Below are 70,328 nucleotides of genomic sequence, written 5' to 3'. Positions count from 1 at the left end.
TACTAAAACTCTGTTTATTAAAGTTTCTGTCCTCACTATGTGAGCCATTATTTCCTGTGCTTACATTCAACTGACATCTTAAAGCATTGGAGCAAGAATTATCACTGTTGTTCGCTTTTCTTAGTTCTGCCCCCTGAGGTAAATCATCCAAGTTAACAGGAGAATTTTCAGAAGAAGTACCAAACACCACATCTATGCCCGTTTGAGAAGCATTGTTAACCAAGACAGGGTTACATATTATTGCATCATTTGTTGGATGGACATCAGAGCCTGTCCATCCATAATCGTCATGTGATAATGTATGATTCTTATCATAGCCAATAGATGATGTTTTCTCCACATCATTCTGCAACTGGCAATCCACTTGCATAACAGGAGGATCCATCAGCATTTCTTTGGCAACTTCTGTTCCACCAATGCAATACGAAGTAAAGCAGGACTTTCAAAAGCAATGCAGGAAATAACCTCTACTAGTGTGAAGTCCATAAACACCGGTGCCTTAATTCTGCACATAAAAACAAAAGGCTGCTGTTTAGAGCATATGCAACACTTCAGAAGGAAATACATGTATAGCAGGAAAAATAAAAAAATAAAGACCTTAAAATATTTGGCAGAGCTATAGTTTAAAAAGAAAATGAGGTTATTAGATCATACATAACGATAACATTTTGTTTAATGAATGTGTAAAACGATCACTGCACTAACTATGCATAAGTATGTGTAATATTTTGTTTCCCCATGCCTAGTTGGTGATTAGGTGCCTAGTAGGCGTGATAGGTGGTCACCTAAGTGGGTTAGGCGAACATTAGGGGCTAGCAGGGAGCATGGTGCCTAATGCCAGAGCGGGCTAGGCAGCCGACTTTTGACACGGTGATATAAAGTTAAGGGTTTGAATCAAGCTAAAAATAACACATAGAGAAAGGAGCTGCGCTCAACAGTTGGCAACACATGATAATTAACTGGTCATCTATGACAGCATTGTGACGCAAATACTTGGACTGACAGCGAACTCACAGCTCGCGTCCAAGGTACAACGGGTGCCTTTGAATCTGGCACAAGTAAACCAACATGTCACATTCCGATCTCAGCCGAACAATAAAGTTAACATGAATTATACACATGAAATCTCACTATCACAGTGCGACAATTTTTGTGGAACAGCTACAGAAAAATCGCATGGGGAATGTATGATATCGGAACGTGCAAAACTGGCACAAAAGTACTGGCATTTTCGTACGTAAATCGGCGCATAAAATGTCTACCTCATCAAAGCCCTAACGGCGTGTTTCAATGTGTTGGGAAACTCCCCTAGTGTAAAGGAATCCTCATATGGGTTCGATGTGCCCATAGATTAGGATCATTGAGTTGTTCGCGGTTATGGGCTAAGACCCTAGATTTGCTTGAATGCTCAACGGTCCAAATAAAAAACAAGCAGGGAAGAACCGATCCTTGGGGAGAGCGGAGATGAAAGGAAAGTACCCTCCTTGACGACGCACCGCGTCGGCGGCTGCGGCGAGGGAAGCCGGCGTCGACGTCCGTGGCCGCGAGGGGAGCCGGGGGCGGCGCCAGCGACGGCAGGAGGATGCGGCGGAGGCGAGTGGAGGACCACGAGGATTCGACGCCGGGAGGATGAGGCCAGACGGCGGTTACCGGAGAAGGGAGGGAGGGGACGGAGTGAGGCGGTGGTGGCGACGGAGGGTTTGCGACTTGGCGACGTGCGGGGGAAGGAGATGGGGGAGGTGGGCGGCGTGCGCGATTCGCCCCCGGTGAAAGAAAGGGGAAGGGGTAAAAAACGAAAATCCCACCTCTGGATTTACCGTTAAGGCCGGTTTTGGGCTTAATTAGGTGGTCCAAATGAGTATCCTGAATTGGGCCGCGGAGATCCTACTAAAAATAGGCCGAACCCATTCAAATAAGCTGCAAGTTGCGTCAACGGGATGGCCCAGATTTTAGTCGGCCCGCCTGCCACCGCCGACGCAAGCGGCGAAGCTCCCTGCTTGCCTTCGCGAGCTTTTTATTTTTATTTTCTATCATTAATATTTAAATAAATAGACCTGATAACAATATTAGTATAAATATGTGTCTACCGCTATTTAAAAGGGTTGTAACCTTTTAAGGTGGATAGGGTCTATCCTTGCGTCCGCCGGTAGTACCACCCATTGATAGGATAGATAGCCCTCATTGTCGTCCTTTCAGGGGCGGTTAGCCTCCGCTCCCACCCCTCCACTGCCCTAACAGTATAAAAGCCTGAAAATCAGTTAAAATAGCCATTTAAATCTAAAAAAGAGAGAGGGGAGAGGAGAGAAAGGCAGTGCAGCGAAACACTACTGTTTTTTATCTGTGGATTTTGGATCTCAGTTTTCGGTAATTTTTCTAGACTTATATTTTTATTAGTAATTAAAGTATCGCTAGATCTAAGGTTTAACGACATAATAGTAGTTATATTATATAAGGCCTAGGGTTTAGAAATGTATGATATGTTGTCTTTTGCAGTATATTGTAAAGATCAATTTCAATATGGTAAGGTAGCCATCAGATGTATAGTAGTATTTAGAATACGATAGTTTCGATTATCTAGATTTTATAGAATAATGATGTAAGTAATAATTATAAATAATGAACAACTTTATTAAATAGATGGATGTTTAATTACTTTAAATTGGTTAGTTTACTTATGAGTAATATTGATTGTAGTGAACTAAACGTATTGTTAGGTGATCATCAGTGTCGGTAATTTTATTAGAGTTTTGATAATTAGAAGTATAGTTTTCTGTATTAACAATGGACATATTTTCGGATGTTTCCAGGTACGTTCGATAAATTATATTTTCAGATATATTATGGTGAAGGTTAAATTGGTTATAGTCCTAGCGGTATAGATCTCTTTGGATTTCAGTATGTCGTCAAGGAACTTAGTAGAGCCAATGAGAGGATCATAATAGGCGTGTGAAAGTGGCTGATGCACCATTTTTAACTGGATCCCCAACAATATGAGCTTAAGCTGAGAGCTGTGTTAAGCCATGCTACTCAGGGTTACTTTGTGGAGCTCGTCCCGATTAATGTGACATCTACTTGGAGGTAATACGTAGATATATCGTGTGAACATGGTCTCCCTCCTGTACTGCTAGATGAGGTGTACCAGAAGAATACAACAGAGATAAATGTTACGGAAGCAGTAGCATGAACAAGTCAAGCAGTAGTGGATGAAGCAGACCCGATAACTATAGGAGACGAGTAAGACGTTGGGGATGTACCGGAGATGCAACCGAGAGGTGTAGCTGATGTAGGATAGCACATCACTAGCATAATTGAAGAAATGGAGAGGGAGAATAAAGAGCTGGAGGAAGCTATTGCCGATGAGGATTCATCCGACAAGAAGTGAAATGCTCTTGTTCCTGCAGAGCGAAGGAATCGTGAATTTTCAAATCTAGTGATAAGTGAGAGTCATCATACACCTTATAAATATCATGAGAACGAGGTATCCTAGGGTGCTATGTATCCTAGTAAGGAGCATGTTATCGATGCAGTGAAATTCTGGTCGATGTCTCTTTGGAGGCGGTTCAAGGTTGTCAAGTCAAGCAAAAGTGAGTACGACGTCAAGTGTTTGGTTCTTGATTATTCGTGGTGGGTGCACGTATTCAGGGAAGTCGGTTAACTAATGGGAGTGCTCAATAGTTATGGAGCATAATTGTCATATCGAGGAAATAGAGTTCTCATAACAGAACTTATCATCTGTTTTTGTTGCTAATGTTATGTCGAAGAGATTATAGACAACCTAAAATATGAGTCACGATCAATAATCCGTGATATTGAGAAATGTTCTAGTACACAATAAACTACACTAAGTCATAGAGGGCGAAACAGAAGGCTATTGAGATGAGGTTTAGGACATACGAAGATTCATACGATAATTTACCACATCAACTAGTCACAATATGTGCGAGAAACTCTCGAAATTACTTTGACATCAAGCATTACTCCTCGACTAATGTGAAGTATAGAGAGAAACAAGTATTTCAGTGTACTTTTTTTTGCTTTTGTGGCAACCTTCAAGGCATTTAGGCATTGTCGACATATCATTTACTTGAACAGAACGTTCCTTCTGGGAAGTATAAATGATAGATATTGTCTGTAATTGAGGTGGACGGGAACAACTAAGTCATGCCACTGGGGTTTGCCTTCGTGTAGAGTGAGAACGAGGAGAGTTGGTATTGGTTCCTTGAGCGGATCAAGCATGATATTGTTCTGGACCGGCCTGATGTATGTTTGATTCATGATAGACATGCAGGGCTGTTGCAGACTTTGATGGATATGCAATACGATGGTGTGTAAGAACAAAGTGGCCTGACTTGAAGAGCAGGTGGTGCATTAGGCATATGAGTGAAAACTTTTATAGACAATTCAAAAACAAGGAATTGATGAATCTTTTCAAGAATTTGTGCAGCCAAACCAGTAGAGAAAGTTTAACGCGGCATGGGCAAGACTAGATGAACTAACCACGAAGCAAAGTGCTGAGCTAGCAGACACAGGAGATGACCCGTTTGCTCTTGAACCTATTCTAATAGATACTCTCCAGATAGTAAGGTGGTCAGAGTCAGTTATTAGGAACTTTTTATATTAGATACAAAATGAGCCAAGAAAGAAATGGGCATTGATGTACGACACTGGAGGGATAAGGTCTGGGATAATGAAAACTAATCTTGTTGAGATTAACAACTGGGTTATGCAGGGTATGAGGTCTCTCCTACTTGTTGGAATTGCAGAAGGTGTTGTGCATGTGACTTGTAGATATTTCATTGACTGCTATGCAACTACTTCAAAGGCAATGGCAAATAACTGTATACTGTATGGATCGATGCAATATGAGTACATGAAGAAGGCCACAAACAAGGCATATCTGCACCGCGCAAATCAGGAGGGAACTGCGGAGCACGGATTTAGTGTCTTGTGCCGTGATAAGGGTCGTAGGGGTGGTGGACATGAGCACCAAGTGCAAGAGTGTGTGCTTAGGATTGGAACATGCATCTCTACGTGTCAGAAGCCACGATTACTACATAGACCGTGTACAAACGTCATAGCTGTATGTGGGGAGCACAATATGCTACCCAAACAATATGTTTCCCACTACTTTATGAAGGATCAGATACTGAACATATGAAACCATAGGCTTTATAGCTACAACATTGTTGATATGTTTATAAGTAATCCAGGTCTCTCACGAATATATGTGCCAGACTTTGAGAGGATGAAGTACACACCGAGACATCAACAAACTCGACGGATTCAAAACAATATGGATGAATCCGAAACGGGTCCAAGGGTGAAGCGATGCAGCAAGTGCGATGAAACAAGTCACACACACAAATACTATTCGAAAAATGCACCTATTATGTAGATGGGGTCATGACATCAGTCAAGTGTGAATGTATTTAGCGCATCTCAATATTATATTTGTAAGGTTTTCGTCTTACATAAGTACGTTGTATTTGGACATTATATTTTTTATTTCATTGTGTATATATATGTTGTAATATGTTTATGTAACTTTATGTACCTATATATTATATGTTGTTCATGTAACTGTGTGTATATTCAAACTATTTATATTTGGTTTCAATGCAGATATGACACACCCACCGACCCTCGAGCTTCTTGACCTTGTAGTGGACAAGAAGCACAACAGCTTCTTATCTGCCGTTCACCAGACGGAATTAGGAGTTTTCCGACCACGTGGCCCCAGGGAGCTACTTACGATCAACGATCGTTGGAAGCACCAGTATATCGTGAATTAGCTACGTATGTGTCTGATTATTTATTTATTGCATGCTCTACATTCACTTAATATTTCAAATGGTTCAGATTGGCAGCATCTGGACTCCTACCGCTATGTCATTTGGTGGAGGCTCGAGCGATAGAGAATCCTGAGGTAACGGCGAGGCGATTATATTTTGACTACTCGCTGATCGCTACATTGGTCGACCGATGGAGGCGTGAGACCCACACTTTTCACCTCCCATGCGGCGAGATGGCTCCGACGTTGCAGGACGTAGCCTACTTGTTAAGATCAAAGGGATAGATGTTACTTCTACACCCATGCAAAGTCTATTCTCCAAGCAAAGGGGCATCCAAAATCATGCAGTCATAGCCAATTACAATAAATTTTGAACCTTCAGGGATGAACTATTTTTAATTTATTTGTTAGTTATTTATTAAGCTTTATTAAATATTAATTATGATATTTAATATATTTTTAATATTTCTTAAATAATTAGGAACTCGCGCTTTGGTGCAGATCCATAATGTTGTAGTGAAGGATCAATAAATCTATGATGGGATCTTTGAGTACATGCTTTCTATAGACACCTACAACGATCCATATAACACTAAATGTCTCTTGATGATTGTGCGTAAAAAGAAGGATGATCCCTTCAAGTAGAACAACTTAATCTAAGTTGTGACTAAATTGTTTGCAAGACCCTTCTGTTTTGTGTTAACCGCTCCGCTCCAATATTTAACCACCAAGGACCGTAGGGCCCTCTTGCACGAGCAGCGTCAAACGTATCTAAGGGTGTGTGAACTGGTTGACCATCCTTCTATGCTAGGTTTCTCTAGGAGGCAAATAACAATAATGATGTTGCCTGACCAGTATTGTCGGTGGATAAACACCGCAAGCGGGGATCCTGAGGGACCCCCTTTGAGATTGGGAGGTTAATTCTGGATCTACCTTGTATGTGGATTTAATGCGAATGTATGGGACCTAGGCGGGACGGATAATCGTCGGTTAGTAGAAGTAAATGTACAAGGGATTTTAGACGGGTTCGGGCCGTACGGAGGCGTAATACCCTACTCCTGTGTGTCTGATGTGCTATTAATGCTCTTGGAATGCCTTTCTCTGGATCTCTATGTTACAAGGTTTTTTGTCTATCTATCAAGTCTTGAGCTTCGGTCTTCAAGTGCTGGTCTCTCTGGACTTGTTTGAAGGTGAGCTCCGATTAGCCATGCCATACATGTCATCATCCAGAATACATATCACCCTAGGAATACCTGTTGTTACATATATTAACAATAGACGATACCTTGATATCTAGCATGCTTAGGATTGAATACATCTCCTCGGAGATGTCGCTTTTAAAATACGTCTCCTCGGAGATATTGCTTTTAAAACACTTCTCTTCGGAGACAAGATTTACTATTATCAACAATAACTCATATACCATGATTCCTTGATGGTTGTGAATTCCGTGATTGTGGTGAAATCCTTGATGTCGTGTGGGACATGAAAGTGATGTGTAAAAATGGGTGAAAACTGTTTTGGCGATGGCATGTAGAGTAGTCCTCCGGGGAGGATGCTCTTGGGGGCTTGAGTTACATGATGGTATTCATTGCCCATGAAGATGCCTAGCCCGGCCGCTTAAGGACCGAGTCTTGCGCCGTCATGCTTAGCCACCCCGTGCAACCATGCGTCCTGTATGGGCATGACTTGATTTTCCTTCATTGGACTGAGTTGGGCATCATACCAGGAGGCTGAGAGCAACGAGCAGCCAGGGGTTTATCTGTCCCGCTGTTTGGAGGTTCAGGGACCGGCTTAGGCTTAAAAATGGAGGCTGGCCTTCGGAACATGCAGCTCTGGAACTTGGCGTGTCTCGTGGAAAAGCCCGGCAGGAAAAGTGTTTGGAGAGTCTCGGTATGATTCGCTCCTCCACTTGCAACGGTTGGAGGCTGAGCATATCGTATGGGTAAAGCTGTACAACCTCTGCAGAGTGTAAACCTATTCGAATAGCTGTGTCCACGGTCATGGACATGCAAAGCATTGACCTCACTTGAATAGACTCCGGGTGCGTGTGTCTTGATGAGTGAGTGTGTGGACTAGATGTCCGTGTGATGTGTTTCCTGGCTCGATCCGCCAGAAGCTGTGTGGTACTAGAGGTACACCAGATGTGATAAAAGGGACTGCGGAGTGAGGTATAGCCCCTCCCAGGACTGAAACCCCCAGATACAACTTGTTACCCTAGTTTTGGTTTTAAAACTATTTCGACAGCTTTGCTATCAGGTCACCTTCTAATACGTTGGGGACTTGAGGTGATACTCAGTACCAACAGAAGATGCCTGAACTGTTTTACTTCTAAACTGCTTTGAAAGCTTTGTTATCAGGCCACCTTCTAATACATTGGGGACTTGAGGTGATACTCAGTACCAACAGAAGATGCCTGAACGGTTTTACTTCTAAACCGTTTTGAAAGCTTTGTTATCATGTTACCTTCTAATGCGTTGGGGACTTGAGGTGATACTCAGACCAACAGAAGATGCCTGCCCTTGTTTTCAAAAGCTTTGTTACATTTATTTCAAAAAGGTTAACGGTGGAGAATATAACTGGATATCTGCATAAAACCTGCTTTACGCTTAAAACTATACCGTAAAACCTTATCATTGAAATATTCATTATGCATCTATCAACCCCTTTGAAGTAGTATAGGACTTGTTAAGTACCTTCCGTACTCAGTCTTGTTGCTTTCAAATTGTTGAGTTGGAGATCAACCTCAACTCAGATGAATTCGAAGAGAAGAAGTCTAAGGTCGCGTCCGCACCCAAGTTGCCTGTGGCATTGGGTTGCATCGTCGTTTCGCTCCGCTGCGCTGTAGGCTCTTCTGCCTGGCTGGTCTGCTGTGGATTCTTGTCCACCAGACCATCTTTTCTCTTTTCAGGTATTTATTTTACTTAATTGTATTCGAAGTATGTATTTGATATCATTCTGTTGAATTCTGTGCGTATCAGCTACTTGATCCAGGGACTGATACAGGAGACACAGGGGAACCCGGGATCGGGGTCCTGACACAGAATCTCTACCAGCCTCTCTTTCTACGAAGTGCCCCCCCCTTTTATCCTAATAGGGGAGGCTCGGCGTGCCCAGAATGGGGGCACGAGTTCCCGTAAATTATAAATGGAAAATAACCATCATGGGTTTACAGTTTGATGTTACAAGGGTTGAAAATACGCCATTCGGTCGGTCCCGTCGGTCATTACACCCCAACTTTAACAGGCGCAAGGGGGGGAGGGGGCCACCGGCCAGCCGCTGAATATCCCCGCATGCCCGTCCGGTCAGAGTAGATCTGACACGGTCTGACGTGGCAGGGCGACAGGCGATATGCCTCAAGCCCATCGACGATATCTTCAAGCCGTTTTCCTTTATGGGCCCCGCAGAGTGACGTGCGATGGGACTCGTCATATTAAATGTCCCCACGCCTTCCTGCTAGGCGGTGGCAAGGACTTATGTACTCAGTACGACAGGCGTGATGGGGAGTGGTTGGATGTGACAGGCCATGCTCCCTCTTAAATGCAGCATAGGGCTTCCCATCGATTGACACCTCACCGTGGAGCCCTTACAGGGTCCACCGGCAAGGGGCTTCTTAGGTCCTCAGGGAACTCTGGGTACTCAGGGACCAACTGTTCTTGGCCCCGAGCACCCCCTTTCGGGCACGGTTCTTCTCGGGTCCTCGGGGAACTCTGGGTACTCGGGGACCAACTGTTCTTGGCCCCGAGCACCCCCTCCCGGATCTGTCTCTTCTCTGGTCCTTAGGGAACTCTGGGTACTTTGGGACCAACAGTTCTTTGGCCCGAGCACCCCCTCCCGGGTCTGGGTCTAGCTATTCTCGGACCCTCGGGGAGATGGTCCCCCGAGGGATGGCGCCACGTGGCACTGTGCTGTCCTGGCCTCAAGACTCGAGAACTCCCGGTTCCCATATCATCGACAAGTATGCATCCCACATTCAGGTTTGTCATTTCCTATTTGGGCACACTACTTATCTTTTTTCATTGATTCGAATGCTTTTTTTTTTGCGTTAAACGTTCCCAAAAGACGCACAATTGATCAATAAAGAAATCACAAACTTCTTAGTGATGTATATACTCTTCGGTGGGGATGCGATGCCCGGTTCGTGTGGAAGACAACGACATTCAGTGAACCTAAGAGGTATAGGGGTGCCCTCTACTACTTACCCACTAAATGACGAGAACGATGAGGATGATGATTTCATGCCTCTAATGCCTCGATGTTCTAGCAGCAATACAAAAGAAGGTTCAATGAACACTGTAAGAGGACGTTCACGCACCACATCGAGATACCGTACAACCAACAAAAAAATAGGACGCGCTACTACCGTGATAGCTCAAGATGATGATTCCATGCCACAATGACCCCTCCCTTTAAGGCCTTCATCTCCGAAGGATATTGGTGACCCTGAAAATAATGGTGGATTTGCTAGTACCTATCCTTACAACTCTGCGTCACCACTTCGGAAACGATAATCATGTTACCCTGATAGCATTGACTAGTACAACTAGCATTCTTTCGATATTTGTGTCACCACTTTTCTCCGCCATCTTAAGATGATCTAGGTATTTATCGGTGTACCAAATAAAGGGGTACCCCAACTAAACAGACCCATAAAGGGTACAAACGGTCAGGGGAACATCTCCTATAAAATGTAGTTGGTCGATGAGCTACTTCGACCGGTACAAGGCCTCCAACGACCACTCTCACCGCATCTTCACACAAACCCACGACCAGCCCCCTTGGTCGCAGGACCTGATTGGACACTTACCTGAGCAATCATCTTCACCAGGCACCAGCCCCGATGGATAAGGTCGTGGGCGATGCAGGGGGCGTGTCCCGTCCCGTAGCCTTAAAGGCTACGGTGTGAGACTCTACAGGATGGCGCAGCACCGCACGACAGATGGAATGTTATCAGCCATTCAACAGAGGCAAGTGGGCGAGAATGGCGCGCAGAGGCAAGTGGACGAGTGCGGCATGCAGGGGCAAGTGGACGAAGATGGCGCGCAGAGGCAAGCAGACAAGGATGGTGTAGGAGTGCATCATTCCGTCCTGTCGCATTAAATGCAGCATGATAAAGGTTCTATAGGCTGGGCAAAGACGGCGCGCGGCCGCACGATGTACAATGCTGTCAGAGCAAAGTTACATGCCCTGTACTCCGTAATGATGATCTGAGATAGATGTTAGGATGAGCAGAGGCCATCTGTGTAGAACCGACATGTTAGTTCTCCCATTCCCTAGTATATGAAGGGATGAAGACAAGGCAGATCAGTTCCGGTAACCTCTATAACACCGCTGTAACCAGGTGAGATCTACTATAACACACAAAAGAACCAGGGCGTAGAGTTATTATCCTCCGGAAGACCCGAACATGTATAACCCCCGGTGTCCCAGAATCCTTCGTTTGCACGGATAGACACATTCTCTCCCTGAAACGCCGTTCACACACCAACCAACACACCTCGGAATCACTGTAAGGGTTTACCCTCAACAGTATTCAATATCTATCCACTAAGAACTATGCAAATGTCAGCCACGACTATTTCTTTTGTTTACATTTCCATTTCACTAGTTCAGTTCGATGAGTATATGTTTACTGTCTTATATTAACATACTATGCTATGAACTATTTATGAACTTTATATCTAATCAATGTGATGGTACATTTATTATATTAACGTACTATCCAAGCACAATTGTATCCAATATATCAAAAGCATTATTTAGAAAACTACTTATACACGAAGTGACCATACGATAGAGCTTCAAGCATGAAATGACAACACCCATGTCATGAGTTTGGCTTTAGACACGAAGTGACCACATGACTCAGTTTTAACCATGAAATAACATCTATGTCCTGACGCAGGCTATAGACATGAAGTGACAACGCGGCATAACTTTAATCATAAATTAAATGACAACACATCTATCTTGACACAGGGAATCTCTACCTAGCATCAATGCCACAACTTTTTCATCTTCCACAGTGAATCCTATGCTCCAGCCCCCAGCCAAACCTATGCACTCAGTCATACAACAGCCCCCAGCCACCATAAATAACCCCATCCTTATCCATGGATAGACCACTCCTTCCTCAGCTCTCTCAACTGCAATATCTTCCTCAGCTCTACCAAACCCAGCCAAGAAATATTAGGGGATTTTCATCCCTTGGGGGTCAAATCGCCGATGTGCTTGCGTGATGACATTTGTAGGCTTCGCAAGTCCCAGGACATCTCTTACACCTATGGTCTATGTTTCTTCGTATGTGCCAACTACCAATACGACAAGCTTCAAAATGGATCGTATGAGTACCCACCAATATAACGACATAGATCACTCATGTGTCACTTTCCATATGATTTATGCACTGTTTTACTAATCTCACATCTTGTTTTATTTATCCAGTCTCATCCACCTATTTGTGACTTCATGAAATTGTTCGACATGGAGCAAAATAAGGATCAGAAGCGATGGGTCGACATAAGCATGCAGTAGAGGAGGGGAGCGTATGAATGCCGGGAGTACGAGCAACAGCATGAGGAACTACAGCTCAAGCGGCAGAGGAGGAAGACAGCGGAGGAGGTCATCGCTGCTCAAGCACGCGAAGTAGAGAGTGCAAGGAAGCAGGAGAGGACCCATCGCGCTAAGGCGGGTGGCCCCGATACCCTGAGAAAGGATAAATATCCTAAGTGCACTCAGCAGATAGCATCTACTGTAACCTGGCATATTTTCACCTACCAAGGTATGTTAGGATTAGCAGCGACACGCTATTAGGTTAGTCTTTAGTCATATCGTACATGCTAATATTTGTTGTAGTCATATCTTTATTGTTATGGTCTATTCGCGCAGCAACGACAAACCATATGTTCCATATAATATTTATCAGTGTATGTAACTTCTGTGCCGGGAATTATACTAATAGTGTTTCACAATTATAATTATTCGAAAATTAGATTTTGTATCATCCCAACATTACGTCACTAAAAAATTACTCATATAATTTTACATCAAATAAATAAACAAATATCGACAAATTTACATTGATCTAAAAATTTTAAAAAGTAACTACCCCGTCATGCCGATTTGACCACTTTTTGTACAACTAACATTTTCACTGAATGAATATGCACTATTTTTCAAATTGACGTATACAAAATTTAAATTAAAAAAATTCAAATTTTCAAGGGGTGGAACTAACTGCCCCCTGGGAGGGCGACAAGAGCTAACCACTATCTCAGAGGGCAGTAAGGGCACCGTGCTCAGGGTGGGCCCTACCCGCCCCCTAAGAGAGCGGTAATGGGTGGCTCTGCCACTGTGGTATCTTTACCGTCCTCTAAGAGAGCGGTAAGATATCTATTTATGTAAATATTATCATCAATGATCTATTTATTTAAATATTAATGATAAAAAATATAAAAATAAAAAACTCCTACCTTCACTACCTCTGCCTGTTTACCTTGCGGAAGCCCAGCTCCGCGAACGCCCCCGATGCGAGGCCACGGGTACCACGACTTGGCTTCTCGCCTTCTCCCTCGCCAGCCACCGCGTCTTTCGCCCCTTGGGCCTAGTTTCTCGCGTGCCAGCCGCAGCCGGCTCCACGACCACATGCACACGGCACACCGTGTTGTACGGTACCATGGCTCACGCAACCGTGTCCCGCACGGCCATGCCTGCGCTCACTATCCCAGCGCTGAGGACAAACAAGGAGGTATGATACATCTACGGATCCGCGTACACCGCCAACGAGGATGCTGCAGACGGACACCGGGGAGACGGAGGCCAGCGTGGAGCACCTCCCAAGGTGCGATGGAGGGAGGGACGGTGAGTATCAGGGTGATCGAGATGACAAGGGGAGAAAGAGGGCATGGTGGTCATTTCAATCAGTTTCCATATCGTGAGGTAAAAAAATACCACATGGAAGAAGAAAAAAAGTCTCTATGTTGTAAAAGAGTACTTTTTTATGGAGCTCAGTGGCATTTTAGTATAGTATGTCGAGCGAATATATTATAAAAATGTATCAGTCGCTAAAGTAACTAAAAATTAATTAACTTAGAAAAACATTATCAGTGTCCACTAGACACGGCGCGATGAGACTAATGCGGTGGTGTTATCGCGGTGGTTCGGGGGAATCCATCCAGCCAGCCGAACAAAGCAGTGGAGCTCGCCGGCTGGTCGGTCGGCGGTCGGTGACGAGCCACTCTCGCCTACTCCGAAGGCTGAAGCTTCCACTTTATCCTCCGGCGAGACCAACTAATAGGTAATTTGTTTATGTCTGTCAACTACATCATGACAACCTCTGTTTCGTTTCTGCCGCTCCATCGTTTTCGTGCCAACCGATCATCCACTCTGGCCTCCTACTAACAACCGAGGAACAGCAAAGACAAAAAGATCTCGCAATCACATCATATCCCAGCACTCATCTATATAAAACAGTGCAAAAATAGTGTCTGCACCAGAAGAAGTTGCGGTCTCTGATTGGTGAGAAAAATAAGAACTCTATGGATTTTCCAGCAGTAAATTAGCTCACGAAACAAACACCATCCTTATCTCGTTTCTCCATGTCCCTCTCCGTGTCCTCGTAATTTTCCTGGGACAACCAGTGAGGATTGATCGGTAGATGAGACGTCCAATCTAACGAGAAATGTCATAAGCAGACATGACTGGTTCAGTTCACCAACCCTGCATCCTGTATTGAATATTTCTAAAAGGGAAAACATTAAGACAAGCAGGAGCAGTACAATTAAATGGTGAACAAGAGCGTGATATTTAGCAGCTGATTGCTAAATAATGCGTCCAGATTAAGAGGTCGGGGAAACAGGGAGCGCTCTGCACCGCTGGACACGAAGAATCCTGCAGTCGGTGAGAGAAAGAGGGCATGTTTGGTTTACTTCTAAACAAGGTCACACCTACTTGCTAAATGTTATTTAAGGGGTGATTAATAAATTGATGCTATATCTTAAATAAAATTTGGTAAGAGAATGAGTCTATAACATGTGTGTCTAATATTTGACAAATTATAGTACATCATAGTTATAGCAGTGAAACAAACAGTTATTATCTCGGTTTTTAAATAGATATCGTTTTAAAATACGTTTAGTCAAACTTTAGAAACTTTGGCTACTAATATATACAAAACTATTAAGATTTATTACATAAAAATTATAGTAGTGAATATGTTATAAAAAATACTTTGATATCATCTAATTTTTATTAACTTTTACCAAAAGATAGTTATCAAAATTAATGATTAAATATGTTTGTTAAAAACTATATTAAAATTTTAAACGATAAGTAAAAGAAAATAGAGATGGTATCTAATAAAATATGGTAAATTTTGATAAAATGTGATAGTGAACTAAATAGATCCTGACTACGGCTGGACTGTTGGAGCGAGAGGCGGAGCAGGTTGGACGACGCTGTCTGAAACCTCCGTTGTATGGGTCTCGAGGGCGACTTCCAGCCATAAACCCTCCAAAGATTTGCTCCCTTATCATTGTTAGACTTGTAATTTGTCGAAATAACAAGTCTGAGGCTTCTTTCGGATAACAATAACCAGATTAGCTAACCTTAACCGAGTTTGGTTAGCTTACATAGATTTTTTGTTTCACAACTAACATAGGAAGCTTTTTAGCTAAATTAGGTGGTGGCTTTGTCTAACTAACGTTTACTGACATAAGCCTGCGCTAGAACGATAAAATGTTTCGCCTGAGTTATATTAGACCGTAACCCATTAGTATATTGATGGATCGTAGACCCGAACCAAACATAACCCAACCCAAGTGTGCGAATGATATGCGTGACTAGCCTTTATTTATCATTATGTCCTAGTGTTTAGACATTATATAGTTATACTAATAATATGCTAATGATTATTATTAGGATCTAATAACAATCTCTCTCGTCTAAGTACCTCTGTAGAACCTTAGATTTATCGTAAGCTTAGCAGTTTAATTAGATAATGGTTCGGTCCATCCGAGGTGCTAGCTCCTCCACATCATCTCACCATCCATCGAACGGGGGCATGATGGTACTTTCATTTTACTCTTTTTTGGTGAAAAATTTATGTTAGCAATACTTCTAGTCAGTGTTCCTCTCTCACAACCTCTCTTGTTTCCAGCTAGATCTTCCTTATCATCCCGCCAACACCATATGGTCACCGTGCAATGTCATATCCTCTCTTTGACGGCATAACCGCAAGGATTTGCGCGATCGCCTCTTATCATCTGGCCACCATCGCCATCCGATTAATGCAGTCGCCTCTTGTGACCCATATCCATAACTAAGATGACACCATGATTCTCACTTGCTTTGGTGGAGTTGAAGCTCCGGTACGTCATCCCAATGGACCACATGTTGATCTCCCTCGAGTAATCTTGTTGCTCCTTTCGTCGCTGAAGCAGCTGTTGTAGCCGTCTGTATTCCTTACTCTCAATCCAAGTCATGTGGAGGACAATTGTGGAGCGGTGGCCGGTGGGTAGTAATGCCTGCCCAATTGCCACATGAAATTACCATCGAGCCCTTACTTTCTAACACCACTTTTTCATACCTCCCTCTTAAACTTGAGGTGTTAGAAAAAGGCAGTCATAGGATCTTCTTAAATGGATGGTTACCTCGCACAAGAATTAAAACCAAAAACAGTTTAGAACACGTGAGTTCAAAGAAATTATGCACAGGCTATGACATTTTCCACTTATAGGAATTTAATCAACGAAATACAAACCGGAGTGAGACTGAGAAAGGTGCACTATTGAAGTGTTGAAATTACCCATAACCTAATCATAACCATAACCTTTTATCGTGGGGTGACCCCAATTCGAGTGACCCATCTCCTGTGGTTCAATCCTAAGCGACAAATTGCTTGCGATAGAAATAACGGAAATTAACTATTTGTCTCGCAATGTGTTGTTTCTCTAATTCACTATCACTGCTTGCTAGTAACCGTATACGCGCAATGCATGTGTTTTATTTAGATGAGATATGATGGTTATTAGAAGCCAGTGATAACAATTAAAGGAGTGGTGGTAGTTCTTCCTACTATTTTTTTTAGATGCCGGTTGTTCCTATTAGTTGAACGAAAGCAGGTCATGAGATCAACAAGAGCCATTAGATGAGGTTGACCAAATGTATACCATTTCCTATGCGCTATAATGTGGGTATGGGCAGATGTAGAAAATAAAGCACTTGAAACTTGTTATACTTAGTACAACCAATTTATAATTTGCCAATCAAAACATCGAAAAAAATTGTCACTTTGGACTTTGGAGTTTTTTTTTTTGGTTAATTCCTCTGACGTGTCCAAGGAAAGTACAGATAAACAATGATATAACTTTTCTCTACTACAGTATGTGGACAGTAGCTATAGTATCACCGCTATAGTACATGTAAAAAAGTACGTACATGTGTATTGCTTCTATTATAATATTTTATAAACAGTAACACACTGTAAATTACAATTCAACTAGACACAGAATATTGTTTATATAGTATTGTTCATCCGTGCCTTACCTTCTACGCATCAGAGCCGGATCCCCGTTTTCGTATCCTTTTCCCTCTCTGCCCGCACCTGAGCTGACCAAAATGCCCCTGCCCGAGTTGGATGCCTCACCTGTGGTCCGATTGCACCGAGGCGCGAGCCATTTCTCGGCCCCTCCCCTCCGCCGCACCCGTCGCCTCCTTCCTATGTATGGTAAGGCAGCCTCCCTTGGCCTCCTCCTCCCTTCCCTATCACGCTCTCGTCCTCCCACAACGAAGCTGACGATTCGTTCCTCCATTCTGCCCTTCCTGTTGCCTGAGCTGATCGGTCCCCAGCCCGGGCGATGCGTGCAAGTGCAATGCCGCGTGGATCGAGCTGCTGAGCGCTGATCACGGTGAGGCCACCCAGATCCGCTCGATTGTCGCGTCTTTAACTTCCTGTGCTGTTCTATTTCTGCGGTTTTGGCTTGGTGGGATGCGATGATGTGGGAGGGAATTTGGGTTCTGTATGGTCAGAAGCGTGGGATCCCGCTTGATTGTTGTGAATTGGTATTCTGCCCCCTTCCTGATACATTTGCTGCCGAAAGTTGCAATTTTGTTGGTATTAATTAGCGCATTTCGTTTTATCATATAAATAAATCTGATCTGATGTTTATCTGCTTTCCCGCTTGCTCGTCGTTAATAACTTAGCCGATGTTGGAGTTTATTCAATAATAGATTCTTACGGGTTCGATTTTGAAGCATTTACATGTCACCTTAATTGTTTTCGCTCAGTTTCTTTCAGGGTATTGTGGAGAGCTTGTCCGTCTGTTTCGGCTTCTGGGGTTGAAGGACCTTGGCATAATTATATCACAAGATGCCAGGAATCACAGTGGATGGAGTTGTTTCTGAGGAGGGGCCGAACGGGGTGAATTCCTCCCAAAACAACGAAAATTTGTCCGCCCCAAAGTCGACGGCAGCTTCAACAATGGTGACAAGCATGCAAAGTGAGGCACTTGAGATGCATGTTGAGGGTTCTGGTGCTGCGGAGCCCTCTATCGAGCAGCTCTACAACAATGTGTGTGAGATGGAGAGCTCGAGTGAGGGTGGGTCCCCGTCACGCGAGAGCTTTGGGTCGGATGGGGAGGAGTCAAGGATTGACTCGGAACTTCGCCACCTTGTTGCTGGAGAAATGGAGGCCATGAAGGTGATTGAGGAGGAAGAGGAGAGTGGGAGTGTAACCAATGCGGTACCTGCAGCTGATAATGGGACCCCAGTCAAAACACAGTCTTCAAATTCATCCAAGAAGTCGAAGAAGGCCTCAAAATCACAGCTTGAGTCTGATGCCTCTGTTGGCCCCAATGGCAAGGCGTCCCCTGAGGAAGGCGAGAGTGAGGTCAGCAAACTTGGAAGCCGAGTTGGCCGTCGACGGAAATCAAATGCCAATCCACAGAATTGCACAGAAGATGCTGGGCTTGATAACCCAGACCTTGGTCCATTTCTTCTTAAACATGCAAGAGACTTGATTGCCTCTGAAAATCCACGGAGAGCACTGAAATATGCTCTCCGTGCCACCAAGTCGTTCGAGAAATGCGCCGGTGGAAAGCCGAGCTTGAACTTGGTGATGAGTTTGCATGTTGTTGCAGCAATCTACTGCAACTTGGGAAAATACGAAGAGGCTGTACCTGTGCTGCAGCGATCCCTCGAGATCCCTGTAATTGAGGAAGGTCAGGAGCATGCTCTTGCAAAGTTTTCTGGCTGCATGCAGTTGGGGGACACCTATGGGATGCTAGGTCAGACTGCACTCTCACTGCAATGGTATGCTGCTGGGCTTGAAATTCAGAAGCAAACATTGGGAGAGCAAGACCCAAGGGTTGGAGAGACTTGCCGGTACTTGGCTGAGGCCCATGTGCAGGCACTACAACTCGATGAAGCACAAAGATTGTGTCAGATGGCTCTTGACATCCACAGAGAGCATGGCGAGCCAGCCTCACTAGAAGAAACAGCTGATAGGAGGCTGATGGGTCTTATTTGTGACACCAAGGGTAACCATGAAGCTGCCCTGGAGCATCTAGTGATGGCTAGCATGGCCATGGTCGCCAATGGCCAGGAGACTGAGGTGGCCTCAGTGGATTGCAGCATTGGTGACATTTACCTCTCCTTGGGTCGGTACGATGAGGCTGTGTTTGCTTACCAGAAAGCTCTTACAGTATTCAAGACCAGCAAAGGGGAGAATCATGCAACTGTGGCTTCTGTGTTTTTGCGTCTAGCGGATCTGTACAACAAGACAGGAAAGCTGAGGGAGTCAAAATCCTACTGTGAAAATGCCCTCAAGATTTATCAGAAACCTATTCCAGGGACTTCTCTGGAAGAAATTGCCACTGGTTTGACTGATGTTTCAGCCATATATGAGACCATGAATGAGCATGATCAAGCACTCAAGTTACTACAGAAGGCCTTAAAAATGTACAACAATTCTGCCGGTCAACAGAGCACAATTGCTGGAATTGAGGCTCAGATGGGCGTCTTGTACTATATTTTGGGCAATTACGGAGAGTCCTACGATTCCTTCAAGAGTGCGATTGCAAAGCTCCGCACTTGTGGTGAGAAAAAGTCTGCCTTCTTTGGAATTGCCCTGAACCAGATGGGGTTAGCATGCGTTCAAAGATACTCAATAAATGAAGCTGCAGAACTGTTTGAGGAAGCTAGAACTGTTCTGGAACAAGAATACGGGCCATACCATCCAGATACTTTAGGAGTATACAGCAATCTTGCTGGAACTTATGATGCAATGGGAAGGTAAGCTCCCTACGTATTCCCACATTAAGTTATTTCTCGCCACAATATCGACTCTGTACATCACCAGCTACAGCCTGCAAGTATTCATCCGCCCCTATCTTGCAACATATACACTTTGCAAAATAACTGTTAACTTTTCATATGGGTGATAAGTTTGTTAAACATCTCATTGCACCAGCCATACCGAAAATTTATAGAAGTGTTTTTCTTGCACACCTCACCTTTCATATTCTCCAAAGATTTATCCCTAAGTGAATATGGAAATCAATATTGTTTTCTCATCTAGGTATTGATGATTTGTCCATGTGGCCACTCGCATAATGATTTGCATTTCTGTTAGTGATGTAGGGTAAAGGACTATTCCTGGGAATAGTAGCTGATATGTAGGGTAAAGGTTACTCTTGCAAGTTCTATTCTTTGGTCTTAGTCGTCTCATCTTCCAGCTAGGCACATGATTAGCATCTTTATCAGCTTTTGCTACTCGAATTGAGTTAATCAGATATTGATTGCTAATAAAGTTGGATCAATTTAATTGGAGTAGGACCATCTTACATCATCTTTAGTTGCTTGTCGCTGGCTGTTCTGTAAAGAAGGATTGCACATACTTTATCCTCTTTCTTTATCTTTTTCTATTTGTTTTTTTCCTCCCTATTGTTCATGTGAAAACTTCATGCTACTTTGTAAGGCATGTGGACTGTTAGCTTTATAGTCCGAGTACGAGTGTACAACAACTGGCTGGATCAGAAATGTCAACTCTCTAACTTAGCTGGCTAGATCAGATTTCTGAAGCAATAATGCTATCTTTGTGGCACTTTCCAAAACTGGACCGAAAGGAAGAAATATCACCCCAATTATCAGATTCCTGAGAAACTAATGTGAAAAGTTTGCAATTCATTTTCACCCCAATTATCAGTCAATACTTAATATATCTGCACTTCGTTTACCAGACTGGATGAGGCCATTGAGATCTTGGAATACGTTGTTGGAATGCGTGAGGAGAAGCTGGGCACAGCAAACCCAGACGTCAACGATGAGAAGCGGAGGCTCGCGGAGCTACTGAAGGAGGCTGGCCGGGTGAGAAGCCGGAAGGCGAAGTCCCTGGAGAATCTGCTGGAGACCAACCCATATACAGTCACCAAGAGAAATACAGTTGCGGCATGAATCACTCACTGCTCTGAAAGGAATCACTCACTGCCCTGAATAATGATGGAGGATTGTTACTAAGGTGTGCCAATTGGTTTGTTCAGAAGGATCAATTAGAATAGTGGTGTTTACGGATCTAGAAATATGAAATGTTCAAATTGATTGCTGTAAAGTTACAAATGCTAGCATTGGTTACTACTTGTTCAGTGTTCAGATCTCCTTTTATTGTGCTTGTGGAGGTGAGTGTCGGGTACTGTTTTTTTTTTTTTTTTTTTTTTTTGGTCTGCCTTTCTGAATTCTGATGTGCAGAGCTCTTTTTATTGTGCTTGTGGAGGTGAGTGTCGGCTACTGTTCGACTAGCAGATTGCCATATCGAAGCAAATATATTCAGCACAGTTGTAACTGTATTTCTTTTAGATGACACAGCTCATCGGATCCTGCTAAGATTCGACTGCAAAATCGAGTCGCCAGCGAAAACTTGCTGGTGCCTGTTGGATCATTAATCAGTCTAACGTTGTGGTTGGCAAAACCAGATATCAATGCGAGCCAGCTGTTATATTCCAAGAGTCTGATTTGCTGAAGCTGAGATTTAAATTTATGGGGACGTCCATGGTGCTTCTGCTGGTCGAATAGTCAAATTTTGCTACAAATTTTTTCTAGAAAATAAGGCAGTATTTGATTGTTTGTATAAGTTGACAGAATGTGATCATTCTGAATGGATGAGATTATACAAATAGCATGTTTGATTCGATGTATGAAACGAATATAGAGTATTTAGTTAGATGTATGAAATACATGTATAAATGTGTTTAGTTGTTAAAAGGATAAGCACTATATCTATTTATAACTTAATTTCTTTATAATATGATATTTTTATAATTATAATTATCAACAAATTATCCTACTCATCTTTACCAATTACAATTAATTATAAAACATGTCAGTATTCATCGCTAATTATCCACATTAATACTTAATTTTGACTAATAACATCTAATTGCTACTAATGCATAGCTAATTATTCTTAATTCTCATTAATCATCACTAAGTACATGAGAGCCTCTACGAGATCATTCGACCAATTTTCCCATATAAAATGTTTATCATCTAAATAAAATATTCCTAAAATCTGTATTACTGTATCCTAAACAAGTTGATACCTTTCATCCAACTCAACACAGATATACCAACATATCCTGCATCATCCCATACATGTACCACCCTGTACAGAGAACCAAACAAGATTGGTGGGCATCTCCCCCGGTGTAAAAGATTAAAACTTGTATCATGGCAACATCGCAAATTCATATGCAGATAGAGGAAACTGGAGTAAACACTGCGGTAGCCACCAAATGCCACTTAATTTCTGCAAATAGAGATATTCCTCTACAGCTTTTAAGGGAGGAAGAGTTGCTGAACAGTGCCCCAAGGATGAATATGGTTTCAACCAAAAGTCTAAGCCTCACACACAATAACCATCCCAAGCCTGTTCTGAATCATCAGTTACCACTACTGCTAAACTACCGTGAAACATGAAGCAACAACTTTCGCGCCCAAGCCATGACTGTCTAGTGACCATACTTCTGGAACTCCCACTCGCTGTTGTCTGCAAGTTACAACTTGGAAGGTGAGAACAAGGTGGACATGCATGAGTAACAATCACATTGATCAAGATGAAGTTGCCAGGGTTACCAACCTAGAGGGCACACTTGACGGGTCTTGAGCCAACGGCTGATGCAGTGGAAGTGGAATGCGTGGTTGCAAACTCCTGAGATACACAAACAGATTATAATATCAGGTTTTTAGAATTCAGTGACCCTAGTTAGATTTAACACTTTGCAAAATATATTGTGTGCCATGAGTAGTACAGAGACAAATCAGAACCAGTCAAGGAGTCCAATTGGCAAATAAGCTGTAAGATAATCTTCTACAACCAAAAAGTTGCAAATCCATATTGCTCCTTCAATAATCACAATAGTCCAGTTATCAACCTTATATATAAACCCATTTGAATAATACCCTCATCTTTCAAAAAATTTGTGGCAGTTAAGATACACAAGCATTATGTTTGGCTACAGAACCTGGCTTTGTTTCCTTGAGGAAAACTAACAAATTACTACCCATGCCTATTGCTACTAGTGTACAATACCTAAACAAGCAAGAAGCTGCCAGATATAGGATTAGTAAGAAGTACCCAAACTGCCTTACACTACTTTATCGAATAATGATCAAATACAATATTCTTGATTAACACTCCTGATATAAACTACAAAGTGCTAGTTCCAATCAGAGCAGTCCAAAAAATTAAGAGGTTACATGGAAAAACTTGAGTAAGCTGCATCCTACTTGAAGGAGCCTTTTAGATGAATATTATCATAATTCACCTCCCATAAATTCCTTTTTACAACTCTGATATTCATCTCCTAACATTGTATTAGATCGGTGGGAATTGGCCTTACTTTGCCCCCCCCCCCCCTCACGAATTCGCACTCACTTCCTCATGCATACAAGATGAAGAAAAGGGGACCTGGGAACTCCCAGCCATCAATTCATAAACTAACCACTCTATTCCTTCAAACAAAATACATGTAATTACTTGAAAGTTTGAATCATATCTGGAGGTGAATACAACAGATGGTTAATTCAGGACAATAACAGCCAACCACAAAACTGTACTTTGCCTTTTTCTCTTTAAGATCAATAATGTTGAGTGTTACATTAGAAGAGTCGAGGCATCCCAAAGCCAACTTCATAGTGTACAAAAAACTTAACAATATACCAAGGACAATCTGATACAGCACTCTTAACTTCATTGTTATATTACAAAGTTGCAACTATGACTATAATCAAACCATACATGACGTGACGCGTCCACATTACTTGTACCATACAAATAACTAAGCATGGCAACCACTATTCAGTAACGCTACCCATTTTGATGCAACTGCAACTAGGCAATCCTGCAAGGATTCTAGTTCCAAGCAAGTAAACCCCTTCAAGAAATCCCATACAGGACACCCCAGGGCCCCAAAGGTTGGATGACTAACTGACATACTATAATCATGGCAGAGCAGAGCACACTAGTCAGGCAAGACCTAACATCATGCGAACCAATGCTAATTGCAGCAGGATCTGGCCAACCAAGTACCGATAGTTCCACTACCATGTATGAGTTTTGGCAACCAAAACCATCACCAATAAACAAGATCAAACACTACCAGTACCAAACCCCTTCCAACCATTCCACCCTGGGTTCCAAATAATACAGCAAATTCCACGCCACTGTAATGCTACTGCCACCGCACCACAACAGCATGTGACCCCAAATTCGGTAGCATAATGGGGGGAAAACAATGTATGAAGATGCAACATCATACCCCAAGCGACGGTGCACTCCTCACTGGTGGCGCTCGCCTGGTTCGCCTGGCACTCGATGCCTGCACCGCACACACAACACAAACGCGGATCCCCACGACACCGCCAGGTCAGATGAACACAATCTCAAAACAAAGCGAATGAAAGGAGCGGGCGGATGCGGGGGGAAAGCCCTCACAGAGGTCCATGATGTGGTTGCGGCAGATGGCGCAGTTGTCCACCACGATGTCTGCGCACGCGCAAAATCACGAACGGAATCACGTCAGATCGCACAAATCCAACCGAAAAAAAAAATAGAAGGGAGATAGGGAGTCTCGGAGATGTGGGTTGCGGTCCGTACCCCAGGCCCAGAGGGAGACGGCGTTCCACTTCTTGATCTCGAAACGCTTCGCCTTCTTCCCAGCGGCGGAGGAGGAGGAGGCGGGGGCAGAGGCCACGGCGACGGCGACGGCACCCTTGTCCATCTCGAGCGATCCAACCCTAGAATCACGAGTGGGGAGCGGAGAGCAGAGGCGGCGGTAGGCACTTCCAAGAGACGGAAGAGAGACGTCGGACGAGGCCAGATTCACGTTGTGTCCTGATATTTTGTTATTTAATTTTATAATAATTTTATAATTTTTTAACTATCAAAAACCATAAAATCTATTCTCAACTTAGCTTCTTAGCTTATAGTTTATTTCATTAGAAATAAGCTTTTTCAGTTTTAAAAAATCATTAGGTTTAAGAGATTTTTTTATATATTTAAATAAATAAATACAAATATATACGCTAGTATTGAAATATTACAAATACAGACTTATGTCACGCGGTAGAAAGGCGACATATCGTATCAGTCTCGTTCCACTGGTCAAGTTGGCACTGTAACATCTAACCTTTCAACAGACAACTAGTTATAGTATAAGTTGACACGTGCTGACCTTTCACTTGTCAATGTCACACAGTAGTTTATTTTCACCATGCACAAGGAGACAGAGGAGAGGAGAGAGAGGGGAGGTGAGGGAGAGGAAAGCGATAAAGCCCTACTAAAATTTATTGTTGGTGAGAGTAAATATTTTTATCTTAGTATTTTTTACAAACTAGTTATGATAGCTATCGTATCTAGTTTTGTACATAGGTTAGACATAAAATTTAGGATTTAGTGATGTTACATCTATATTTTTTAGTATAGATTTTTACAGCATCGTAGAATAACATATGTTAGACTTAGTTTTATAATTATTGGATGTAGTTTTTTTAAATAGTTGTGACTGTTAGACCTAAATTTTAAAGGATAGTTATATTTGTTTAGCGTAAGTTCTGTAGAGATAGTTCTAACTGTTGGATCTAGTTTTTTTTATGGATAATTATAATTGTTTTAAGTAGGTTTTTAAAGATAGTTGTAATTGTTAGACCTAGTTTCTTTGTTATAGTTGTAACGGTTGGATGTAGATTTTTAAGATAGTTATAATTGTTGGATCTAGTTTTTTAGATAGTTGTAATTGCTGGATGTAGGTTTTTTAAGATAGTTGTAACTGTTGGACTTGGTTTCTTAAGGATAGTTGTAACTGTTAGACTTAGGTTGTCTAGAGATAGTTTATTCAATATTATTTTTTACAGCAACGATCGTGGGTAGGTATAGATGCCGACCACACAGAGCTGCTTAACCCATGCATGCATGAGAGGCACTGCTCATACTTGATCGCAGTTAAGGCAGCTGAGCTCTCGATACTTTAAGTGTGGGTCCCAGATGAACTCATGAGGTTGGACAAGAGTTGGATCCCCAGGTTTGTAATTTATTCCCTTCACGTGCTTCTGGTGTTCTTGAGGTACTATGACTTACATTATATTTTGTTTGCAGGTTGCGCGGGGTTGGGCTTCTCTCGCTCTGCAGACTTGTCGAGGTAGACGTGAAGATTGGACATACCTCGTACACGCAGTGAGTTCTGGCTGATGACATGAGCCGTTGTCTTTGACATCTTCATGGAGGACACGACACATCGGGTGATGCACCAGTTTGGTTGGTACCAGCACTTCCCCTACCCCCGTCCAGATTGTCCCTGCTCACATGCATAGTAAATTGTACTACTCGTTGTTTTCAATCTTCAATCGCACACCTTATCTCATGTATTAACTCATCTTGCAGGATGTCATGCGTGTGCACCTCGTCTGGCTTCTACCTCAGATGTGGTCCTAGGTGACATATACACCGTCCAAGGTGCCGACTCACGTGGCACAAGTGCAGGACACTTACTCGGTACATAGGGACCAGGCTCGGTCATTGGCGGTAGACATCTTCATTACAATCATCAATTTGTGGTACTAATTTCACTAATAAAGAACTATGTTCAAACTACGTAACATTTTTCTTGAAGGGACCTCATGTACCAGATCTTAGTGGAGGCTAGTACTAACCACGATCAACAAGACATGAGATAGATGTCCCTGCCTCCGAGACACATGGGGTATTCCACATGATCTACGAGAAGGCATAGAAGATCATGAAGATGTTCTATTATAGATCTATTGAGAATGTTACTTATCGACCCTATGCTGTTCGATAGGCTCTTGTTCACCTCCCTCGCCCCTCCGCTACGACTACCACCATTGCTCCGGTGGCTACAACTTCGTTACCACTACGTCCTATGCACACTAAGTCCTACAATGACAGCTCCTCCAGACCGTCTTACACTTGGGCCGATAACCACTATGGTGGCATCTCTCAGTTCCTTCAGGCCATCTTACACTGGTTCAGGTAACCACTACGATGTTAGCTCCTCCAAGTTATCTTACGCTGCTCTCGGTGAGGCCGTCTTAAACTTACCTCTGCTAATATTACATAATAAACTTCATTACTTTCGCATTTGTGCTAACATCTTTTGCTCTGTAAACCACTTGCAGAGTTCACAGATTATGATGAAATCATGATGTCGATAGAGCACATAGAGCAGGTCATCAGAGATATCACGACGGACACATTGGATGGCTTTGACACGTTCCTCAGCTCGGGTGGTACGGAGGATGAGATGGGCCCTCTCTGCTCGACAGTGCTCCTCCTGTAAGCACACGGCTGACCCAAGAGGACTATGCGATGCTAGCTCCCACTAGCCAGCCTTCATGGACAGTCGTCCCGCCCAACCCACTCACGTACTCAGCGGACCACGTTGGAGCATAGGGCCGCAAGGTGTCGCGACCTTTTGAGCATATGGGGGGTCGTCCCCAAGCAGGGACGCACTTAGGGACTAGTTTATAGATTACATTGCGTGTATAATATATTATGGACATGTTATTCTGCTATATTACTACCCCACATCCGGTTTATTATTCTGGCTTCATTCCTCCGTTAGCATCGCAACCTAGGATTCCAACCAACCATTCGATGCACGGTGCTATCTCAAAATCTCAAAAACAATCAATTCTAAGAATATATCTACTTGTCACCCGTTACCATGCTTGTCCACGCTAGCACGCCACGTCTACCTGTCGCTCGGGCAATAGGTATGGTCACCCTTCTAACGGGCGACAAAACTCAAAATTTGCAATATTTCAAAACAAATGCAAATATTTGAGAATTTTCATTTAAAAATAAAAGAATCTTAGGTTTGGAGGAAACCGACGGGCGGGAGCATGGGCGGACCGTCACGATTTGCTCAGTGGGCCGTGCGGAAAGCCCAAAACCGTCACCCTCTGGCTTTGGGCCGTGCTCATGTTCTTTCTCCGACGAAGTATTTTTTTCCTTTTTTCCCTGGGAGAGACGACATTTTTGGCTTGCAGCAGCGTGTAATGGGTGATGGATCAATTTCTTTTAGCTGAATGCGTGACAGATCAATGATTACATGTATGGCTCGTCTCGAAAAAAGATAACACTTCGAGAAAAGCATGATGTCTGAATTCAGATGGTGTGGCCTGATTCAGTAGTGCGCTAGCCTTACCTTCCGTTTAGTACTCTGCACAGAGGATAACAGACTTGGGCGAAACACCCAATCGTGGTTCCCAGGTAAGAAATTATAAGACAGACAAGCAACAATTTTCAGTAAAATCTGTCTATGCTTTCTCATAGTTTCATCGACATTATGTAAGGATTACTGTCATCGCCAAAATTTATTGGTACTGGGGACTTTCAGTATCCGTTGCAGACAATGTATGCCTCTGGTAGTCCATTTTTCAAGCTTGGGAGTAATTCACTCAATGCGAAAACTTTGCAGCTTGTGCTGGTATGAGTTCATCTGTATTGGACTTTGTAATCTGTTAGATAGGGTCCTCCTGATGTAAATGATTTGAGGACCGTCTTACTTTAGTGAGCATCATTGGAGTCTGGACTCAATCTAGGGTACTGCAGATCAGTTGAGACGGCTGGCTTCCTCTGGTTCTTTGCCAAACTCGATGGCGAGCCTCAGAGCAGCATGCTTTGGCTGATTCACTTAGGTCAGCCCTGGCTGAGACTCTTGTACATGAAATATCCTATACTGCCTACTGTCAGGAAAATAAGTGGACAGATGACCGTGTCGACGTCCAGCATTTGGTTCCTGCTGGTGGCATCTGCTTGTCGCGTCAAGACCAAATGCTCATGAAGCAGGTTGGTCAGATTGTCAAGCTGATGTATAACTTGGCGCTGACCTCTTGATATGATCATAATCTGCTCAGGAAACAAAGCATCAACACATAAAATGTAATGTCAAGATCTGTACAAAAGGATGTGTTGCAATAAGAAAAAAAAGGAATAACAGGCACAACCAGCCCTCATGTATTTTATGGTGAGATTTGCCATAAATACCAAAGAAAATGCCACAAAATTTTGAACAACCAAAGAACTTGCATATACCAACAAAATTTAACAAGTCAAAGAGTGTGTATTCATTCAGCCTAGACTTTGTACATTACATATCTAAGAAGTATAAAAAAAAATGTCACTCGGAAGGTGCATACAAGTTTCAATTAGTTATCTAGTTGTTGACACTTGACGCTATTCAGTTTCTTGATTTTTGACAGTTTGTGCATGAATAATCATACTACAATATGATACCATACAATTAGCAACTATTTTAACAACAGTACTTTATTTTGCAATCTTAATCCGATCTGACATCCATAGATCTGCTGTTACAACTTCATTGTTGTTGGTCACTGCCAACGATATCGTGCCACTACCTATACTAGAAAATGAAACTAGATTAGTTACTTTTCTTTTTTATTTGTTTTGGACTAGAGAAACTAAAAAGGAGATCGAATTGGTGACCCACTTGTCTGCTTGATTTGAGGACACCCACGGCAATTGTGATCCTTTGTTATTTTTATCAAAATGTAATGACCCGTCTCTGAGGTCTCACCAATTCTCACTTCAATACAGGATCATGGGCTTGAACTCTTAAGTTATTAAATAAACTGATATTTACAATGTTGACAGTAATTCTACATCTAGATTCAACAAGTTCTGGAAAAGTGTAGCTGGAAAATAATAATGCAACTCATCTTAATGGATGAAGATAATGTTTTAGTTTAATTCGCTATGTTTTTACTGTTGCTAAGGTCTTGAGTCAAACGATCAGATGGTATCATCGCTTAAGAGCAGCCAATCCTAATACCTCAGGATTTTTTCTGATGAGGAAATTTGTATTATTGGCCTTTATGCACACGATCGTACCAAAGTTCTAGGCAACAATTGAAATGGAATAGAATCAAAGATGCAACTGCACACATGATCAAAGCCATTGCCTAGGCAACATCGTATTACAAAAAAAGAATACAGTTGTATAGTTTTTCAACAAACCCAATGCTGAGAAAGAGAGAGATATACCTCTTCCATCATTAGGGACTCCTTTTGAAGTTGGTTTGACGATGACGAATGAGGTATCAAAGTGCCATTGCCTAATTGAGAAACAAAGAGATTCGTAGGCACGGAACCATTACAAGTATCATTTGGAAGAGCTAAATTCTGCTGACTGGATGAATGTTTCTTCACTGTAAATTTTGAATTGAGTTCTTCAACTCGAGAGGTAAACTCGTCCATCCTTTCATTCAACGTTGATATCTGTTCTGACAGCTGGGTTATTGCACCCTATGGAAAACAAGTGGCAAACGAGATCATTAGCAAATCAGTGCTCACATACGTCAAATATAAGTTTTAAATAGCCATGCTAGTTAAATCTCTTTACAAAAGTCACCTGGTTGATGGCAGGAGCTTCAGGGTCTCGCCCTCCACCAAACCTTCTGTTGGTTTCTGTCAATTTACTCAATTTCACAATATTTTTGTCTCCATGCGTTGAATATGAATGAGATAGACCACTGGACAACAACCAAAAGAAAAGGTTAGCTAACTTTATTCAGGTTCCAATGTTTCAAATCTCGACAGAATATTCAATTTTAAAGGAGCAATAGTTGAAACTGGGAACAAGTATGGCAGTAAGAAACCTCTTCAGAATTTTGTTTTCTCTTATCAGCAGAGACACGGGAAAAGGCTTCCTTTGGACTTGAGACTAGCTCATCATCAATGCTGAGCTTTGTCTTCAAATCTTCTGGTAATTCCTGCGTATCAGACAGATCCCACCAATAAACTAAGCAATACAGCTTGAAGTAATGTGAATATACTGTGTAAGTGTATAATTAACAAAATACATACCATAACATCATTCATCAATTTGTCCAGCTGAATTTGTTCAATATATGTGCGCGGTATATAAGAACCATCCAAGCCTAACTGCTCTGTTACAAATTTGACATAAAGCCGATCTCTTCCTCTTACCTAAAAAAAGAAGCAAGGTTATAACATTTGCACATCTTAAATAGTTTCTGGGATATGTGGAGTAATGAATTGAGTAGTACTCAAGAACTTGAGATGTGCACAACAACATTGAGATAAACTACAGAACCAAACAACAAAGATTATGCTTACTCGTATATACTGCTGGTTAAGTTGCTCTAGCCAGTCAATTTTAACAGTTGCCTTGCCATCGGAAAAAACACGAGTGCTTCTCTTAAGTATAGCTGCTATAGTATATCCCAACGCCATCAAACCACCAAGAAGACGTACACTTACTTCAAAAGTAATCCTTGGGGATATGATAAAAAGATTGTCGGTAACCCATTCCTTCAAAATATAAAAAGAATTGGTGAACACCAGGGCCAACAGCAAGGATTTGTTTATTGCACGTAGCTACAGGACAATAGGAATAAATTAATGTAAAAAGATGGTATATCTAAGCTAACTGCAGAGGTAGAGAACACAACAAATTTGCAGAGAAGACTTAGCAAATGCATTAAGTTACACAATCCTCGTGAATATAAAAAGAGAAGTACAGTTAAGAGTCTGACCATGATAAAAATTGAACTGAACTAGTGTTCCAGGTTATAGCAAATTTAAGATTTACTGGAAAATATGTGTATTGAATAAATTACAAGGCAGCTAAGGAAATGGATTTAAACCAAAGAAACTTACAATGCTAGCATCAGAACACAAATAACCAGCAATATCTTCACAAAATATAATGTGTGGCCATTAAACATAAAACTGAAATACCTCAAACATCACATTATATTTCCCTTCCCTATTCCGCATTTTCAAATAAGATTGGCATGTTTTGAGAGGTTTAAAAAAAATTAGTTCACAAAGATGATTATGTATTCTTGGTCCCTAAGTTGATTATATGGACGATCAAAGGTTATGTGCATCAAGATTAAGGACCTCCCTTAGAGTAGTATAGATCTTCTTTCTTAGTATTTTTGATCGTACTATAAAGAGTGGCAAAGAGTAGTAGCTTTAACTAGTTGAGTTTAGACTTGGTTTGATGCACACTTGTGAATTTCTAGCGCTATGTAGCTCATAGAAGTCCAAGGTTGAGATGTAAAGAAGTTAGAGCTAAGAAAGGATTAAATTGGACTGGCTCAGTGAATTTAGCCCCACCGGATAATCCGACGTTATGTTTTCTGTTCTCACCGGATTATTGTCTCTTGATCTAGAACAGAAGACCTTGAGTGCACAGGATATCCGATGTATAAGTGAGGTTTTCACTAGAAACTTTTCTTAGAGACACGTGGCTAAAATTTTGTGAAGTGTTACATCGGATAGTCCGGTGATAGTATGGTGGTAGCACCAGACTAATTTCAACGGAAGCAAAAAAATTCAGAGAAATCGAAGTTAAACTCATTGGATTATCCAGTGATGAAAAAAATAAGACCATCGGACTATTTTTTGCAGAGAGATTACTTCGGGCAATTTAAAATTGCTGAGTTCACTGGATGGTCCGATGATGGACAAAACAAGCACTGAAGCAAATTGTGCAGAGAAGGTTGCAGTCGTTTGAAAAATGAAGGTTAACTGACCGGATGGTCCGGTGCTAAAGGTGTGCTCACCGGATGGTTGCACTGGACTATTGTCAGCAGTAACGGCTAATGACAGCTGGCATAGTGTGTTTTTGAAAGTTGTACTCATGGATTGTCCGGTGATTGTGAGTATATACTCACAGGATCTTCCTGTGTTAACAGAAAAAAATGAGTTGTTAAGTAACGACTAAATTTGGATCTCTAGTCTATAAATACCCACTCACTTGGTTTTCGTGGGCTCTCTTGTGACTCCAGAAGAGTTCATACACTGTGTGTGTCATCAAAAAGCAAGAGTGTACACTTGAGTGAATTCAAAAGTTCTTAATTGAAGGTTAAGGATATTTTTAGTGCTTGGAGGGTAGCAAGTGCGCATCTAGGTGTAGTCTAGGCTTGATCTTGGTCAAGTGAAGCTATTGACTTGTTACTCTTGGTGGTTGGTAACATCTAGCTGGTCTTTAGTGATTGGAGGTGTCTCAGTGAACTCTTGGAGTTTTTATGAGAGCTTCGGGAAGAGCTATATGTTTGGTTTGATGCCCGCCAATCTGGAGATAGAGAAGTGGCAATTATGAGTGAGCTCTCATAATACAAAGTGGTTGTCTATGGTAAGACAGTGAAGGGTAAGCGATGCTCAGCTACGATGGACCATCCGGTGGTGAAAGGCAAGAAAAGGGCTTGACGCTGAAGGAAAAATATGATGGTGAAGGGCGAGCGAAGGTTTTGCACCAGTGGACCTTGCGAGGCCATAGAAAGTTATGGATGATTCGCATTAATCACATGAAGAATGCAATAAGACATGGAGTGAAGAGCAAAGATTGGACTTCATATGTTGAAGAGCATCAAATGGCTTGAAGATATAGAAGAGGTTAAACTTCATGAGTTGATGAACATCAAACCAAAATTCAAAGTGGACATTGCTCAAGGCAAATGTATAAATGATATGAGACTAATGTGCTCAATGAGTCTTGATCAGATGAATAGTCTCAATGACAAAATGACTTTGACATTGACGCCCCTCATGGTGAAGAAAGAAGATGGCATAAGGGTGTTTTTATTGGTATATATTTTATATTTGAATTTTAATATAGGAATATCGTACTATTAAGATAAATGCAATGTTGATAGCGTTGTTTATGTCTCGATGCTGAAACATGATCTATCCAAGTGCCAACTTTAGAGAAACTTATCACAACACGTACACTGGGTGGTCTTGGATCATGATTTCAGTTGGGATAGGTAGCCCTCTGAATAAGCCTTCCGTAGAATATAAGATCATCAAAATCAAACATTGGAGTAAAAAGTTGTGGCCGTTTTAACTAAGCAAACTAGGAAGTTTTGAATTACATCCAACCGAGTGTTCTCTGTGGTGAACTAACGATTCAACCCGGAAGTTCCGGGTTGTCCAGATATTCTGGATTAAATCCGGCTGAGGGTCTTCTATGGTGAACTAACGTTTCAACCCGAAAGTTCTGGGTTGTCCGGATGTTCCAGATTAAATCCAGCCAGGGGTCCTTTGTGGTAAACTAACGTTTCAACCTGGAAGTTTCGGTTGAACCCAGATGTTCCAGGTTACACTGACTTTTAGGCATAACGACTAGTTTTTGGGGATTATGTATAAATACCCCCTCACTACCTCTTTGTTGGTGTGCTGCTGTTCCACGTGAGAGAAATATCCCCACAACCAATATTTGCTCTCTCCTCTCCAAATTAGCTTGAGTTTTGAGAAAAGTGAGTTGGGTTGAGAGATTAAAAGATTTAGTGCAAGTGAGTTAAACTTTATCTTGAACACTTGAGTTCATAGCAAGCATATTTTCGATTGTATTTGTTATTCTTGAAGATCAAGGTCTCCTAGACGACTAAGAGTCGTCGGCGAACAATCAAGCTTGTAGTGTACCGTAGAAAGTTTGTGAAAGCTCCTATTTTGCCTCCATGAGGGAAGAAATCAAGAGTAAACCTAAATGGCACATTGGTATTGCCTTGGTGAAGATTTGGATTGAAAGAGACCTGACTCCTTTGGGAACTCTTCAACGGAGATGTAGAAACCTCGGTGGAGAGGTCTGAACATCGGAAAACAAATCGACACATCTCCTCTCTTGATTTTCTTGTTCTTGGTGTTCTTAGCTCTTTGATCTTCATACTTGTTTTTGCCTGATCTACGTGCTCGTACTTGTTTGACTACAGATGATCCGTGGAATAGTTTGAAAATACTTCTTAAAATCTGTGACAACTTTTGATTTGAGCTAAAACTCATTAGGTGTAACTATATCTCATTTTTCCTTCGTATAGTCGAAAGTTCTAGATTAAACTCGAAGTTTTAGGTTGAATTCGGAAGTTTCGACCCCTCTTCCGCTGCAAGTTTAAAATTTCAGCTAAACACCTATACACCCCTCTAAACAACATCACTGTACTTTCACCAAATACAACACAGATGAACCTGAACCCAAAGGACCAATACCACCCAGTCACCTGTCCATCTGCAACACCAACAGCAAAAAAAATCCTGACCCATTTTCTCCTCTTAGCACCGTCAATTAGGTCAGACAGCGAGTCTATAAGTGCATTCAGGATAAATGAGAAAGTTTCTATCATCATCGGATACACATCGAAAGATCTTCAGGGAGCCAAAAGCTGGATGATTTTCGATCAGAAATTAAAAAGTTGACAGCAACGTTGTGCATATCCATGTAAGGATCAGATTAGCCTGGAACAACAAAAGTAATCCATTGACCGGTCGTGGTTACTTGCTAGCCATTCTTTACCTCTACCGGTACTCGTGACCAGCTTTACTCGTCCGCAAGAAATTCGTAAGGCATAATTCGTGTGTCCCATACGGTGCGATTGATAATGGAACAAGGGGCATCTTGTTGCCATAATAAGAATTTCAAAAGGCGATTTAGTGGTACAATGTCCAAAGCATCTTATTCTCAAGTCGTCCAAAATTCAAGAACTAGGGCATTTGGAAGACAAAAAACTACAGATACAACAAATTATTTTGAACTTATCCCAGCAAAGTCTGCAAAGGAGCTCCGATACAGGTATTAAACCTTTCCATGTATCATTATTCCTCACTCCTCACAATCTGTTGTTCTGCATGAGCTCTATAAATTCACCGAAAGCTGTAAAAGCACAAAAGCAAATTCACAACATCAGCACAAGAACACTAAAATGCATTCTACAGCAGGTTGTATATCAAGAAGAGTTTACAAGAATATTACTGAAAGAATTGTACCTAGATCAGAGTCGTGCGGTCCTGGGGAGGACTCTGGATGGTACTGAAGAGACATAAGCTTCATCTTGGGGTACTGAAGGCCGGCACAGCTATTATCATTCAGATTGATATGCGTTACTTTTACCCCTTCTGGAAGTGACTCTGGGTCAACTGCGTAATTGTGATTCTGCAGAGAAAACAAATCATACTTTAGGTCAATGCAGACCAAACAAACTGCTATGCGAGCATTACAACTAAAAGGAACAATAACAGTGAGTCCAGACCACCAAAAGTAAGAGTTAAAGAAAAGTAAATAACACGGATACTAACAGTAGCGCACTCATTTTCGGTAAAGACTACACTCTCATCTCAAATTATTTCGTGTATATAATTTTCAATCTAGCAGGCTGGACTGGCTGATTGGATTTACTCAATAGACTAACAAAGCAAAGTTACAATTCTGTATCAAAAGTCTGAGCAACTCAAATTTGCTGAAGGAAAAGTTGAAAGAAGTGCAGCAACTCCCAACAGGTACACAGGTCATACAACATCAGTGGTATTGCACGAGAGAGACTAACATTGTAGTTATTTAAACAAAACTACTCATTAAAGCCCATGATGAGGACCAACGATTTTTCGGTTGAAATGAAGAAACCACATCAACAAGCCCTTTATCATACTATTGCACTTGTTGTATCCTAGTTGTACTAACATTCGGAGGATCAGGATTCTATCACCCAAATAAAAGAATATTTGATTTTGAACAGACATGAGTCACATTTTGGGTCTGTTTGGTTGGACTGAGGCTTTTGGCTTTTCTGGCTTCTGGCTTATGATATTTTGCTATTGGCTTTTGCAATAAATTTTTAGCTATTCAGCACATCAAAAGCCAGAAAAACTCCTCTCAACCAGCTTCTCAATTTTTAGTTCATTTTCTCATAAGTAAATTTTTCAGCTTTTCAAAAGCCAGTTCACAATTGAGTTTTGGCTTCTGGCTTCTGATTCGAGAAAAGCCAAACCAAATAGGCCCTGAGTACCACAAATAGCAAGAAGTGGGAACAAACCTGTGCACTAATGTCTACACGTCCACTTCGGAGATCACAAACAGGATGATTTCCCCCATGATGACCAAATTTCATTTTAAATGTCTTTCCACCGAGAGCCTGCCCAATCAATTGGTGGCCCATACAGATGCCAAACACAGGAACGTTCCCTATTATTTCTTGTACTGTCTTCACAGCATAGGGAACTGCAGCTGGATCTCCAGGACCATTGCTAAAAAGAACACCATCAGGCTTCAAATTAAGTACCTCGGAAGCAGGCCAATTTGCTGGAACAACAGTTAGTTTGCATCCATATGATGCCAAACGTCTCAAAATATTATGCTTGATTCCAAAATCATAAGCAACCACCTATAGAAGAAATGGAAGCTAATGTCAGGTATGAGGTTTATTTTGAAATTTGAATATCATGAAAAAAAGAGTGCCAATACTGACATGAAAATTTCCACTTGGCTGATCCTTCTTGAACTCCCATTCTGAGTAGGTCTTGTCTGACCATTCATATGGAGCATCACATGTGACACCACTAATCAAATCAACTCCTGCATAATATCAGCATGAAAGCTCCTTTCGTTATGACCAAGTGATCAACAGCTTAAACAGCATTCAAAGGTCATTTGCAGATGGCAACAGCATAACTGACAATCTACCAGAGACTCGTAGAAGCAGTAGCAAGCAGTATTGAAGAACTATCTTTCACACATATAGTAAATAATGTCTGGATGAACGGACAAAATCACTTCATTGAAACAGTAGGAAATCTAAGTGCTCCAACAGATTGAACCAAGTAAAAAGTGGATATGTTTAGGTGCTCTGCATTGTGTTTTCTTTCTTTCTTTTTTCAAATCTTTCTCTCTCCTTTCCCAGATACATGCATTGGAATATTTTGCAAGTGATGAATTTTAACGATTTCCAAAGTTCCCGATGGCACCCAGTTCTTTATAAAGTCAACACTGATGATATCAAAAGACAGTTATATGATCATACTGTGCATCGTAATCAAAAGCATCAAGACATCGATACATATGAAGTTAGTTCTTCGTAGAAAATCCTGCAACCATTTAGGTTTAGCACTGGAGACTGGTGTGACATGTGTTTGCATCAAGCCTAATTTTTTAGAATCATAAAGAGAATCACATATGGGAGATTCAAAAAACTGATGCACGAAGAAACCTTAACATACCAACAATTTTCCACTTTCGGGCCATTTCCAACAACTCATTGTCTGTCCGAGATTGGTCAGTACTCAAGACACCAATAAGACTACCATCTTCTCTTAACCTTCGTGTTATGGCACGTGTATCCACGTCATCTGCGTAAAAAGCAAATCCATGGTGAACTAAAAGATTTTTCTGCATGTTTGAGTTGAGGGGGAGAGAGAGAGTGAGAGAGAACTGTTACATACTATCACTTACATATTCCCATAATGTTCCTCTTAATCAGATACTCTTCAAGTATTTTTGTGCACCGCCAGTTGGAAGTACTACAAAAGAAAATGTCAATTTAACAAAAATGGGGAAGGTTCTCTCAAAATGTCAACCAGTGCTAAAACAGAAAAATTTACCAAATGCTTAGATTTCTTATGATTAGGCCACCAAGGAAACATTGTTTTGATTCTTCATCATCTGCAAAAAGCATTCTACTTATTTCATGCTTAACTGTCAAGAAAGTATCTTACATCTCAAGTAGAAGAATAGCATACCAGGGTTAACTCCAGTGTTTCCAATATGGGGGTTGGTCATCAGGACAAATTGACCAGCATAACTTGGGTCAGTCAAAATCTCCTGATAGCTGCAACCACACAAGTAGCAATTCTTAGTCCTATATAAAATGGTGTATAGGATACATCACCAAAGCAATCACAACAGCAGTGCCAGAACATGAAATTAAAGCAAATAATCAATCACGCTAGAGTAATAGCGTGTTGAGATAGTGCTGCAGTAAAACAAAAAAAAAAGGATCTTTTTCAATAGTACAAAAGAGTTGATTGACGAAGGATCACTCCGAATGCCAAAATTAGTAGACCTCTGTGTCAACCAACAAGCTCAATCAGCCTGGCTACAGCCATCTGTCATGTAATTTCTGAATAATCTCACTATCCTCAGTATCTTCAGGCCTCAGTGACTCCATCAAATATGCTGAATAATATTACCACTCCCTGAATCTTCTGGACTCAATAAAGGTATGCATTTTTTTTATTGCAAGGACTATCAGAATTCAACAATTCACCCCTAATGGTTCTGTTATCTTGCAGCACTGAAATTTTCAAACACAATGGATTAACAGGAAGCTGGAACATACTTTTAAAGGTTTCTGTTCATTTGTCACATATAATATGACCAAGTTGCACCAGTATGTGATATGGGTACAATGATATGACGATATGATAGAGATTAGATTAAGTGGTAGGAGTTAACTGTCAACTACCCCATCAAATATCTGATAGTCACCTATCATGAAGCTTGCCTGAATGAATAGCGCAATTTTTTTTAGCGTGAGTGAATAGCACAAGTTGACTGAGCAAACAAACAATACTCAACCAAAGTAGGCAAAACATGCCACCACTCAGACAAAAATAGAAGTCGGTCCTAGATGATTTACCCTGTCAAAGATGTGTTGAAAACCACTTCACCAACTTGTGTTCCTGAAACACCAAAAGACTTAGCCCTCCACACCGAGCCGTCCTCCAGAACAAGACGAGCATCGCTCAGTTTCCACGGCCTTTGCACTGCACCAAAAATTCGAAAGCGGTGAAACAGAAATCACCGAGCCCTCAAATTGTGCATGTACATAATTGCTAAGATCGCAATACAGAATAGTCCACGCGACGAATAAGCGAGCGAATTAGCGAAAGACAACTCACCTCCATCATCCACCACGCTGGCACTCCGCACGCCACTGGCAACCTGCACGGGAGAACACGGGGTAACTCAATTCCAGGGTGGTAAAACAACCATCAGCAGGCGAAAACATAGCGGATTCAGAATCCCTCATTAGCGATGAGACGAGTGCAGGGTTTTACTGGAAGCACTAAACAAGCCAAAGGAAGTCAATGACGCTTAGAGCCGCACGGTTAAAGCTGCAGACGCGATAATCTCGCCTCACGCTCACCTTGGTACGGACGCCGAGGCATCGGCTCCCACCTCGTCGGAGGCCAACCGAAGGCGCCGAGACGGCGAGCGAGCTGAGGTTCCGCTGACCGGCGCAGCGCGGCTCGGCGCCGGACAGGCACCGGAAAGGCGCGGAAGCCGTGGCCGGAGGCGCCGCCATCGTAGAGCGCGAGGTGCGGGTACGTACTAGGGGTGCTCGCCTTCCTCCGCGCCGCCGGACCGGACCGTGGTTCTCGCCGCCGCCGCCCTAGGTTTTGGTGTGTTTTGTTGTCCCGTTGCGTCGGTTGGCGGTCGGCCCACCAAGAGCCTCGCGAGATCGGTGGGGCCCGTGAGCCCACGGTGTCGTAGAAGGTGTCCGACAGACGGAGAGCGTGACCCAGATGTGACGGCCCAGAGACACTAGGCCTCGGAGGAGCACTTCTGTTGTGCGGGCCGAACTGGCTGCGTATTCGTGGACAAACGAACGTCCGGGCCTCCGGGGCGGTCAGGTCTCAGGTTTTTTTTACATAAGGGTCTCTTGACCCGGCCTTTTAGGAGGCCAATTTGTTGATGTTAAATTCCTGGCCGGCTAGCTCTCACCTTGAGCTTTTATCAACTGCTCTACGAGCAGCTCCCAGGTCAGGTCTCAGGTGCTAAGCTTCACGTGCAAAAATACATATATTTTTTTCGAACGATGCAAAAATGCATATTTAACGAGAACGAGCCGTTGCTAGTTTGCCCCAAGTCGTGCGGTGGTACGCTGTCCACCAGCGTTCGATCCTTAGATCAGCGCTGGTGTCTCCTTTCTTGTGTTCAGCTGCATCGCGGCGCCTGGAGGTTCGAGTTTTCTGCAGAAATTTCGGTTTTGGGGATTTGCGTTTTGAGTTCTATCGCTTTCCTGATTGGAATCTTGTTGGGATTGCTTTCAGGTTCTATTGGTTATCCTTCATATTGACCAAATTTTGATTGTTTTCTACATCAGATGAAGGAAGATTTTTCTCTCTGGTAGTATGTACCGTGCATGAACAATTCTTTCTCGTCGTCCAATTAATACTGAAAATATTGTTTCTTTTCCTTGATTTCAGGTTTGTGCAGCGAGAGCTATCCATATATCTTAGTGTCATTTCAACTAATCGAAGACTTGTCAGTGGGGTGGACTAACTCATAGGCATGGATTCGTAGAGCTCTGTTGGTCATTGTTGCAGATAACTTGTTCAGTTGATCTTATTCACGCCCTTTGTGTTTGTAATTGCATAGGTAAAAATAATGAGAATTGGATGGAGCTTCCTGCAGTATGACTGTATGAGCTAATTTCATTGATCAAAGTGGGGAAGTTGAGAACTTTCATGATTTTGAGGACAAGGTCTTGCTTTTTTGCACAGTTCTAAGTGATGAAGAGTTGAGGTATTTACTGGCTGAAGCCGTGGAGCGGTATTTATTCCTGTTCGGCACCAATGGCACCAAAGGCAGTACTCATAGTGGTGGGTTAGCCATATCAATCCCAAAAACTCCAAATGGCTTCAGGAAACGATGAGCTTTTAACTATCTTTTGGTCGTGCAAAGAAGGTTTTTCATGCTTTAATTCAAAGCCAAGCTTACATCCTGCTAAACTTAAGTTTATGTATTGCATGCAGATCCGGTCCTGATATTTCGGTTGCTCGATGCGAGATTAAAAATGAGATCCATTATTAAATATAAATCGCCTAGATCTATTTTTTTAATTTATTTTTACACCGATATACAAAATATACATATACATATATGACCTTTGAATTTTAGAGGCCCGAGACGATCGCACCGCTCGACCCCTCCGGACCGGCCCTGATTGCATGTGCCCTATCCTATCATTCTTCTATACACTTATTATTCAGTCCGGAATCATATTTTTTTAATCTCAGTACTCAAGCTGTGCATGCTGTTCAAATGTGCGTCATAATGTCCTGTGAGCCACTTGCACCCCGCGCCACGAGGGGCGGAGGGGCGCAGGAGCCTCTTCGCGGGCAGCAACGCGCTTTCCACGCCGACATCGACCCGCAGCTGCGGCCGTGGCCTGGGATTCAGAAGCTGGCCATCGCCACCATCTTGGTGCTCGGGTGCCTCCATTTCCTGCCGGCAATGCACTTCCGCGACCCCGCCGACCCGCGCCGCAACTGGATCCCCTTCGACAGCTCCCGCAACCCCTCAGTACGGTACTGCGCTCCGCTCTTGTCACACTCTGTAGGGATGGCGATGGTGGGGCTGAGCACGATAGGGATCTGGGGAAACACGGGTACGGGATGGCGATGGTGGGGCTGAGCACGGCGCTGTTCGAGCATGGCGCGGCATGCGGTGGCTGCTACGAAGGTTTCCAATCCAATTGTCAGAGACTAGTGAGCAAAATTGAAGCTTTAAAGCGCTTGCTGATGGTTGAAGAGAGTTAAATGACACTGAGGCTGCGGACCATGCCATTCCTGCTGCCAAGCCGCTGCTTGCTGAGTGTGCAATCTCATATATTCTTAAAGTTTCCAATCCAACTGTCAGACTAGGGAGCAAAATTGAAGCTTTAGGTTTGTTCAATAGTATATGGTAGCAAGCTAACTTGCTCACTATGTGTTGGTTCAAATGCTTATAGAAATAGAGAGTTTATTGACAATGACTTTCCTTTTCGTCATATCATGAGGAAAAAATATACTACTGGAACACTTGCTGAGACGATTCATTTCTGAATTTTAGTACCTGACCACGTGTGCAGATGCAGGACACTAAGGATGTGGGAGCGGCTTGTTTGAATTCAGAAGAAATAAATTATGGCTAGCCGGTAATAAGCATTGTCATTACCTGAAGTATACAATATTGAAGGTGCGGACTCTACTAGTTGTTGGAGCTGCTGCTACTGTCTTTGTACGCATCAGTTGGAATATCAAACTTAAAACATGATCTTGCAGTGCATACTAATTTTTTTATTAGCTCCACGCGTCCATCATAGGGAGTTCCTTTTTTTAGACTAAGTATGACAGAATGTTCTTACTTGCATGCATGGTCTTCCATAGAGTGAGCAGTAATTCATGGTTAGTTATTTTTTTAGGGATGCAATTATTTTTATTTTCATTCTGACTGATCTTGTGCCTGATCCAGTTTAGTCCATAGGCTGTCATTCACCTCATCATAAGGTGTATTGGATCCATTTAAAGCACATATGCATCACAGATAACCGCAACTGTTTTTCTTTATGCGTGTGGTTCTGCAGAAGACGTGATGAAATACAAGTCCATATTGTGCATGAGAAAAATGAAAATTCATTGGTTGAAGATTAGTTAGCCCCTTTCGATGCGATGTACTATCAATGAGATGCAACATGCATGTCTATACGTTCTTTTTTTTTATTCATTGTTGCAAATATATTTGGGCCTGAATATGCTGGACATCATTTTCTTCCTTTCTTGGTTGTAACAGTAGGAATGAGTCCACCAAACAGATATGCATCACTGACGGGCATGACTGTCAGGGTTATACATGTTTGTTTGGTTGAGTAACCTAGCGAAAACAGATTTTACACATTATGATGATAACCGTTAGAATTAGTTTTCGTGATGGTTAAAGAGAGTTAAATGAATAGCCATGATCAGATTTTGGGCAGAATCTTGCGCGTCATGGTTGTATGTTGCCACCCACCTACCTGACTTTCTACGCATCTGATTTGAAAACCGTTACGATGTATAGGTATCTTACTAGCGTGTGAATTATGTGAGTCCTCATATGTATCCTTAGAGAATGCATATTTAACGGTGGGTGTAGATTGCATTGAAAAAGCACTTCCTCAGCGGTTAGAAACTTACACTTCTCATTTCTCATCATTAACACAGTAAATAATATATCTAAACATAAATAGACATATATGTAGAAAGAGACTCACTTTCTTATTATTTTAACGTAGTGATTAGTAAATTTTTGTATCCTCTCCTCTAATTATATATGGCCCATAAAGTCCTTATAATCCGAGTTTTGATATAAGCCCGCAAGTATTTTTCACGGATACGGTTTCATAACCGGTTAGCATCACACCGTTAATAGCCTGATACGTGATGGATGCCAACCAGGTGGTGAAGTTGGTGAAAGAGTTCCCGCACCAGCTGCATGCTGGAACTTAGAACATGCAAATTAATTTACTGTTAGTCTGTTAACGTTGTGCTTGCTCAGCCCGACGTCTACAGCGACAGAAGTATCCCGTACCAATTATTGATCACCCCTGCCCTTTCAGAGAAAGGAAAATAAAACATCGAGTCCAATCAGTACACGCTTTTTTATGTATGCTGTCGGATACTATAAACTGTAGCTATTTGGTAAAAAAGACTTTAAAGATTAAAATAATATTTTGATGAACAAGAGAGGGAAATAATTCAAAATGACTGACATGCCCTTGTCATCCTTTTTTCTAAAACAACCTAGTGCCCTGGCCCCACCTGTCACCCTCTTAACTCCCCTTTCACTTTCCTTTGAGCCACAAATCTTTTTGTCATTGTAATAGGTAAGGAGTTGTCTCACGAGACGGGTCCTGCGTCGCTAAGTGTCAGTCGATAGTAGGTATTATCAAGATCATGGTCTCATCACGTGACCAGGGCGAGACACGTGATACCAAACCCTTGGTCACAACGCAAAATCCTGTGACCAACTCTTATTGGTTACAAAGCAGATACTTATCTAACCAGCCAAGTCTCATTTAATGCTGCTCACTCGAGTATTTTCCTTCCACAAGTGCTCGCTTTCGGCGAGATATGGTCGTGGGGTGGAGTGGTGTTGCAGTGACTCGTCCCATAGCATTTAATATCGTGGGATGGTTTGACGGGTGAGCGCGACGATGTTCATTGGTGGTACAGGGCGTGCAGGACGACTAGATCGGGGTGAGCGTGCGTACCCACCATCATGATGAGTTAGGAATAGCTAGACTTCGTCAGGCGTAGGTTTGTCACCTGTTTTGATACGGTCCGTTTGTATGAACATCTTTTCTCCTGGTATATAAAGGGGTAAAGACCTTGCTTGTAAGAAAAGAGAGAAGACATTTTGTAACAAGTTCACCCAACTCATAAGACAATACACATAAAATAGGACTATTATCTTATGGAAGGTCTGAACCTAGATAAATCCTTATATTTTTTGGTCTAGTTCGATATACATCCAATAGAAACACAGATCAATGCGTCCATCGTCCAGTATACCCCGGATTCATTGTCAGGGATCATCCCTCGACAGTTGGCGCGCCAGGTACGGGTTGTGTTTTTCGCGTTTTCTGCAAGTTTGGAGGTTATGGTTGGGCTACCCACATTCAGATCCATGACGGTTGCGGGGTCTCGTTCAGAGGACCCCGACCATCGTGAGGTTTTCATTATGGGGTACAACCCAGATGAGTCCGATGTTATCCAAGCATGGGACACTGAGTTAGAATCCAAAGACTCTGAGATCGAACGTGAGGTTTGCATAGTGGCCCATGCAACGGGGGGCAACAACGACGTTCGTGCCGCGGGAACCGGAGGTGAGCCCCAGGCAGTAGGCCAAGAGGAAAACTAGTCTAGCGTCAGGCATGGAGATGGTCACATGTTGCCCTAGTAACAGCAATGCCACCTGGAGGAACACCCACATGAGGTAGAGACCTTGGCGACGACGTCTTCAAGGCCGTTGCACTGCACACGGAACACGAGCACCGGGGGCTTCCCCTTCACGATGTCTCGCTGCTATATGGTCAGTGGCTCGACTACGAGACCATGACCCTCGTGCAGAACTTGCATACTGCGTGAGTACTTCTTAGCCACTCGTTGGTGGCAGTACCGGAGGGGTCAGTAGTAGCATCGTGGCTGTGTTATCTTGCCATCTTGATAGAGACCACCTGGCGCCAGACTGTGACAGCTGTCACCCCGTCCACTGTAAGGGATGGTCAAGATGGTGGCCGGCAGGGTTCACAGTGGGCTCCGCAGCCAGAGGAACCCCGAGCTCCCTTAGACCATCTCCAACGGATTCCCTTCGCGAAGGGATTTTTGTTTCCTTCAGCGCTGCAACGGTTTCTCTTCACGAATGGATTCTCTCTCATATTCCCTACAGAAACATCGGATGTGCTCGCTTCTGGAGGGGGCATAATTGACGCTTAATGAAGTCACGGATGACATCTGACCCTATCAGCTCGACTTCTCAAAGATGGCCAACACGTTGGGCCACGGTCAGTAGCTCCAGGGTAGTCGCGGGCAAATTCCCTAGTTTTTTTAACCCGCGCTAGAGCGCTCCGTACACGGAGGTTCTCCAAGGAACTATCGGCTATGAGGTAGAACCAATTCTCCCTCCAGCCCGATCGCGACGACTTGAGACCCACTTCAATGTAGGAGTCCATGACATCATCGTGAAGGCGAAACCCACAACTTTCGATGGGCAACCAGGTCACCGACCGGCAAGTGTAGAAGAACTGAAAGAGGTCGAGGCACGGCTTGACTCCGACAAAGTTCTCACATAGGTGTAAAGATGCTTAGCATGATAATGGAGTTAGGGTTCAGATGGAGGTGGCAGATCTTATAGAAGGAGATGACGGTGGTGAAGAACTCAGAGAAGACTGGCACGAGGCCCGCTAAGTAGAATGAGACAAACAACACGATCTCTCCCTAGCGGGGAGCGGGTGTTATCCCCATCGCGATACCCCGAGGAAAGGCAGCGAGTGAGTAGAGCGTCATCGTACATCGTCTTTAGCCTCGCCTCGTCGCACTTGGATCAGGGAAGGCGATCTCGTTGCTGGTGCATGCCATCAGACGAAATTGAAGATGCAGCGAGGGCAAGAATGGAGATGGAGACGAAGGGCTTTGAGTGCGAAGGCTTAGAGGCTAAGGGAGATGACGAAAGGATTCGTTGGGAACCCTGAGTACTCCAATTTAAAGGACCGACGCGGTATCTCAACTGTCGTGGGGTCTGATCCATGAGATATTCAAAAGGTCACACGTGGAGAACCGAAAATCCCTCGGGTCTAGTGGAAATTAATGTTCTAGTCATAAAGCAGGTACTCATGTGGCCAGCCTTTTCTAGTCGTAAAGCAGGTACTCATCTAACCAGTCAAGCCCCATTTAATGCTGGTCACTCAAGTATTTTCCTTCCCTAGACGTTGGCTTTCAGTGAGGTATGGTCGTGGGGCGGTGTGGTGTTGCAGTGACCTGTCCCGTAGCATTTAATACCGCGGGATGGTCTGACGGGTGAGCGTGACGACGTTCGGTGATGGTACAGGGTGTGCAGAACGATCAGAGCGGGGTGTGCGTGCATATCCACCATCAAAATGAGCTAGAAATAGCCAGGCTTCGTCAGGCGTAGGTTTGTTACCTGTTTTAGCATAGTCCATTTGTATAAACATCTTTTCCCCTGATATATAAAGGGATAAAGATCCTGCTTGTAAGAAAAGAGAGAAGACACTTTGTAACAAGTTCACCAAACTCATAAGATAATACACAGGATGTAGGACTATTATTCCACAGGAAGCTTGAACCTAGATACATTCTTGTGTTTTTGGGTCTAGTTCGATATACACATCCAATAAAATTATAGATTAACACGTCCATCGTCCGATATACCCCGGATTTAATATCAGGGATCATCTTGACACTTTTAGTCCTCGAAGACCATTTGATTGTGGTGGAGATGTGACCTCTCAAGGTTCTGTGTGTCGAGCCCAGCACCGGTAATTGTGGATGTTGGACTAGAGGCCGTCGGTAGCAAGTGGAATCACGGATCCATGCTTTGCAGTTGCCATAGGCATGCATGGCTACTAGATTGGCAAGGACAAAGGGGAGGAGTGAATGCTATGTCATTAACGATGGAGGCTACTCCTGTCTGGACCGGGATCCCACTGACATCGAAGTCATGGTGACTTCGCCACTGACGTGTGGGCTTGGCCCCACGCGCTAGTGACCCACGGTGAAGTCAGGGGATCCCGGTCGCTCCCGTCCATCAATCCATGGCACTCTTGTGGTTCTCAATTGCCTGCCTATCGTCACTGCCATCCTGCTCATCGCGGTGTAGGAGGGATGAGCTATGACAGAGGAAGTAGGAGGCAAATGATGCTGATACCTATGGGAAGCTAGATCTAGGCGTGTCACGATACTAGAGACGTTGTTCGACACGATGAATCTAGGGCGGCTTTAACTTCGACAACCTCCCCTCCATGTGCGCAGCAAGGGGGAGGGAGAGATGGAGGACGAGGAGCATTAACACGAGAAAATGTTGTGCTTGGTGTTGGATCTTGCTTTGGGCAATCATGGGTGAGATGGAAGGGATGCAGCTGTGCCATGGGTAAGATGAAAGAGGAGAGCAAGAGCCGGCGGGGGAGCAAAGGCCGGAAGACACCGCAAAGTGAACTCACATACATAGGTGCAAATTATATATTCATAGCGCTTCTCTCCTCTTCAACCAAAAATATTATTTTAATAGGTTTAGTGCGTTCTAGCAAATAGTCAGAATTTTGAAATATCTGGAAACAAATATATAAAAAATATATCATATAACAAAAAACCCCACACTGAGCAAAATTTGTCATTAATCTACCAACATTCTGAAAGGAACCGTCAATGACTGATTGGACTAGGCATCTGTAATTATATGCCTACGAGGCAGCGAGATCCCACGTGGGAGAAGGAGCCCACGTGGGAGAAGGAGCCGGTGCTCTGCCCCTACGCGGAACACGAGTGACGTGTACCCTGGGCCCACTCGGCCGCTTCAGCGAGGGTGCTGCTATCTGCCACGTTGGCCCGTCAGGACCACGCGCTCCCAGGCAAAATGAGACTTGGCAACCGCTGGCGCTGCACGTCTCGAAAGTGCCTCAAGGGATCACAGCGAGATCAGTAGCACTCAAGCGATGGCTAACGGAAAGCAGATATTGCTTCCTGCACACTGGAACGCACCAGACTCGTGCCATGGTGGAGCATTTTTTTAAATGAAATGGCGGAGTAGTTTTTAAAACAAAATGGCGCAGCATTTTAATTTTACACAAGTGTCGTCTGTTGCTAAAATAATATCCACAATGATCCAAAAGTGATTTTGCACTATTGGTTACTCATCTATGATATGTATGTAAGTGTGTCTTGTCTAAACTAGACTAAAAGGTCATGAAGTCAGAAAAATGAGGTTTAAAACACGCAAAAAAAATAGAACACCTCTTATACTATAGAAAATTTACATTGTCAGTAAAGTTGAATCAAAGGGGAAATCGTGATAGATCTCCAACTGAGCAATGGCAAATGACAGAATAGAACATTTCTAAGGGTAAGAAAGAATACACCAGTGCTCGCCAAGACAGGATTTCTATTTGTGCAAAAAGTTATGGCTCAGATTGATCTTACCCATAAGTTGCTACATGATTCTAGTGCTTGATAACGCTTTAGCCTCTCTTTTTTTTTGACAAACCGAAGTAATAGTTGTGCCAAATATGATTTTAGTTTAACGATAAACATTATTTTAAATCTTTACAATATATATGCTACTAAATAATACACAAGATTATATATAACTAACTACGTACACCGTTGTGCACATGAAAATGGAGAGATTGATCCTCACAAAGGAAAATAAAAGGGAAATCTTGCTTTGTACTACCGAAAGATCACCAGGTTCAGAATTTATCACCGAAAAAATATATGGGTCTATGAAATACCATCCAAATATGCATCCGTTTTGTTTTCTAACATTATATCACATTCTGTATGCCTCTAGCACGTTTTCTTTTCCTTTCTAGCATGTAACACATATGAAATGACAACTTTGCTCATGTGCCCATGCTCATTGAACCAAGCTGCTCGCCTAGTTGCCCTCCTCACAACGCCTTATACGGCCACCGTAGTCATGTCCTTTAGTCGCTTTCGCTCTTAGGTGGATCCCGACGATGCAAACGGTGTCGTTGAATCCCAAATCGCCTCCACATACGGTGCAGGAAGCTGTGGAACCCGTGCGTAGTGCATCCCAATAGTGCAGGTCATCATTGAACCTGACGGTGACGGAGCTCGCCAATGTGGATCTCGATGGCAGGGGTTATGTAGGCACGATGGATCTCAACAGTGGTGGAATCTGGTCATGAAAGGTTGCTCCATCATGAAGATGAGGTGCTCAGCCTTGCTGCTATCTTCGATGTAGCCATAGAGACATGATAGATATATGGAGCTATAGGGCAAGCGAGGGAGATAAGCGAGCAAAAGTTATCAAGATAATTTTGTCCTACTTAACGATAAGATGGATAAGTTGACGAAATGTTAAATAAGGAAACATGTGATGATATTTTACAGACCTATATTATTTCAGTGGTATATTTCGAAACCAGTGATCTTTGGTGTTACAAAACGAATTTTCACAAAGAAAAATAAAATTGAGGGCTTGTAGCGTCTCGTTTGGTTCACTGCTGGGGTAGACTTAGCAAAACGAGGGGAACTCGTTGGCCGATATAAAGAAAGAGACAGCACATGCTGCTTTTTGTCCTCGACTCAAAATTTCCCCCAAAACTCTCTCTCCTTCTTGCCCAGGAAGGCAGCGCGAGCGAGCGGGCGAGGCGTGCGCTGCAATGGCGGATTCGTCGGCGCCGACGCGGGTGATGATGGCGGTAAACGAGTCGTCGCTCAAGGGGTACCCGTACCCCTCCATCAGCTGCCGCACCGCCTTCGACTGGACGCTCTCCAAGCTCGTCCGCTCCAACCCCGGGGGCTTCAACTTCCTCTTCCTCCACGTCCAGGTCCCCGACGAGGACGGTACGTACACTCGCGTGCCCCGTTCCCCTAAGACCTGCTCGTCTATTTTGCTGCGCGCGTGCTGCTCGACGAAATCACGATAAATGCGTATGTTCTCTCTCGATTCACGCGTTCGCGTTGGTGTCTATTTAGGCAATGTCGCGATGCGGGTACTAGGCTACTAGCTCTCTTCCGAGCACGGGTAGTTATTCGTACCACGCACTGACGATGTTCGACGAAATGCACGGTAGTGTTGGTTGATGTTGTCCTGATGTCCTCACTGCAATCTCGCTGTTTATGTAGGCGGATCCTCGAGCTGTTGCAACCCGTGTAGTGTTTGATATTTATAGTTAGTTGTGTTTCAGCTTCTGATGTGTTGGGCTTTCGTCTCTGTTCACAGCATCCTACTTTGGCTGCATAGTGCTCTATGCCTAGGTGCTTTATGTGGAACTCGTTCTGTTTCAGAACTAGTCAATGTTATGAACTCTTGAAGTAGGCTCTAGGCTATTCATAGCAGGCGGTGTTGGTTGTGTTAGTTGGCCCAACATCTGGATTAGGCGCAAAATCATTGGTGGGTGTATTGAATACCTCGTCTTCAAAGGCTGATTTCATAATGTGATTTTACAGCAAATTAGAATTTTAAAGAAAGTCAGCAAATGGGTTCTGATAATTTACTTGGTCCTAAATGGCCCGTGGCCAGCCTCTTACGGATAAGGTGGGATGCTGGTGTCTCCGAAGGTACGGATGGCATTTGACAGAATGCCGTTGAAGGTGGAAGCTTATGCTGCTTTGACTCCATAGTTTATATTACGACCATTCAGCTAGGCAAATGCTCAATGACATTGCAAATACTTACAGGAACATGGTATTGATTGTTTTTGCAAAGGAAGGTGTTACTGTGCTACTGGTTGTGCACATCTTGTCAGTGCATCAACGATGCTCTAACCAGAGGCTTCCATACTGATTTTTCCTCCTTTAGACCATCTCGTTGTGATCAAATCGCATGCTATAGACTCTTGGGTTTCATGAAGCTTACAGCCCCACTTCTTATTTTGAGACATTATCTACCATATCACCTTACTCTGTTTCTGCTATCAGGAATATTGTTAGCAACTCTTTACTCGCTTATGTTGTTTAGAAATGTTGCTGTTGCAGGCTTGCAGTTGCATTTGGCTCTTGCGACCTATTTCCGTGTACTACATTTTTATCCCATTTTGAGATCGATGGCCTTGTGTGTTGAAAACTTGATGCGTTTCTCTCGCTCTGTTTTGTTTTTTTAATTCCACACTCCTGCTTTTGTACAAGATAGACTAGTTTCTGTCCATGCAAATGATTAGACCTAAATCGAACTTTTGTATGTCAGTATTTTTTTGGGGACCATGATACATTTTTAGCTGATACCAGAAATTGAACAGAGGATTTATGCATCATGAAAGTTTAGAGGGCACTTCTTTTGATGCCATAATTTTCTTGTTTTGTTTATTCTCATAACCTTTCTTTTGTTGTTGCTATACCATCTGCGCCTGACTGCAAGATGAAGCAATCCAGTGATTATAAGATCTGGACAGAAAGTTTTTCTGCTCATACGAGTGTTTTATGTTACAGCACAATATAGCTGATATGATAAAGTTAGAACAAACAAATTGTGTGCTACATAGGTCCCACTTGGGGATCTTTATCAGGCTTCGGGCTCATTTGATTTTGTACATTTGGCTCTGATCAGAAAAGGACTCATTATGAACTTAGCCAGTTTGTGGTTGGTGCTGTACCAGATGAAATTGATTCATGTGCTACTAAGTGGTCTGGCTAGAAAACTTCTGTTGTTCATTGGAGTATCTTATTACAACACAATATAGCTGATATAGGAAAGTTGGAGTAAATTAATATCTCATTATAAGTCCTGCTTAGAGATCTTCCATCAGGCTCAGGGATCATCTGTTGTGGTAGTTTGGAAATCAGTTAATTATTTATCCCATGAACTTAGCCAACCTTTTGTGTTGTTCCAACGTCCAATGTATGAACTGAAACAAGACTTTTGGAACATACATTAGCGCCTAGAGGTTTTAAAAATTTTCCCAGTTTATATTTCTGTACAATAGGTGAAGATTGATTACATGCTCGAATATGTTGATATTGAACTGGGTATTTGTGTTTTGTTGCCAATCAAAAGGATTTGATGACATGGATAGCATCTATGCATCACCTGCGGACTTTCACCAAATGAAGCAGAGAGACAAAATAAGAGGGCTCCACTTGCTTGAGTACTTTGTAAACCAATGCCATCAGTTAGGGGTAATTGAACTTGGTTATTGCTCAGAAAAATTACTGATTTTCATCAGTAGTGTAGGCTCCAGCTGGTAGCAGTTTCCTCTTTGGTGTATAATGGTCTTTTTATCTAATTTGTGTTGCAGATAAAATGCGAGGCATGGATTAGACATGGGGATCCAAAGGAGGTTATCTGCAGCGAAGTGAAGAGAGTCCAGCCTGACCTTCTAGTTGTGGGAAATAGGGGCCTTGGGCCATTTCAGAGGTAACTGGAATACTCTATCAGCATAACTTGGTGTTTCAGTATTTTTTTGGGTTGGGGGGGGGGGGGGGGTGGAGGTTGTGAGGTGCACTTAGCGTTGAAAGGAAGATAGAAAATGCATGATGTGGGTAATTCAACTTCTCACATTACCATGCTCCCTGCTCACTGTGTTACAAATCTCTTACATTTTTCTACTCTTTGATTATCCAAAGATCTACGATTGTCTCTACTGTGCATTATGCAACAAAGGTTAGATTGACCAACTAATGTGTTGTTGTTGGTGCTGCTTGGGCACTTGATTTAATTGTAGTCGCCTGGTCCACACTGAAGCCTAGGAATCAGGATTGTCAGGCACTCAGGCTTGCCCATCCTGAGAAACAGTAAATAGAATAATGTAGCTTTCACCAATATATTCTGATAATATCTCATGGAAATAATAAAATTTTATGGAAAATAAGAAAATATTAATATTTTTGGGCTTTTTCTGGGCTCTGTACCAGGCCTTGGGCTTAGCCTGGCCAGTCCAGGCAAGGCTTGGGTCTGGCTTAGCCCATCGCATGACAGGTCTGGTGGTTACGGGCGGTGATTTTCAGCATTTTGCTTTTTCTGTCTCTTTTATTCAGTACCTTGATGTAGCATGAGGAAAATGTTGCTGTGTTTTTGGTACCTTGATGTACCCTATATGTCACACTCACACACTATTAGAAGATTATGTTAATTTTCTTTCAAGTTGTACATAAGCACATAGCTTTAAGATTAGTTGAAGGATTTTATTTCTTAAATCTCAATCTTCATTTGAACTTGTCAGATAGTAACTAGTTAGCCACTTTTCACAGCATGTTGTATTGGGTATTTTGCTTATATAGTTATATGGAGATCTAGGAAAGAGGGAAGAAACAAAGGAGCTTCGCATTAGAAGCTTCAAGCTCCACGGGGTGAGAAATGCTCCATCTAACAGAACAATAGTAAAAGGAGCAAGAGTTTTCACCCCCGGATTTATGTTGACTGTCATGTCAATTAAAAAAAAGGATTGCAGCTAACATCTAAAAGCACAATTAATATTGAATTTATGGATCTTGACTGTAACGTGGAGGTGGGAAATGAAATGCTATGCTTGATTTGCAATATACATGAAACTTCGATTGGTGGTGTGATGTTTCTGTAACATGTTAGGATGATATGTGCTTGAGTCTTATAAGGTACTGAACTGTGGTTTCTAATTAAACTAGCAAGGTCTGTTTGTGAACCGGAGAGCTCTCTCTCTCTCTCCTAAGTTTCCTTTGTTTGGGGTGTTGAATACTACACAGTAAAGATTTTTCTGTTAGTCCAGTAAAATGTTATCTAATACCCTTGAACTCTTTTCAATTGTCCTGTTCTAATGGGCTGAGTTGCACCTCATCCTTTATAGTGGACATAGCAAATATGTACCCCAATTTTACTTTCATTTTTCGTTGTAAAAAAAGATAGCTAAAGTTGTACCTTTATAAAAGAAAAAGTTTTTGTAAGTGGTTTAGATAGTCACCGAGCATATGAATACTTTTTTCATGACAATATTTTGTAAACGGAAAAGGTACCAAAGGAACAAGAAAAACATGGCTATTTCTTTTGTCTACTTTTGTCATCCTGCTTCTAATGAAGTGTAATTATGGCCTTTGTTATGATCATGACATTCTTCTCCTTTTGGTTGTGTTGGTGCTCAAATCAACTTACGATAGTCTGTTTCTCAACTTTCCAAGTGAATAGTGCATGCAGGATGCAAGTTTGTATTGTTATTCTTTGTGAGCATGCATGTTATAATGTCTTCATATGATTATATGGAAAGATTTTTTTTTATATTCGTGCACCCTAGACAAGATGTCGCCATACAAATCAATTAGCAGTAGAGTGTGCCTATTATGAAAGGCGTATACACTAATCCTAATGATAAACATTATATTGATGTTACTTTTGGATAATGTACTAATAGAAAGACTTGGTAATTTAGTGGCCTATACCTTTAGAACTAATCAAATCTCCTTATGATGTAATGGACTGTCTGTCCAGAACTAGTCGTGTAATCCACTCAGACAACTTTCACCTACTTATTTGCAAAATTTTTTTTAGTCGTTGAGCTTTTTGGTTACAGTTCAGATGATATTGTTGAGAGAATACTTGATTTACTATTCGATACTGATATGTAGTGAGTAGCTAAAGGCAATATTAGTTATGTAGCTTGACTAAAAATGCTTATTGAGTAATTGTTTTTATCCCAAATGAGGGTGTATTTGGGATCTAATGTAACTTCATCACGCATGACTTTTATGCAACTCTTTGTAGGATTGATGTAAGTTTTATTTACTTAGGGTATCTCCAGTAGATATTTTAAAAATTTATCCACTATAACACTATTACAACATCATCTAATACCATTACAGTATTACTTATTTTTTCTATCTCCAGCAGTTACCATATTTCCTACATTCCATTACTTTCTTTCTCTCCTCGAACCCACAGTCATTCAATAGCTACAGTAAAACGGTCTTCTTTTTCTGTCCGCAATTTTGCCGGCGTTCAACTCCATCCGTATCCCTATAGAACTGGATGCCGAGAGGCAAAAGGACAGCACAGTGCTTGCACAGTGAAGCCGCAGCTGGAAACCGAAGCTGTTGGAGGTGGCCTTAATTGTGTTGGTGTTCACAGGGTGTTATTTAGTTACTATGGGCTAGATAATGGGAACTTATATACAACAGGTAGAATTCTGCGCAATATGGTTGTTCCTGGGGATTTGCCTTCAAGAGCATGAGATAAATTAAAGTTTCTTACCATGCTGCAGTATACATTTGAACCCCCCCCCCCCTGGTGAATGAAATTTATTACCGTGCTGCAGTATATGAACCAGAGCATCTTCATCTGATTTGTCGTACTCCTAGATTATGGGAGTCATGCAAACGATTTTGTTTCTTCATTATATTATGATTCATTCCAGTGAGAAAATCCATAGGAAATTTACTTGCATAGAATCTGAATGGTTTGTTGCTGCTACTTGTAGAGTTTTCGTGGGTACAGTGAGCGAGTTCTGCGTTAAGCATGCTGAATGTCCCGTCATCACCATCAAACGGAAGGCTAATGAAGCACCCCAGGACCCTGTGGACGATTGATGCTTCCAAGTCATACCACTTGAGAACGAGATATTCTTCACTGCTTAATGGGTTAATGTACAAGGTACAATATGGAAGTACCTGGAACTAGTAGTACAAACTTTGCACACTGCCCCCGAGTGAAGATGAAAACGCTATTGCCCAGGGATGATGAGAGATTGTATCATATGTGATACATCAATCGAGTTGTGAACCTAACCTACTATATGGTCATGTACTAGGCTTTGCAGGAATGAATGTCCCGCCCCTTATTTGCCCTTGCCTGACCACAGCATCTGCAGGATATCTGAAACCTGCATACTCTTTCGGCACGGCGTAGCCTTTCGGCATGCCAACCTGGGGTTGATGATGATGCCCTTTGTTGTGAGGCCTGTTGTCGTTCTTCCAGGCTGCAGGTTTCCCTGGCGCAAACTTGATCTCGAAGCCGTCGTCGATGTCATGGATCATGGCGCGGGAGCTCGCCATGGGCTTCATCGCCGGGTACTTGATCTCGAAGCCCTTCTCCAGGTCGCCGCCGACGGGATTGGAGCCGTAGAAGTCCTGATCAGCTGACTTCTTCTTGGAGAGCCGGCGGCCGCACAGCCGCCCGACGACGCAGGCGGCGACGGCGAGGAAGGAGATCACCGCGAGCACGGCGAAGACCGGGCCGAACGAGCCATTGGACGCGGCGGTGGCCGGCTGCGCGTGCATGACGGAGTTGGGGTAGTACAGCGTGGGCTGAGGTAAAGAAGACATTCTCTTTCCCTCTGCCTGCCTCTCAGCTCTCGCAAACTATGAAACTAGCCTGCTCTACCTCTAAGAAATGGTTTGGCCGTTTGGGTGTCTCTTGGGCACCGAGGGAGTGTGGTCCTTTTATTGATGGAGCTAAAGGTAGCTGATTTGAATCGAGCAATTCCTTTGCATTTTTCACAAGCCTAGTGCTGAACTGCCCGCTGATATGATGATGCTGCTGCTGCCCATCTTTTCACTCTTCATTTTTATTTTCGCAGAGATCTTTGAATGCATCGGACCGCGAGAAAGGCAGGTGCTTTGGGATCCTTTGGAGCAGTTCAATGCGAGCTTGGAATAACGTCTCGGTACGTATGCAGCAGCAGCTGGCCTCTCTCTCTCACACACACACTCTGACACTGTCCCCTCCCCTGTGCTGTGATGTGCTTTGCTTTTGCTTTTGGACGTTGCATTGGATCAAAGCCACCGCGGCAGGGAAGAAGGGGCCGGGGCTACTGGCTAGGACATCCATCGCTTTGGTTTGCTTTTCCCTTCCGCTTTAGCAGACTGTGGGGCAGCGCCGCAGCGGGGAATGAGCGCCCCTCTTGACTGGTCACCTTCCGACGCCATTGCCTCCTCCAGGCCCCTTCGCCAAATTCCTTTGAGGTGACATTATAGGGCGTGTCTGTTCATTCATATGTCAAAGGGCATTGCTCTTTCCATCATGTGTTCACGTCCCCCTGAATCCGGTTTAGATGATGAACTTGTGAGCACGAGCAGCACGATTATTAGGCCTAGGACATGTAGGAACGTGGAACTGGTCATGATACATTGTTGAGACGTGCTACTATTCTACTGATTGGACCGACGAGAAGTAGGCGTTGCAGGGATTGCTTGAAGAACTGTAAACGAGTGTTGTGACCTAACCGGGCAGAATTAAGGCTTAGATCCTGTTTCTCAGTGAAGTTCAGCGAGGTCTAGATAAAATTTTACCTCAGCAGCGACAGAACCAAGTTTAGCGAGCTTTCGGTTAGAACTGAAATGAAATGTACGGGGTGATGGGTGCCTGCTGGATCGTATGGGCAGCCCGGGCTGCGGCGGACCTGCACTAAATTGCTTCCATTTTGGCGACCGGAACGCAGTAGCATGATGCCGCATCCTGTAGGGCACAATTTGGTCGCGTCACGCCGAGTTGCCGCTGCTTTGCTCGGCCGAGCCGTCCGCACTCTGGGAGATTCCTGCCAAGCCGTAGGTGTCGTAATCTACGCCCGTGTTGTCACCTCAGGTCTGGACGCTACAAGTGAGTAAGTGACTCGGGCAGCAAAGCGACGGCGTATAGTACCACTTGCCGCTTTGCCAGGTCGCACTTGCCAGGCTAGAACAATTGTGCAGGAATTCCCCGAATAATCTGAGAAACTTGATGGGACGATCTCTATGACTGGCCTCTGCCATTACATCGAGAAACCTGAGGCAATACCAGACTGTTTTGAGGGTAGCTCTTGTGGGGACCTGGGGTCATTCTCCATGAGTTCCATTTCGAATGTTGGAATTTTACAAATGGTATAATTACACACAGATATAGTACTCTACGTTTTAAACAGGATGCTCCTCCCCTTGGCTGCTTCGTATGTGTAGACAAAGCCGAAGAAATAGTACTCCTTTCAGAGATTACACTGAGATGTACAAGTACGAACTGGAGTACTGTGTAACAGCACAAAACTAGTACCACGAACAGTTTAGTCTGTCGTACTGTCACGCGGGGCCATCAATCGGGGGTGCATTGCGGGGGCCCCACAAGACAAGGGGACCGGGGAGCCTCGTAACCTCGCAGTTGTGTTCAGTACAGAGTGATCTGTACTTCGTAGAAGGCGTTGGAGCCCGAAAAATGGGCGGTGCCTGGTGGTCCGGTAGTACTCGCTCTTCGTTAGCAGCGAACGCTTTATTCTCTCTGGTATGAGCTAGGGACTGTACGTCTTCAGTCAGCTTCGGTCCTTGATTCTTTGTAGCTGCTTCTAAGCTGGAATGTAGGCTTTATATTTTATTTTTTATTATTGAAGTGATCTAAAACTTAAGAAATAAATTAAATATTCACTCTTATCTAACTAAGCTAAGATAAAAATAAGGTGGATGCTATTATTAGTTGCATGTTTTTTTTTTTAAATGACGAATCGGACAGTCCACATCTTTTCTTCTATCTTTCGTCTCTAACACACTGTTTTTCTTCTTGCTTTGTCTTAGCCACTCCACCCCTGCGCTACCACCTTCTCCCGTCTCTTACAGCATCCTCGTCGCCAGATCCACTCCCACCGCTCGTCATCATGCTAACCAATCTATTTTCGTGTTCCCCCATCGTCAACCCCACCCGCTTACCACCCGCGACACTGATGCCACCACCGGTGCCTCGCCGCAGCCCACCACCAGTTCAACCGCCGCCACAACCTACCTCTAAACCCAACACCCAGTGAGTCCATCCATCTTTAAACCTTAACCCCCTTCCCTAACCTCATCACTAACTGAACTCGTGTGTTCACACCGGCACCTAACATGATTTTATTTTCAAGCACATGACATTTAGAAAACGTAAAAAAAAAGACTAAGTAGTAACTAGAATTATCCTCTGTGTATCACACTGCATCCCTACTTTCAAGCGTTACCTAATGTGATTACATCAATTAGTCAGTCAGAGCAACGCCTAAATGTTCTTGACTAGTCAGGTCATTCACGAAGTTCTTTACAACACTTATGAATTGCTAGTAGCGACAGTGCTCATCTCTGCACGCGCTCTAAAATATGGATCTCATGGTGCATTCCGACTGTGGGACCGGGTTTGGAGTTTTGTTGAAACGAAGCGTCAAAGGACAACGGAAAACGGTTGCAGGAGGGATGGGGGGGGGGGGGGGACAAAGGAAAACCCTCATGGGCCACGTACTATTTTAATAGGCTGACGGCCTTCTTTAGCAAATGCAATCGGTGAAATGGCGATGGGTGCCAGCAGCTCGTGGCCCGCTCCAAGTCTTTCCCGGCCTAGTATGAGAGACCACTCTTCTAAAAAACAAAATTACAAGACCAATCGTTCTAGACATCTGGTCCTGTTTGTTCTCTGGATTTTGGATCTAGATTATAGAAGCTCACTTTGAGTAGATTGTGCTATAATCTAATCATATATTTGCAAAATCACTTTTAGTATCTGATCGTTTATTTGCAGAATTCACATTGCACAATCCAGAATCTACAATCCAATGACAAACAAACAGGACTCAGTTGTCTTTTATAGGAGTCTGCAACAGTTACTTAAATCTCTTGTTATATGACCCCTACGGTTAAGCTTATAGTGAGCAACTTTTCAAACCACTATTCGCTCACATGAAGTACTTTTGAGCAACTTGATCCTGACATATGGGGTTCTTGGCTGATCATTAATCGCCATAAGGATTACAACTCAGCTCGAACGTACGAGTAAATACATATGAGTTCCACTTAAGCTTTGCTTTGTTCATTGCCACACTTTTCTGAGTTTAAGTTACGCGAGTTTGACTTTTCTTAGCCGTCGCTTCGACTTCGAGGTGTAGGCATCAAAGCTTCCATCTATCAACGAACACCTCTGCGCAAAATCTCCGCCGTCCGTGATCTACATTCTACACACGATCACCCGATAGCAGCTCGATTGTGAGTGGGACACGACGCAATAGTCAGTCGCAGGGGCATAGCAGGAGTATTTTGGATGTCACCGTTCCTAAAAATATCTCGATACCAGTACAGATTGGTTATTTATTGAGTAAAAATTTATAAATATCAATATAAATTAGTGTCACAGACATACTTAGAATTCTAATAAAGGATATTCTAGCTCCGCCACTTGTTAGTCGCATGATCAATCGCATTCGACATGCCTTTCACCTCGCTTGAAAACTTGGATACGACAACGAGGGAGTGTCTACATTGAAGAGACAGAAACGGAGCAGGTTAGATTATCCCTAACCATATTCTTTTCATTTCGTTTCCTTCCTGATTTCTTTCCCCGTTCTCATTCCCTTTATTTCCTCTCATCTCCAACAGCTTTCTTTGAGGAGAATCGTGAAGTGAACGGAGAGAGAATCCCGTCCTGAAGGGAATGACCTTGAAAATCTCGTCGTGAAGGAACCGTGAAGGAAAACCGTTGGGAGCGCTGAAGGAAACAAGAATCCCTTCATGACGAGAATGTAGACCGCGAAATGAACCTATTGGGTTTGGTCTTAGCGCCTGAATTCAACCCAACCCGCACGCTCTGTTGGAGATGGAGACGGGGAGCCAGCCGAAGATACCAGCTATGGATTGCGATCGGATTGGGGCTATTTTTAGTTCTTCTGTTTGAAATCGCGTCCGCAATCTACATCCGTGCTGATCTGGTCTGGGACTGAAGGATTCTGTAGCCTTGTTTACTACACTGCATATTGAGAGGCACCGCAGTAGGATCGAATTGGACGTGTGGTTGTTAACCATATCGTGTGCTCGAATCTTTGATGTGTTCGATCGACACTCGACACACGCATGCTCTGGTCAAAGATGTGAAGCGACCTGCCGCCGAGCAGCGACTCGCGACCAAACGCAATCGACGGCGAAGGGATTTGTGACCAGCAGCTATTGACGTCGTCCCAATCGATCGCGCACGAGCGGAGGCCGATGACGAGGATATATCCGGTGTATTTGGTTGTTCCAATCTTCTCTAGCCTAATTTGATGGGTACATATAATTTTATATAAAAGTGTATTTGTTTATCCGTATCTACTGTTTTAACCTGATTTGATGTATATAAATATATAGTTTCATCCTGATCTAGGAGCACTCTGCATCTTGACCTAACGAATGCAGACTCTATATCTGCTCATGCAAATTGATCCACTTATCAGTGTTACAAAATTATCGTTATACGAGTAATCAGTCATAATCTTAACTCTTGTATCTGCTTATACGATCTCAGATTTAGTCAGCTAAATATAAATTCAAATCAACCTATTCAGACAGATGCGACCAACAAAACACTATTTTTTTAATAAATATGACTTCCGCTCAATATACTTATATGATACAACTCTACAAAACCTCATCTAACAACTAAGCACATCCATAATTATTTTACTTGATACGAGGCTAGACGTAATCACTATAGAGTAAAGTATGAAGATGATATACTTAGAAATTAATTGTGCAGGATACATAAATTATTTTTTATTTGAGAAGGATTATTAGATATTTGAGAGTCTAACAATCCAAACAGTATATATTTGGAGAAGTCCGAGTAGGATAACAGCCTAAGTTCTCCAAAAATATAAGACGGAGGAGGAGGGTATATTCAAGACAACCACAATCCAAAGCACAAACAACAAAGCCAACAGAAGTGGAGCAATCAAGCCTTAGCAATTTATGCTTAAGAGTCTCGAAGTCGCGAATCTATTATCAAGTATAGTCAGATAGAAGACCAATACTCATTAAAGATGTACGACAGAAATAATTTCCTACTCGACTAGATCTTCAATAGTAAGTACATAGAAATCTATATGGTTCTTAAGATTAGATCCATCCATACACATGGTCACCGCCACGTCTGCGCATGCACGCGGATAGGTGCTGCCCAACCAACAGGCCCCGTCCTGTTCCGGCTCCATGAAGCCTGTGGGGCTGGCTGGCAGCAGCAGCAACATAACCCGTCGATTGACCCATCACCTGACCTATCCAGTGATAGGCGCTCCATCTATGGTACGAAACCTCGTGATCCAGTGAAAGAACTGGAGTAAACAAGTGCAACTAGGAAAGCAAATTCTATAGTATCTGATTTTATAAAAAAAAAACTATTTTTGGTGGGCTTCCCCCAAGGTGACACTGAAGATGATATGTATTCACTTTATATTTTTAATTTTTAACTTAACTATTAAATCACAGGATGGATAACATGATAGAAAGAATCTTTATAAACCGGTTACTATAAAATTTGCTTAATGTAACTAACGACTGCGCTGAAGGAGTGAAATGGGGCCTGCGAGCAAAGACCGTGACGGGCGGTTGGGTTGGGCAACGCCGAGACGCGCCGCGCCGGCGCGCGTGAAAGGCGCCACGCGCGCGCGTGGCTCCACCGCCCCGCCCCGCCACACCCCACCCCAGTGTCACGCACGCGCCGCGTCTGCGTCTGCGACTGCTCCCCGTGGGCGGCGCGTTTTCACGCACTGGGGCGCGGGGTGCCCGCCCGAGCCCGATCCCACATTCCCACGCCGCTCGCAGCAGATCGTTGGATTTCTCACGCCATCCGCGCGGCTCCCTGCCGACACGGCGCAATGGGAGTCGTTGCGCGCGCTTGCACGCCACGGCTCACGCCTACGATGCGATCGAGTGCGTGCCTCGACGCTACAGTTTCATTAGAACTCGAACACACACCAGAGATAATTGATAGGAAATGAGTTAGATTAATTCTTCTGTTGATGTATTCCTATATAAAGAGAGAGAGAGAGAGAGAGAGGGGAAGAAGAGGTAAGGGAGACCCTCCCTAATCTATGACAAGAAGGCAATCACCATAGCGGTTGTGACTATGTATGAATCAGCTGCAACAAGTAGCACACCCGCTAGCCTTGCTAGCTCGGAGAAAACCGAGAGGGTTGGCTGCCTACTTGCTCGTTGGCCGGTTGCGTTCAACCGCTGGCTCTCGCTGTCACGTATGGCATGGCCTCCTTTTCCCGTCCACGAATGTGTATGCGCGCGCGGCGCCGTGGACTGGCACCGAGCCTGCAGCTGAATGCTGGACGCTGATGGGCGCAAGCGCAAGCACATGCACGCATCGATCTGACCAGGCCACAGAGGATGAAGAAGGGGCGATGAGAATAGATACCTTGCTTGCGGACGGCGAGCTCGCAAAGGGGAGGCAAAGGCAAAGCAAACAAAATTTGAATCCGGAAAGAAGGAAAAGGAAGGGAAAGGCGAGGAGAGATGCTTCGGCTCTGCTATATTTGTCTCTTCTTTGCTCCCACATACATGCCTTTGGACCCCAGAAAACATGCTTTTGAACAGCCCAAAAAAAATCACACCCATACGACCGCCATACGTACCTAGACCAGGAATCCGTATTGCCGTACAAAGCCTGTGTTGCTAAGCAGTCGCCTGACCTGTACTAGGGAAACAAAAATTGGATTGTGGCTTTTCATGCGATTTTTTGGTTACCTGGTTGTAAGTACTCCTGTATCTTTATGCAGACTCACCTGTCCTAGGGAAACAAAAATTGGATTGTGGCTTTAAGTTTTCTTTATGGGAATAATGTACTCTCTCGAGTCACTAATTAGGTTGCATGTAGTCAACAGTTAAAATTTTAATCATCAATATCTTTTTGAATAATTTGAATGAACTTAGATTTGTTTTGAAAAGTAGTTTTATAATATTATAATTTTGCCATATTTTACATATATTTTATATTGGTATATAATGATCAAAATAGGGTGTTGATGACCTTATCAAACGTCGAGAACTATACTACTTGTTTTATGACCGAGTAGAATAGTTTTAACAGCGGTTACAGGGATAGGAACATCTTAGACTGGATAATTGGATTATTTTGTTGTTACTTTGGGCATTGGGGGATCCCACATAGGTCTTAAACCGAACACTGGCCTTTACCTTTTTCTACTTGTGCGAAACCATTTTTAATGTGATTTCACTCGTTGCAGCATGCATGTTTGGCTACTTTTAACAGCACTAGGCGCCAGCCATTCAGTTACAGTGCTACTGCCATAAACAAATCAAAGCAGGAGCTGGGAAAGAGCTGCACAAGAGTAGCCATCTTTGGAGCGCCGTCTTGGTCAACAGAGCACCTTTCGACCAAAATTCTGTACGTGTATTTGAAGCAGCGGGAGAATACGATCGGCGACGACGAAGTGCGATCGATCGATCGATCGGGCCAAGAAGAACATAGAGCAAGCATGCATGGGTCCCAACTGGAGTGAGCTTTCGGTCTTCTCGTCTCTCCTTTCTTCACGGGGACCAAAATATTCCACGTGGCTCTGCTGGTGTCGTCATTGCTACGCATTGCTACAACCCGTGCCACGTCAGTTTGTTACTGCAGCTCTTTGCAGCGTTAAGGATTCTTTTCGATGCCAGTGGTAGTTCATGATGCATGTTGGTTTACATGTGCAAAGCCCCCTGTGTTGGTTCCACTGATTAGAAACATGGCATTATGTCACCGTGACCCAGAATGTAGTAGTGTACTGTAGTATCAAATGAACCACGACTGCATGCAAAATCTCTGGCGTTTGCAATTATAGATGAAATTGAAATTGATTTTATTTGTTGAATTCCTATGTCCTAACTGTCATGGAAAGAAAACTGATGGAGATAAGGCCATAAGGGCGTGAAAGTAAAATTTTAGGAATGGTCTGATGGGATGATGCCAAGATCATTTCATTTCATTTCAGCAACGAAAAAGGTCGCATAGAGAACCAAACATTAACTTGATGGTTAGTTTATATCTCCTATCTATGAGGGGTCAAACCATATATTTGTTCCTGATATGTCTTACAAAAACAGAATTTTTCTTCAGTGGTAGTTGAAGTGTCCATCAACAACTAAGAGTTTTTGATGACTCCATCAATCTTCAACTTATAAATCTTCGGTTTTTAGTAACCGTTGTGTGAGTGTATATGATTGATGACTCCATCAATCTTCAACTTATATGTATGTCTACAAATTGTAATTGTGTTTCTAATTAAAAAAGAAAAAAGCTCACGCACCAGCGTCCACACTCCACATGCGAAAGTTTGACAAAAGTCTCCACAGGCTTCCACTCGGCTCGGCTGAGCAGAGCCGAATATAGCCGCCGATCGAGTGGCCCGAGCCAGCTGCGCAATCGGCTCCTATTTGAACTCGCCGGCCATTTAACGGCCCGGGCAGCTGGCTGCCGCTGTAAACCTGCAACCAATCAACCACTCCAGCCGGTCGGCGAACGGTAAAATTCACCTGGGAAACGAGCGGTAACAATAAATTTGGACCATGCAACCAGCCACCACTCAGGCCACCGATGGATGGATGATGAGCTAGCTACTACTCTAGCTAACTAGCTAGCTGAAAGCGCGTAGGCTGGATGGCCACCGAGCCGGGCCGGCCGACAAATGCGCACGCCTCGGGATGCGAGCCGACGGCGGGGCCGCGCGGGCCACAAGGAACCGATGGGCGGGGCCCGCAGCAGTGGAGAAGGCGAGAAGCCGACGAGCAGAGCTGTAGCAGAGGTCGTCTTCCTCCCCCGACACCGTGGGCCACGGCCACCCGGTGGTGCCCCAGCACACTAGCACAGCAACATGCATGCATCACCCGGCACGCTGCTGCCTCTCTCTCTCTCTCTCTCTCTCTCTCTCTCTCTCTCTCTCTCTCTCTCTCTCTCTCTCTCTCTCTCTCTCTCTCTCTCTCTCTAGATCATTCTTGGACATGCAACTTTCCGGCCTTCTTATTCACATCTCCCAACGTTCACATCTCTCACCAACCAGCACCACCACCACAACCACACCCTCTTCTCCGGTTCTCCCTTGCCTAGCTCGTCTCCTCCCCTACCTCCATTGCATTGTTTGCTTCATGCTTCTTGATATCTTCCCTAGCTCTTCTTCCTGCTAGCTAGCTACATCAGTTTGAGTCGATCTGATAGTCACCCTCCAATTCGTCCACAAGGCAACATCAAGAAGATCTCAGCTTGCGTATACGAGAATAATGGAGTACTAGTTAGCGGCTAGATAGTTCGTTTTTGTGTAGGTTTTCCAGGTCGTTGTCGATTCGGCAGAGCACCGTGTGACGTGCTTAGTTAGGCAGCAGCTAGCTAGTGATCGATCGATCGATGATGACTGGAGCACCGCCGATGCATATCTGCATGGACTCAGACTGGCTCAAGGTACGTACGTACATGTTAATTGATTATCGTACATAGCAAGCTCTTGATTTTGCATCTTTCGTGTGCTACGATCCATGCATGATCTGATGATGGCTGCAGGACAGCAGGAGTACCTCTCTCTCTCTCTCTCTCTCTCTCTCACACACACACACACACACACACACACACACACACACACACACACACACACACACACACACACACACACACACACACACAAACTCTCGAACACACACGTCAATACAACTTAATTCCTCGTCTCTTCGTATTTTTCTGTTCATAAAACAAATTTGTCCTTATATTTTCTGATCGTGCAAAGATTTCTCGTCACCCAGCAGTATCTAGCAGATATGGAGGTGTGAAGGAACGTCTGAACACTTTTCAGTTTTTTTTCATCGATGATATATAATTACGTGTTCCTCCCAATAAGCCCTTATGCATAGGCAGATCAACTTTCTCCCAGTAGATCTCTATGTATCTCCTCGTTTGAATGATCTAGAGTGTCTTTATTAACTTGATGAAACTATTGCCGATGCATGATTAATATGTGAGACTAAGAGATTTGGTTTCCTTTAAGTTGCTGTGTTTTCAGACCAGTTTAAATGATCGATCGAGTAGTGTATTTTCAACATATGCATGGTTATCATTTCATTAAAAAAACATATGCATGGTTATCGATCGATTCACATTAATTTCCTCCTGATCACATATATCACGTTGCTTTGACGGAGATCTAATTTAGTCCACGTTAATTCGCTCTAGCTTGTCGGAGTTTCGCTTTAGTTTGTGATTCATGTTGCTCTTGAGCATATGTGAAATTGTAAACAACTTCTAGATGTTTCAGTTTTGAACCATATAGGTCGGTATTTATTTCGGAATGCAAATCATAATCTATTATACGGAGAGGCTAGCTCTAGAAGGAACACTAACAAGTTAAAGATGTCATGAAACAGTACAAAGTGTAATGCTCTGTCCAGATACTGCAAGCAAAAACAACAACATGATAAAAGATATTTGAAAATACAGTTTGATCATCTTATCAACCAGGACTTAGCTTTAGAACCCCAAAAAACCTCCATAGATATAGATCTCCCCATAAATATCAATACGGAAAAACAACAACATGAGCAAGTAGCCTTTTAATTGTACATTAGCATCTCCCAGTGCAGTTGTCATTTCTAGGGAGATATTATTAATTTTACCCCTCGCGTATCTTATAAATTAAGTCCAAACCATGCTAGCTAGGGTTACAGTACAACAGGACAATGCTAATGAACATTCTTCAGCACATGACATATGCCAAACTAAATAAGGAACGAAGAACAATTTATGCGATCTCACTGATAAGGATCTGTGTAATCATACGAAATGCATGGAACATACATGATAAATAAATCAAGACAAGTACACCATGCATGCCCCCCATGAAATCTATGTTTGTTCCAACTTTAGCATGTGATGAAAAGTGCAAAGAAGAACATGCATGGAGCTAGCTGAGCAACAGATCAAGTGTATAATGTGATCTAAAAGCTACTAGTATACCATAAGATCAAGCTGATCAGATTTCAAGTTTAATCCACTTGATGGCCCCATCATGAAACATCATCTTGGGGCAGTAGCTTTTGCATGCAGTTCGTACTTTAACCTATGAGAAACCATATAAATGTTTCAGCTTCCAACTGGGACCATGCATGCAACCCTTTTGCGCATTCCGAGGCTTCCATTCTATCAGGGCTGATGATTACGATCACACCGCGACAACGTGGTCTTGTGCTTTCAGGGCATCGTCCCCGAGGAGCCCGGGATGGGGTCGTCGTCGCCGTCGGCGGAGCTGATCGCGTGCCCGCAGCCGATGCACGCGGCGGCAGCGGCGGCGGACCGGCGGCTGCGCCCGCAGCACGACCAGCCGCTTAAGTGCCCGCGGTGCGAGTCGACGCACACCAAGTTCTGCTACTACAACAACTACAGCCTCTCGCAGCCGCGTTACTTCTGCAAGACGTGCCGCCGCTATTGGACCAAGGGCGGCTCGCTCCGCAACGTCCCCGTCGGCGGCGGGTGCCGCAAGAACAAGCGCGCCAGCGCCAAGAAGCCAGCCGCGCCGCCGCTGCAGCCGCTGCAGGCGCACGCGCGGCACATGGCGGAGACGGCCCTCCAACTGTCCTTCTCCGGCATGCAGCAGCTGCCTCCGCCCGCCTCGGCCGACCCGTTCTGCAGCCTCGGCCTCCTGGACTGGAGGTACGACCTGACCCTCACGGGCTCCGGTGGCGCAGCTGCCGCGCTGGATAGCACCAACTCCGAGGCGCACTTCGCCGGGGCGGGCATCATGGGCATCCCCGGCGGCGGCGGCGGCGGTGAGTGCCACGCTCTGAGCGCGCTCCGGTACGCGGCCGGCCTCGGCGAGCACCTGCAGGCGCTGCCGTTCGGAGCGCGCTCGGAGCACGACGCTGTCGAGGTGAAGCCGGAAACGGCTGAGAGACTGCTGTCGCTGGACTGGTACGGCGAGGCGAGCCGCGCGCCGGAAAGTGCCATCAGCTCGCTAGGCGCGCTTGGCCTGTGGAGCGGCATGATCGGCGGCTCCTCCGCGGCCATCTGACCTGGCAAAAATGCACGGGCGGGCGCCCCTCCATGCTTGCATATGCATGCATGCATTTTAGTGGTGTGCTAATAGGGTTCACAAGTAGAAGTGTTTGGCTTCTTGTTTTTGGTGTCGTCATGTCCTGTTTCTTTTCATCGTTTTGTTTGGACGATCGATGCTTGCAGCACTATAATTCCGAGTAATGGATTTGTCGTCTGCTGCTGTTGTTCCACTTCAAAGATTTGCTGTGGTTCGAATTTTAAATTTGGTGGCTGCTGAGCTAAGATTTACCTGTTCGACGGTGTACTCCAAATCATTTACCGATCGGGATTAGGACCTCTTATCAGCCATCAACGGATCAAATCAGATACTACAGTAACCGATGAACAGTAGGAATCGTTCCTACAGTACAACGGAATACGGTTGCTACAGTATTTTTACCTACAGTACAACTGCAACCCACTGTTTATGCACTCACATTTTACTGGTACAGCTGCTACAGTAAAATGCATTGGATCGCTGTCCATCATTTACGGACCAAATATGC

General features: G+C 43.4%; 8 protein-coding genes, 1 long non-coding RNA gene and 1 pseudogene across 10 annotated transcripts in view; 4 read left to right on the top strand and 6 right to left on the bottom strand.

The window, feature by feature from the left end:
• Positions 1-1,783, bottom strand: part of LOC133919642 (histone-lysine N-methyltransferase SUVR5-like) — a 12,831-nt gene extending 11,048 nt beyond the window's left edge. The window contains exons 1-2 of the mRNA XM_062364096.1: positions 1,480-1,783; positions 1-505 (exon numbers count right to left, since the gene is read on the bottom strand). The exon at positions 1-505 is cut by the window's left edge and continues 437 nt beyond it. Coding sequence (XP_062220080.1) covers positions 1-391 — 391 coding nt within the window. The 5' untranslated portion in view covers positions 392-505; positions 1,480-1,783. The remainder of the gene's footprint in view (positions 506-1,479) is intronic.
• Positions 1,784-17,453: 15,670 nt separating this feature from the next.
• On the top strand, positions 17,454-21,639 carry LOC133919640 (protein KINESIN LIGHT CHAIN-RELATED 2-like). Of its 2 annotated transcripts, none has more exons than XM_062364094.1 (3): positions 17,454-17,697; positions 18,087-20,080; positions 21,028-21,639. In XM_062364094.1, exons 2-3 carry the CDS (start codon positions 18,159-18,161, stop codon positions 21,239-21,241), a joined length of 2,136 nt encoding a protein of 711 aa, XP_062220078.1. In that variant the 5' UTR covers positions 17,454-17,697; positions 18,087-18,158; the 3' UTR covers positions 21,242-21,639. The 2 variants fall into 2 exon arrangements, with proteins under 2 accessions (XP_062220078.1, XP_062220077.1); XM_062364093.1 differs by having other exon boundaries at positions 18,077-20,080.
• A 926-nt stretch (positions 21,640-22,565) lies between these two features.
• LOC133919641 (uncharacterized) lies at positions 22,566-25,162 on the bottom strand. Its single transcript, XM_062364095.1, has 5 exons — positions 24,939-25,162; positions 24,777-24,827; positions 24,601-24,660; positions 22,920-22,991; positions 22,566-22,829 (listed from the first exon to the last, which is right to left on the bottom strand). Exons 1-5 carry the CDS (start codon positions 25,060-25,062, stop codon positions 22,792-22,794), a joined length of 345 nt encoding a protein of 114 aa, XP_062220079.1. The 5' UTR covers positions 25,063-25,162; the 3' UTR covers positions 22,566-22,791.
• Positions 25,163-29,000: 3,838 nt separating this feature from the next.
• Positions 29,001-35,479, bottom strand: LOC133918054 (inorganic pyrophosphatase TTM2-like; annotated as a pseudogene).
• A 246-nt stretch (positions 35,480-35,725) lies between these two features.
• On the bottom strand, positions 35,726-40,554 carry LOC133919639 (carbamoyl-phosphate synthase small chain, chloroplastic-like). The gene is made up of 11 exons (XM_062364092.1): positions 40,268-40,554; positions 40,020-40,062; positions 39,758-39,884; positions 38,859-38,947; positions 38,721-38,781; positions 38,572-38,639; positions 38,340-38,468; positions 37,592-37,698; positions 37,160-37,507; positions 36,117-36,282; positions 35,726-36,003 (listed from the first exon to the last, which is right to left on the bottom strand). The coding sequence occupies exons 1-11, from the start codon at positions 40,424-40,426 to the stop codon at positions 35,960-35,962; spliced, it is 1,341 nt and encodes a 446-aa protein (XP_062220076.1). The 5' UTR covers positions 40,427-40,554; the 3' UTR covers positions 35,726-35,959.
• Positions 40,555-50,699: 10,145 nt separating this feature from the next.
• LOC133919636 (universal stress protein A-like protein) lies at positions 50,700-56,869 on the top strand. Its single transcript, XM_062364089.1, has 4 exons — positions 50,700-50,969; positions 53,119-53,240; positions 53,360-53,478; positions 56,504-56,869. Exons 1-4 carry the CDS (start codon positions 50,786-50,788, stop codon positions 56,610-56,612), a joined length of 534 nt encoding a protein of 177 aa, XP_062220073.1. The 5' UTR covers positions 50,700-50,785; the 3' UTR covers positions 56,613-56,869.
• LOC133919638 (uncharacterized) lies at positions 50,980-52,068 on the top strand. The gene is made up of 2 exons (XR_009909942.1): positions 50,980-51,719; positions 51,807-52,068. It is a non-coding gene; the product is annotated as an uncharacterized LOC133919638 (long non-coding RNA).
• Positions 56,632-57,464, bottom strand: LOC133919637 (uncharacterized). Its single transcript, XM_062364090.1, has one exon. It carries the CDS (start codon positions 57,345-57,347, stop codon positions 56,823-56,825), a length of 525 nt encoding a protein of 174 aa, XP_062220074.1. The 5' UTR covers positions 57,348-57,464; the 3' UTR covers positions 56,632-56,822.
• A 9,255-nt stretch (positions 57,465-66,719) lies between these two features.
• On the top strand, positions 66,720-70,012 carry LOC133919634 (dof zinc finger protein 1-like). The gene is made up of 2 exons (XM_062364088.1): positions 66,720-67,206; positions 68,987-70,012. Exons 1-2 carry the CDS (start codon positions 67,153-67,155, stop codon positions 69,797-69,799), a joined length of 867 nt encoding a protein of 288 aa, XP_062220072.1. The 5' UTR covers positions 66,720-67,152; the 3' UTR covers positions 69,800-70,012.
• A 37-nt stretch (positions 70,013-70,049) lies between these two features.
• LOC133919633 (putative pentatricopeptide repeat-containing protein At3g01580) overlaps positions 70,050-70,328 on the bottom strand; it is a 2,947-nt gene continuing 2,668 nt past the window's right edge. Inside the window, exon 2 of the mRNA XM_062364086.1 lies at positions 70,050-70,120. The gene's annotated coding sequence lies outside the window, so the exon portion shown is untranslated. The remainder of the gene's footprint in view (positions 70,121-70,328) is intronic.

Source organism: Phragmites australis, chromosome 5, assembly GCF_958298935.1.
Source record: "Phragmites australis chromosome 5, lpPhrAust1.1, whole genome shotgun sequence".
NCBI classification, from domain to species: domain Eukaryota; kingdom Viridiplantae; phylum Streptophyta; class Magnoliopsida; order Poales; family Poaceae; genus Phragmites; species Phragmites australis.
This window is presented reverse-complemented; position numbering and strand designations above follow the sequence as displayed.

Excerpts from the sequence above, each read along its gene's own strand:
- LOC133919636 (XM_062364089.1), top strand. The coding sequence starts at position 50,786 with ATGGCGGATTCGTCGGCGCCGACGCGGGTGATGATGGCGGTAAACGAG. Across the intron at positions 50,970-53,118 it reads CCAGGTCCCCGACGAGGACG|GATTTGATGACATGGATAGC; the intron begins GTACGTACACTC and ends GCCAATCAAAAG. Across the intron at positions 53,241-53,359 it reads ACCAATGCCATCAGTTAGGG|ATAAAATGCGAGGCATGGAT; the intron begins GTAATTGAACTT and ends TTTGTGTTGCAG.
- LOC133919634 (XM_062364088.1), top strand. The coding sequence starts at position 67,153 with ATGATGACTGGAGCACCGCCGATGCATATCTGCATGGACTCAGACTGG. Across the intron at positions 67,207-68,986 it reads TGGACTCAGACTGGCTCAAG|GGCATCGTCCCCGAGGAGCC; the intron begins GTACGTACGTAC and ends TTGTGCTTTCAG.
- LOC133919640 (XM_062364094.1), top strand. The coding sequence starts at position 18,159 with ATGCCAGGAATCACAGTGGATGGAGTTGTTTCTGAGGAGGGGCCGAAC. Across the intron at positions 20,081-21,027 it reads ACTTATGATGCAATGGGAAG|ACTGGATGAGGCCATTGAGA; the intron begins GTAAGCTCCCTA and ends TTCGTTTACCAG.
- LOC133919639 (XM_062364092.1), bottom strand. The coding sequence starts at position 40,426 with ATGGCGGCGCCTCCGGCCACGGCTTCCGCGCCTTTCCGGTGCCTGTCC. Across the intron at positions 38,640-38,720 it reads ATAAGAAATCTAAGCATTTG|TACTTCCAACTGGCGGTGCA; the intron begins GTAAATTTTTCT and ends TTTCTTTTGTAG. Across the intron at positions 38,469-38,571 it reads GAGGAACATTATGGGAATAT|ATGACGTGGATACACGTGCC; the intron begins GTAAGTGATAGT and ends CTTTTTACGCAG.
- LOC133919637 (XM_062364090.1), bottom strand. The coding sequence starts at position 57,347 with ATGTCTTCTTTACCTCAGCCCACGCTGTACTACCCCAACTCCGTCATG.
- LOC133919641 (XM_062364095.1), bottom strand. The coding sequence starts at position 25,062 with ATGGACAAGGGTGCCGTCGCCGTCGCCGTGGCCTCTGCCCCCGCCTCC. Across the intron at positions 24,661-24,776 it reads CAACCACATCATGGACCTCT|GCATCGAGTGCCAGGCGAAC; the intron begins GTGAGGGCTTTC and ends TGTGCGGTGCAG. Across the intron at positions 22,992-24,600 it reads GGAGTGCACCGTCGCTTGGG|GAGTTTGCAACCACGCATTC; the intron begins GTATGATGTTGC and ends TGTGTATCTCAG.